Source organism: Phalacrocorax carbo (genome assembly GCF_963921805.1).
Source record: "Phalacrocorax carbo chromosome W unlocalized genomic scaffold, bPhaCar2.1 SUPER_W_unloc_3, whole genome shotgun sequence".
NCBI lineage: Eukaryota > Metazoa > Chordata > Aves > Suliformes > Phalacrocoracidae > Phalacrocorax > Phalacrocorax carbo.
Genome location: NW_026990254.1, coordinates 980172 through 1052260, shown reverse-complemented (window position 1 = coordinate 1052260; position 72089 = coordinate 980172). Strand labels below are relative to the sequence as shown.

Sequence of the window (72089 nt, the reverse complement as noted above, 5' to 3'; positions counted from 1 at the left end):
ACTCAAGCTCCACCCGAAAGGTTAAAAAATAGTATAAAATGTGTGAAGAGAAAGAGCGTGTTAGGGAAGATACCATCGCGTACCACTCTGACTTCTGGGACCAGTCAACAGGCTGAGCCTTTCTTCCCTGCCATTGGGATGCCTTTGGGTAAGATTTGAGCACTTGGTTATACCAAGTGTTTCCCTGGGAAAACTTAGAAATCTCTATATAGATTCACTTTAAATCTCCGATGCATTAGAGTCGCTTCATATTTGCTTAATGCACTTGTAGCCTAGCAGCATTACTCATTTTCTTAGTATTTCTGTGTGCCTTGTAACCAGCAATTTTACCACCAGTAATCCAAAGAACCTGTGTATCACTCGCTTTAATAAATTGTACTATACATTAATCTAGCCATGATCGTTCTCATTGAATATGACCGGCCTGGGCAGCTGCCAAATTAGTTACTAACAACAAATACTCTGATGAGTGGTTATATCTACAATCCTTAGAAAATAAACCGTTGACCAAGTCTGAGACTAGGACTGGACTTCGCCGCACCTAGACTCCTCTCGGAGAAGGAGTTTAGAAAGCAAGGGCGTCCTGTCTGAACCTCATGACTCAACAGTAGGGTCTCCCCCTAGCCACTCCTCAGACTCCTACTATTAACGCAACAGAAAATTGGCGTAGTCGGCAGGATTACCATGGATAAATTGCTGCAAAAATGCAAATGTGCCCCTTCCCAGGCTGGAAAGGAGTGGGCTCAAAAATTTTGGAAGGATGAAGAGAAAGTGGTAGAACGCATTGAGCAGTGTCAGGCTGCACAAAGGCTGGGAGCAAACAGTAAGGGTATAACTTGTGCAGTGCTAGGAGCCTGTTTGTCTTGCACTCAGCAAGAAGCGAAGGAATCCCCTGATCCCCAACAAATTTCAAATGCGGAATATACAGCTTTAAAATCAGAAAATGAAGTATTGAAATCATCATTGGCCTTTGAGAGGGAGACAGGCAAAAAACTGGGAACCCGAGTTGATGAACTTGTGAGTGAGAATAATCATCTTAAACAATTGCTGGAAAGGGTTAATTAGCTAATAGATACAATGCAACCTTCTGCACCAGTTAAGCAGATTTGTAGATTAATGCGTGGTGCAGACCCTGGAATTTGGAATGGCGACCTTTGGTTTGACGACAATGATGGTGATGTTGAGGGGATCTCTGATCCTGAGCCTCAATCCATTTCCCTAAGACCTTTGATTAAAACTGAGACCGCTGTCGATGATGAAATCCGCACTACTGTGCGAACAATTCCATGGTCACCAGCGGAGTTACTGAAAATACAGGAGAAATTCTCGAGGCGGCCAGCTGAGTATGTGTGGTGAGTTCCTCTGACGGGGGAGACTGAATTATGTTAGATGAAGACGAAGCAGGAGGCTATTGGGGGCCAGGAGTATTCTTAACCTCCATGCCAGGATATCATAGCTATTCCTTAACTGCACGGGTTGCATACTGGGCAGGTGGTATAGATCCTCAGGAGAAAGGAGAACCACTGGAGATCAAAACTACTGGCTCCTCTGATCTGGCTGTGTCAGTTACAGAAAGCAGCCTGCAGACAGGCAATGTACAAAAGAGACAGGTTCAGGAAATCCCTGATGCTAGCTCCTGTCGACCCAGCACGATTAACCCCTCTTATTCGCGGTCTTCCTGATAGTCTCAAACTATTTGCAGCAAACACCCAAGATCGCATACAACCTGGCTGACGCAGGGTTAAATTCACTGGAATCGATGGCGTGGAAAAGGAATGCGCTACTGGGAAAGTTTCACTCTGGCTGCCAGGAGAACAAAGACTAACCAAGGCAGAGATGTTAGTCAGTGCCGCATATACTAACATTCTAGGATTTGGTATACTGCGTGGGCGGATGTGGAAACTCCCAGATGGAACTGTGTGGAGTTTTGCAAGAAATGAGAAGGAATCAGGCATAGTGAAATTGAGTCTGTTATAAACATCTATACCCTTGCCCCCCTCTAAAATCACTAATGTTCGACAATAGCCCTTGCCAGCAGCCGCGCAATTGGGTATTGACAGGGTGGTAACAGACCTGGAAAAACGAGGTATTATCACTCGCGCACACACTCTCCCTATAATTCTCCTGTATGGCCTGTAAAAAAGCTGAATGGACAGTGGAGACCCACAATCGATTATAGACAATTGAACACCAATACTGCACCTTTAGCGGCAGCTGTACCAAACAGCGCAGAGTTAGTAACACAAATCCAGGGAGCATCACACCTGTGGATGGCGACTTTAGATGTTAAGGACATGTTCGTTGTGATCCCACTCCAGGAACATGATAAGGCTCAATCTGCTTTTACTTGGAAGGGGATACAGTATACTTTTAACAGGCTGCCACAGGGATATAAAGGCTCCCCCACCATCGCTCACAACACCTTGGCAAAGGTTTTAACAGAAATTTCCAGCCCGCCAAGCGTCACGATATAACAATATATCGATGACATACTGATAGGAGGAGAAAACTCAGAGGAAGTCGGGCATACTGCAGAAAGTGTACGAGAAAAACTGATAACTTTGGGGTTAGACATTCCTCCATCTAAGTGTCAGGGACCTGCACAGGAGGTTAGCTTCCTGGGGAGTCTGGTGGATTAAAGGAGCTGCTTCTGTTCCTCAGGACACCTTGGAAAAAATAGAACACGGACAAAGGCCATCTAGTGTGAAGGAACTACAGGAAGTTTAGGGAGCTTTAGGTTACTGGCACAAACACATTCCTGGTTTCGCTATTATTGTGCACCCCTGATATAATTTGCTCAAAAAGGGAAAATCATGGGAATGGACTGAACAGCATACAAATGCATTAGAACTGTTAATAAAAGAATTGAGGTTATTCCAGCAACTTGGTGCTATACACCCGACCGACCCTACCCATGTTGAATGGGGGTTCAGTGACCATGGTTCTCATTGCAACCTACGGCGAAGAGGGCCAGAGGGACCAGAAAGACCATTGGAATTTAGCTCCCACTCCTTCAGTGATACCAAAAGGAGATACGTGGATCTTGAGAAGGGTTTGCTGTCCCTGGTGTGAGCAGTGAAACAAGCAGAACAAATAAGGAGAAAACAGAATGTGATCATTCGGGGACCTTTCTGTCTCCTGGATGTAGTCCGTAAAGGAACAATACCACCTGCTGGTATTGCCCAGAAGCCCATGGTTTGTAAGTGGTATGCCTATCTAGAAGGCATTAATGAAATTATGCCAATCACCGAGGGTAATATAAAAATATCTAAATTACAAAAGGACATAGATAGTACTCTTTTATTCCAGTCTCCACCAAAAAAACCGTCTCTGATTCAGAAAGCACCTGCTCTGAAGGAAGACAGTGATCTTACCGGAGTATGGTTCACTGATGCATCATCCCATAGGGAGAACAGTAAATGGAAATATAAAGCTGTAGCACTAGAAGTGGCAACAGGAGAAAAACTCATTGAAACAGGTGGAGGTAGTGCACAGGTAGGGGAACTCAGAGCAGTACTACTAGCTGCACAACATGGTGCTAACCATATCGACACTGACTCATATGGTGTTTTTAAAGGAGCCACCGAATGGGTAGGCTACTGGGCAGTCAACGACTGGCAGGTAAATAGAGTCCCAGTTTGGCAAACTGACAGCTGGAAACAACTGCTAAAAATAGGAGAACAAAGAGTGCTGCATATTGGTTGGGTAAAAGGACATGATCAATCAAACTCTGTTGCCACTCAGTTCAACCAACAGGTAGAGAGCCTTACGCGGCTGCGACAAATTGATGTCGCGAATAACAACCAAGAATGGGAACACCTACTCGAATGGTTACATGTCAAGCGTGGCCACGCTGGACGGGCCGATTTATATTGGGAAGGTATAGCCCGAGGATGGCCTGTATCAGTTAAGCTGTGCGAACAAGTAGTGACTGTTTGTTCACAATGTCGTTTACAACTTAACAAAGACCACCCGAGTAAGGCACCCCCCCACACACATTCGGGACAAGAAAACATTGTGGCACTCTTGGCAGATTGATTATATCGGCCCACTGCGACCCTCAGGTGGGAAAAGGTATGTCCTGGTGGGAGTAGAAGTTATATCTGGTCTCACCATAGCTGCTGACTTTACATCAGCCACTGGCAAAAACACAGTAAGAGGCCTTAAAGGATGGTTCAGCACACTTCCCCTACCAGAAGAGATCCAAAGTGATAACGGCTCACACTTCACAGCTGCAGTGGTACAAGACTGGGCCAAAGAGGAAGGGATTCGGTGGGTATTTCACACTCCCTACTATCCTCAGGCTAACAGCGTTGTTGAGCGCACCAATGGGTTGGTTAAGCGTTTTGCAAACACTCATAAACCTGGGTGGCATTTGCAATTGTATGACACCATCTACCAATTAAATAATCGATGGAGCGGAGACGGCTGCCCCAAAATGAAAGCCTTTTGTGCATCTGCTAATACAATTACCCCAAGAGTTCATGCTAAACCAGGAGAATATCCTACAGGATTTTACATCGGACAACCTGTGCTGGTGAAAATGCCTCAGATTAGAACAGTACCAATGGTACTAACTACGCCCAAAAATCCCCACGCAGGGAAGCCAAAGATTGCTCAGGAAAAGTACATCGGATTAGCACCCGGTGGATTTCACCTTCTTTTTAACCCTGCCGGTTGAATACGACCGAGCATGTTTGTTTCCTTTTACCTGTTCACAGGAATCCTGAGCGAAGAAGACTCCGATTGAAGTAGACGTCTTCAAAATGCTGCTAAATTCATTGTACATTTTGATTTGCATTCTGATTCTAATACAACCCCCTTTGGTGTGTAGCCAGAAAGACCCAGAATGGGCGTGGTCCCAAGCCCATATTAAATACAATGGAATCATAGGGACCATCAGAAAAAAACCCTAAATTTAGCTACTGTAGTTATGCATGGAGCCGAGGTGTTCTCACGGCACGAGTGGAACTCGGATAACGGATGGTCTCTACTCCTGAAGGGGAAAACAGGAGAAGAAATCCGAGTAGGGTGTAGAATGATCAACGGATCAACCCATGAAAAGGTCACAGCCATAACTATATCTGACATTTCCAGAAACCCAATAGCAATGAAGGCTTGTATCACTGATGAGTGGGATTGTTGGTATAATTTTACTTTGGTGGAACCCACTACTGTGGCTTGTGTGTGGCAACAAAACTGTTCAAGGCCAGAGTTGTCAAAGCCAGGCTGTATAGGGCTGTCATTCTGGTTCAAAATAGATATGATTGAGCCTGATTCAACTACATCACCTGGCTTAGCCCCACCCACTCCATTTGACACTCTACTGCATGGGGTTAGGAATATACCCATGTTCACCACGGTATCTTGCAATGACCCTTGGGACCATGCATTGTCATGATATACTGCGAGCATTGGAACACTACAAAACAAAAGGAACTTAAATCTCTCCGTTGTAGTTATACATGGGAATGAAGTGTATTCAAGGGATGAATGGAGTTGGAATGACTCTCTTCGGATGGCTAGGCTTCAAGCCATTCCAGGACAAACCATACAAATTGGCTGTCTAGTAACTAATGGGTCTACTTACCATAGGCCGATTGAAATGGGTCACAGAGGCACTGAATTGCTCTTTGAATTTATGATTGATACAGCAACATCTGCACCGGTTGCAAAGGACAAGGAGCCTCTGCCCCCACAAATGTCTGAAAATATACCCACTCGGCCTCCCATTAGTCCTTTCATCTTCAACACAGGTTCTTACATAACTAAAAATACAGGTCAGCAGCAAGTGCTGTTTAATCCATCATACTCTCTCAAACGGGTGGAATTAGCAATGAAGACTAATATCTCTGCAGTTAAACCTACCTGTTCACCATTCCTGGATACATGCTATGCAGGATGGTCAGCATGGTTGCACAGACGGACCCTCGGCTCTCAAAAACAATCAGAGAGATGTGACTGGTGCCTTAGGAACGGGACTGGGAGTCTTAAACAGCATAGATGCTGAAGTACTTGCTAATAAACTAGCAACAGTAACCAGTGACTTAAATGCATTGAAGCACCCTTTACAATCTTCTCTTTCAGCCCTGGGAGATAACCAATGGCTTTTGTCAGATATATTGCCTCAGTGGGGAAAGGTAAATGAGAAAGACCACCAGTTGATTACAGATGCACTCGGTGCCGCCCAAAATAATGCTCCTCTAGCTCTTAGTTGTATCCAAGCGCAACTGTGGATACAATCTATAGTCGCTGCAGTTGTACGAGAAGGTGAGGGGAGGCACCCTGCCCACTGAAATTCGAAAGATAATTTGGGATAATGCAACTAAATTTGAGAAAGAATTCCAGTCCTGGTGGTATCCAGTTAATTTCACCTAGAACCCCCTACAACCCTACTGGCGGCAAAGCCACAGCTTTTGTTTTGACAATATGCAATGCTTCGGTATATACCATATACCCAATCATTGCACTGGGGTTGAACCACAATGGGGCTGTACTCTATCCATTGGAAAATCGAGCATGGGGCCAACAAAGAGAAGACAAATGGGAAACCCTTGATGTTGCTGCATGTGTTGTGTGGGAGCAACAGCATCAAAGCCCAAGACATTTGTCTCGGCACTGAACAAAATGTTTGTCATTTTGAAATACAACCCAACGAAACCCCTAAAACTGTACTTGTATATATTGGGAAAGGATGCGCTTGTATTAGAACCCTTTGCGATTTTATACTTGGAGACAGCGCCACTGTAGATACTTATAATCACTCTAATATTTGTGTTTGTAGCTTTACTAACATAATGGGATGTGACTTTAATTATTCAGCTCCTGTCATGTCCTACCAATTGCTACAATCTAACTACATATCATATCAAGACTTGTTACCTACCCCCATTGGAATGAATCTCACATTGGTGAGAAAACTGTTGCAACATGTTGACCTGAACCAGTTATTGCAAAAAGTTCGGAACAATGGAAAAGGAACTCTAATTACTGTCCATCGCAATGCAGAGGAGATACACCGAGTCTTAGAAAGAGTGAAGAAGGATGGAGAACACCACTGGTGGGACACTTTATTTGGATGGTCACTGACTGCAACAGGAATCTTCAACAAGATGCTTCACCCTGTCATGGTTTTGCTAATACTTAACATATCGTGTTGTATTTTAACAATTACCTTGTATGCTAAACTTTGGATTATAATGAAACATTTGCCTCACCAAATGTCCCCACAAGAGATATATGTCCTCGATAATCCTCACCACAAGAACACATGTGATACACCCAATGCATCCTAAATCTTGTGAAGCTTGAGTGACTATAGTCACGGGGTGGATTATGTGGAATAATCGCTGGAGGTGACTTAGAAGTTAAACTTATGTTTTCAGAAAAGGATGGAAGAAGCTTTCAGGGTAGAGTGCAGCTGACGTGAGAAATCCATTCCACGGAAGTTCCCTAGTAACCTTAGATGTCAGCAATGCCAGGAGAACTTGGTGTACTGACTCTAAGAGGAGTTGTCCGGAGGGCGGAACGGTGTGGAGACACCGTGGCCAGGCTCTGTGATAAATGGGAACTCGAGGTACCATGGAGCGGGTACACTGCACATTTGCCACCCTGAGCCAACAGTCTGTCATGCTTCTGACAAAATGCTGTCCTTTTGGTGATGCCTCTTTCCTCTAACTCCTCATGAAATTCAACAAAAGGAAGTGTAAGGTCCTGCACCTGGGGGGGAACAACCCCACGCACCAGTACAGGTTGGGGGTTGACCTGCTGGAAAGCAGCTCCACTGAGAAGGACCTGGGAGTGCTGGTGGACAGCAAGTTGACCATGAGCTACCACTGTGCCCTTGTGGCCAAGAAGGCCAATGATATCCTGGGGTGCGTTGAAAGGAGTGTAGCCAGCAGGTCGAGGGAAGTTATCCTCCCCCTCTACTCCACCCTAGTGAGGCCACATCTGGAGTACTGTGTCCAGTTCTGGGCTCCCCAGTTCAGGAAAGACAGGGAACTACTGGAGAGAGTCCAGCGGAGAGCTACCAAGATGATCAGGGGACTGGAGCATCTCCCTTATGAGGAAAGGCTGAGAGACCTGGGTTTGTTCAGCCTGGACAAGAGAAGACTGAGGGGGGATCTTATCAATGCTTATAAATATCTAAAGGGTGGGTGTCAAGAGGATGGGGCCAGACTATTTTCAGTGGTGCCCAACGACAGGACAAGGGGCAATGGGCACAATTTGGAACACAGGAAGTTCCACCTGGATATGAGAAAAAAACTTCTTTCCTGTGAGGGTGACAGAGCAGTGGAACAGGCTGCCCAGGGAGGTTGTGGAGTCTCCTTCCCTGGAGACATTCAAAACCCACCTGGATGCGTTCCTGTGCCCCCTGCTCTGGGTGTACCTGCTCAAGCAGGGGGGTTGGGCAAGATGATCTCCAGAGGTCCCTTCCAACCCCTACCATTCTGTGATTTTCTGAGACTCAACAGTTTGAAGAACCCTGGATGCCAACTGCAGTAGAGAACCAGGCAGTGTCTACCCCCAATATTAAGATAAGTGCAACCTCTGGAGAAGGGGAAGGGTGGAAGCTGGTGACTTCTGGCACCAAGAGGAAGGCTCCTGACCCACCTAAGTGCTAATAACTACAAACTAGGTTCACCTGCCCTCAAAGTTGAAGAGGAGCCAGATGTGCCTTCAAGCAAAGGATCTGGTCCACCAATCCGAAACCATGCAAGACCACCAGGAAGAAGTGGCAAATGATCACAATGAGTGACTCCCTACTGTGGGGGACGGGCACCTGACCTGACCTATCCTTGTATTGGGTTTGCATGGCAAGGTTTTAGTATCAGGGGAGAGCTACAGGGGTGGCTCCTGTGAGAAGATGCCAGAAGCTTCCCTCATGTCTGATAGAGCTGGTGCCAGCCGGCTCCAAGGCGGACCTGCTGCTGGCCAAGGCTGAGCCAATCAGCGACAGTGGTAGTGCCTCTGTGATAACATATTTAAGAAAGGGGAAAAAACTGCTGTGCAACAGCAGCTGGAAGAGAGAGGAGTGAGAATATGTGAGAGAAACAACTCTGCAGACACCAAGTTCAGTGAAGGAGGAGGGGGAGGGGGAGGAGGCGCTCCAGGCGCTGGAGCAGAGATTCCCCTGTAGCCCCAGGTGAAGACCGTGGTTATGCAGGCTGTCCCACTGCAGCCCGTAGAGGTTAACGGTGGAGCAGATATCTACCTGCAGCCTGTGGAGGACCCCACGCCAGAGCAGGTGGATGCGCCCAAAGGAGGCTGTGACCCCATGGAAAGCTCACGCTGGAGCAGTCTGTTCCTGAAGGGCTGCAGCCTGTTGGAAGGACCCATGCTGGAGCAGTTCTTGGAGGACTGTCTCCTGCGGGTGGGACCCCATGCTGGAGCAGGGGAAGAGTGTGAGGAGGGAAGAGTGGCAGAGACAATGCGTGATGAACTGACTGCAACCCCCATTCCCCGTCCCCCTGCACTGTTCGGGGGGAGGAGGTACAGAATTCAGGAGTAAAGTTGAGCCTGGGAAGAAGGGAGGGGTGGGAGGAAGGTGTTTTTAGATTTAGTTTTATTTCTCATTACCCTACTCTGATTTGATTAGTAATAAATTAAATTAATTTCCCCAAGTTGAGTTAATTGGTGAGTGATCTGCCTGTCCTTATCTCAACCCATGAGCCTTTCATTATGTTTTCTCTTCCCCGTCCAGTTGATGGGGGGGGGGAGGGAGAGAGAGCGCGGCTTGGTGGGCACCTGGCATCCAGCCAAGGTCAACCCACCACAAGCTTCTAGAAAGGCTTGCTGCTTGCCGGAGGCCTGATTCCTGGATGCTGTGGAGGGATTGTCGAAGTGTGTCAATCCCGCTGACTTCTACCCCTTGCTGTTCTTCCGTATGGGCACCAATAACAGGGGCAACCTGGACAGTATCAAAATTGAATACAGAGCTCTGGGGGCAGTAGTCAGGGGCATGAGGGCATAGGTGGTGTTCTCCTCAGTTCTGCTGGTGAAAGTGTGTGAGGAGGAGGGTGCTGACAATGAAGGTCAATAATTGGCTGCGGAACTGGTGTTGGCAACAGGGCTTTGGGTTCTAAAACCATGGGATGCTGTTTACAGATCAGCATCTGCTTGGGAGAGATGGGATTCGCCTCACTAAGCAGGGCAAAGGTATCTTTGCCAGCAGGATGGCTGTCCTGGTTTCAGCTGGGATAGAGTTAAATTTCTTCATAGTAGCTAGTATGAGACTATGTTTTGGATTTTTGCTGGAAACAGTGGTGATAATGTGGAGATGGTTTAGTTGTTGCTAAGTAGCGCTTACACTGGTCAAGGACTTTTTCAGCTCCCCGTACTCTGCCGGGTGCACAAGAAGCTGGGAGGGGACACAGCCAGGACAGCTGACCCAAACTGACCAATGGGATATTCCATACCATATGACATCATGCTCAGTATATAAAGCTGGGGAAGAAGAAGGAAGGGGGGACATTGGGAGTGATGGCATTTGTCTTCCCAAGTAACCACTACGCGTGATGGAGCCCTGCTTTCCTGGAGATGGCTGAACACCTGCCTGCCCATGGGAAGTAGTGAATGAATTCCTTGTTTTGCTTTGCTTCTGTGCGCAGCTTTCACTTTCCCTATTAAACTGTCTTTATCTCAACCCATGAGTTACCTCACTTTCACTCTTCCGATTCTCTCCCCGGTCCCACCAGGGGGGAGCGAGTGAGTGGCTGCGTGGTGCTTGGTTACTGACTGGGGCTAAACCACGACAATGGCTAACCTGGTAGGGAAAGCTTTACTCTCTCCTTCCCCCATCATTCTTACTTTAATAATGTAAGGGACTAGAAACTTGTCTCAACATTGTCGGCAGAATGGCTTGACTACCAAGGCTTCACCACGACGGCAACTGAGGAGACCCAGTCCTCTGCACATGCGCCTGGCCCCAGGGTCATCTTACAGTATAATGTGGGGGGGGCTTGGACCCTCTGGAACCCTCTGGAACCGTCGAGCACCCTCTAGTGATGATACTGCACATGCGCCCCACTTCGGAGTGGGAGGTGTGGCTATGCAAACCAGCTCATTGACTATGCAACTGGACAATGCTATAAAAGGCGGAACCAGCGGAGACCAGTTGGAACATTCCCCCACCGGACTGAAGGTACGTCGGACTGACGGGACACCGCAGATCCGTGGTGGTAGCTATTGCAACTCTCTGTCTCTTTTTTTTTTCTTTTTTTTTTTTTTCACTTTCTCTCCTTTTCTCTTGCGTACTTGTTGTTGGCCAAATAAAGTGGCTTGGCACTTGACTCCGTTTCGAGTCTTAATTCTGTTCCCGAGAATACAACAAACCTGGTCACGATAAAATATCCAATTGAACATCACTCAGAAGTTAAGCCCAGCCGCCCAGAATTATCTGAGGTTGGTTAGAAAGCAAGGGGGCTCAACTTCTGCCAAATTGTGCAACCCAACAGTGGATCATGACATTTTTAAATTGGCATCACGGACAGGATTCTCTGAGAACAGAAAGTGCACTATTAAGGTGTGACCTCCTGAGGATGAAAAGGGGAAAAGTGGCTAGCAGCATTAAGGTGTGACCCTCTCAGGATGATACAGCCCCTTTGTGTTAGGTAAAATGGCCACTCAGAAGGCAGTTAACGCCCAGGATTATGTCTCTTCATCGGCCAAAGGGATAGATAAGCTATATGATCTTTTGGAGGCACACCGATCTCGCCCCTCACCCCAGGGACAAGACTGGGTGAAAAAACATTGGTTTCAACCCCAGAGTGTAGTAGACAGGATAAGGGTACTGCAGAAGGAAGCTAGGGTTAGATCAGGAAAACGAAAAGCTATCACTTGTGCAGTACTGGGAGCGAGTCTGTCAGCAGCAGTGGAAGATAAGAAACAGAGGCTTTGTCAAGCCGATGCCGCAATAAGCATACTGCAGATGGTCATAAAGTCACTGCAGGAACAATTGGAGGAAAATAAGCAATTGTTGCAGGAGGAGAGAAATCAAAATTCCATATTACAGGAAGAATTGAGGAGTCAACTCTTGAGGGAAGCGGATACACTGGCGGAGGTAGAGGTGAAACTTTCAGAGAAAGGGATACGGCAAGTTTACCCTCAGGGAGACTTGAAGAAGGCAAGGGAAACTGTAGAAAGCCTCCCTCACATGTATCCACTGGTTAAAACAGAGTACTTATATGAGGACAATAACGATGACTGTCCTCAAGTTCTCACCAAAGAGGTCCCATTTACAGCAACTGAACTAGCAAAGTTGAAGAAAGACTTTGCGAGAACTCCGAAGGAATTGGAGACAGAATATGTGTGGAGAGTGTCACTGTCGGGGGGGTGGGGATGGAATTTTGTTGTCAGAGAAAGAAGCAGAAGGATATTGGGGTCCGGGTATGTTCCTAACTACAGGTAATCGCCAAGCCACATGGCCATTAACCCAGAGGGCCGCATATTGGGCTGGGGGGCTGAACCCTTTGGAGAGGGGATATCCCCTTGCCATAACAGGTACGGTGGATCAGTTAGTGGAAAGTGTGCAGAAAGCGGCCTGTCTCCAAATGATGTATGATTGGGAGCTCAAGCCCAACCAGAGTTCCCCGATGATGATGCCTGTAGACCCAGAGAGGATGACTCCCCTGATCCGGGGACTCCCTGACTCCCTGAAACCCATTGGGATCCAATTACAGGGGAAAATTCAAAATACTCCCAAAGGAGAAAGAACTACGGCCACTCTGGAAGGGATAATAACCCGTGACCATTGCCAGTCGGGAAGGAAAGTGTGGACGTGGGAGGAGGTAGCGCAGGAATTAATTTTGGGAGAAAATATGGCCCTGTTGGTGGATCGTTCCAAAAAACCGAAACAAGGGTTGTATGGTCTGCAGAGCAAGATAACAATCGGCAGCTGTCAATTGGGAAGGGCCAGGATTTGAGGCCACTCCGCAACAATCATCCCGGGGGAGAGAGACCCCTAAGTCGGCAGGGGTTATGGCATCTAGGGCTTCAGAAGGGCATTCCTCAAGACCTGATGGATGGACTCCTGACCCAAAAATTGGAAAAACTTGTACAGAAATGGTCAGGGAAGAAGGCCACTCTCGGATTAGTTCCCGATGCTCCACCCCTGATAGATCTTGAGGGGGAGCTGACTAGGGAAAAGGTGGAAAACTAGGCCCTCCGTTCCCCGAAGGTGAGGAGGGGAGCGGAGGATGGATGTTTGTAAGACAACTCACCTTGAATGTAAGAGGGGATTTATTAATCACAGTAGCTGTAGGACCAAGGAGAAGACCGGTAATTTTTCTAATTGATACTGGGGCACAAATCACCGCACTGATGTGGACTGAAGCAGAACGCTGCAGGATCACAATCCCACCCAGAAATCTAATTATCTTAAATGCTCTGGGAAAAACACAGTCAATGCCTATGACTGCAGTGACACTATGGTTACCAGGAGAGGAAGCCCCCATCAATACCATGGTAGCCATAGGACCTTTTCAGACGGACCTTTTAGGCATAGATGTGTTGAAGGGAAGGCAGTGGCATGACACCCAGGGGAACTCGTGGTCTTTTGGCATCCCCCAGATCAGGCAATTAACTGAAACATCTTGGGCGGAGGTGTGCCTATTGCAAACGGCACCTGCCCTTCCCCCCTCCAAGATTACCAACGTAAAACCCTATCCGTTGCCGTTAGGAGCCAGGGAAGGATAGCCCTAGTAATTGAGGATCTCAAACAATGGGGAATTTCAGTGTTTACCCACTCCCCGTACAATTCACCAGTGTGGCCAGTATGCAAACCTAATGGAAAATGGCGACTGACCATTGACTATCGGCAACTGAATGCAAACACTGGCCCCTTGACTGCGGCTGTACCCGACATAGCCGAATTAATTGCAACCATTCAAGAACAGGCCCACCCTATCTTAGCAGCCATTGATGTGAAGGACGTTTTTTATGGTTCCACTCCAGGAGTGTGATCGAGATCAATTTGCTTTTACCTGGGAAGGACAACAGTATACTTTTACCCGTTTGCCTCAGGGATATAAACACTCGCCTACCTTGGCCCACCATGCCCTAGCACAGGAATTGTCAATAATCCCATCAGAAAGAGAGGTCAAAGTCTATCAGTATATTGATGACATACTAATAGGGGGACATACCATAGCTTCGGTGCAGACTATGCAGGACAGAATTATTAATCATCTGGAAGGAATAGGCCTTCAAATACCGAAAAGAAAATATACAAGCCCCTGCCAGTGAAGTTAAGTTTTTGGGCATCTGGTGGAAAGGAGGGTCAGTCTGTATTCCTCGGGACACCCTCTCAGCGTTAGATCAGGTAAAAATACCGGAAAGTAAAAAGGAGCTGCAACACACCTTGGGATTATTGGTCTTTTGGAGAAAGCATATCCCAAACTTTGCAATAATTGCACGTCCCTTATATGACCTGTTGCGAAAGAGGGTGATTTGGAAATGGACTCCAGCTCACGATGAGGCTTTGCAGCTTTTGGTGTTTGAAGCAAGCACCCATCAACCTTTGGGCCCTATCCACCCCACTGACCCAGTTCAAATTGAATGGGGGTTCTCACACTCGGGATTGTCAATTCATTTTTGGCAGAAAGGACCAGAGGGTCCCATTCGACTGATTGGGTTTTATTCTAGGAGTTTTAAGGATGCTGAAAAGTGGTACTCCAGCTGGGAAAAGGGTTTGTTTGTAGTGAGCTTAGCTCTTAGAGAAGCGGAGCGACCCATACGCCAACAACCTATGGTTTTAAGGGGACCCTTTAAGGTAATTAAGCCTGTGTTAGCAGGGACCCCCTCCCCCTGACAGGGTGGCCCAAAGGGATACTGTGAGGAAATAGTATGCTAAAATCGAACATTATTGTAGTGTTTTTACAGTCACTGAAGGTACCCCAAAGGTGTTAAACATACAGGAAGAAGTGACAAACCTTCTGGAGGAGGATACCCCTCCTCCTTCTGTAGTTAAGATTGCCCCGCCATTTTCAGAGGAGCTGCGAAACGTATGGTTCACAGACGCCTCTGCCAAGCGAGAGGGCAAACAGTGGAAGTATCAGGCTGTAGCTATTAATGTGGATACTAAGAGGGAAGTAATCACTGAAGGCGAGGGCAGTGCCCAAGTGGGAGAGTTAGTGGCAGTATGGAGTGTGTTTAATAGCGAGGGAAAAGCAGGGGCTCCGGTGTATATCTACACTGACTCATTTGCAGTATTCAAAGGCTGCACAGAACGGCTCCCTTTTTGGGAACAGAGCAACTGGGAGGTAAATCGGGTGCCAGTGTGGCAAAAGGAGAGGTGGCAAGAAATCTTAAATGTCGCCAAACACGGGGATTTCACAATAGGATGGGTGCCCTCCCACCAGGAAGGGGGTACTCCAGTGAGTGATTGGAATAATAGGGCAGACGAATTGGCCAGAATTGCCCCTCTGCAGAAGGAGGACCAAACAGGAGAAAATTGGGATAGGCTCCTAGAATGGCTACATGTTAAATGTGGCCACGCAGGGTCTAATGATTTATACAAGGAGGCACATGCCAGAGGCTGGCCTGTCACTGGGAGGCTTGCAGGACCTGTATTTCAGCTTGTGAACAATGCCGACTTTGGCTAGAGCGACATCCCATGGAGGAATTCCCACTCCATTTGAGAGACAAAAAGACCCTCTGGGAAGTCTGGCAAATCGATTATATTGGGCCTTTCCGAAAGTCGGAAGGAAAACAATATGTGTTAGTAGGCATGGAAGTAATTTCTGGCCTAGTCCAGGCCGAAGCATTTCCACGAGCAACTGGGGAAAATACAGTGCGGGCCCTGAAAATTTGGTTTAGCTCCCTCCCAAAGCCTTTCGTACTGTCACTGGGCACCACTGAAAAGATCCCGTCTCCGTCCTCTTTCCACCCTCCCTTCAGGTATTTATATACCTTGATAAGATCCCCCTGAGCCCTCTCTTCTCTAGGCTACAGTCCCAGCTCTCTCTGCCTTTCCTCACAGGAGAGATGCTCCAGTCCCTTAATCATCCTTGTGGCCCTTCACTGAACTCTCTCCAGCATGTCCATGTCTCTCTTGTACTGGGAAGCCCAGAACTAGACACAGTACTCCAGGTGTGGCCTCATCAGTGCTGAATGGAGGGGAACCTGCTGAGGTGTACCTGCTCAAGCAAGGGGTTTGGACAAGATGATCTCCAGAGGTCCCTTCCAACCCCTACCATTCTGTGAAAACTGGAGTAGAAAGTGTTTGCTTTGAGGAAGCATCCTTTGATTTGGGAGATGGAGGGGCCAAACCCTTATTTAGGACAAAATGCCTCAAAATAGGCATTTGCCCTTTGGGCATCTGGTAAACATTAAGTTTTTAACTGGTCCAAACTGAAATGGGCTTTGAATGTTCTAGAAGTAACTCTCCTTGTAAATACACTGTCAATGTCACATAATGTGAGCAGTACAAGGACGGCTGTGATTTTGTTGCACACTGGTTACTGAGAAAAAAAAAATGAAAAGAAGGAACTCTGAATTAAAACACAGAGCTGTTTCCTCTGCAGACATAACCACTAAGGGATGGACATTTCTATTCAACAGAATAATCAGTCGCATTAGCTTTCAGCTGTTCGTGGTCCCAGTGCAGTGGGAGCAGGATACTGAGTCATTCTAAGCTCCTTTACTTTGCCTGAACTTTTTTTTGAGGCCCATCTGTTTTGCATATCAAATTCATAAGAGAAAAATCTTTTCAGTTTTAGAATTTTAAATCACTTTATCTCCCTCTTTCCTTTTCTTAGTCTTCTTGTTAGCTCTAATTTCAAAGATATATTTGATCCTGAAAGTCAGAGAGTATGTTGAAGCGAGGAGTCATGTGGCCAGTTAGGGACACCGTATTCACTTAGCATTTAAGGATACGCAGTCAGACCCGAGTCCTTTAGTGCTTATTCTGCTTTGGCTCGCTGCAGCCATAGCAGAGGCAGTGTGATGGGGATGGTTCACAAAACCCCACACAGGTCTCCTGAGGCCCACTGTCTCAGATCCCAGAGATCCCAGTTGGAGGCAGGGAGATGTGTGTAGCCATGTGTGTAGCCATATGTGAAGCCAACCAAGAAGCAGCAACTACCTGCATATCATTTTACTGGGGCTAAAGGTCCAGGCTAGGCAGTGCAAATACAAATCCCCCATCTCTTCCCAAGGTCTCAACTTCTCTCAGCGCAGAGCCTGGCCTAACTAAAAAGTGCTTTTCTGGGGCCATTCAATGATGAGTGGGATAAGAGAAAAGTCAAATGGAGAAATAAATCTGAGCTTCACTGGTGGTAGCTGCTGCTGCCTAGAAAGGAAGAGGGGCACAAAAGAAAAAGAGGTTTAGGCTGTGCAGAGGGAAAAGGACAGCATGACAGAGACCAAAATATCTTTTTATGCACCTGCAGCATTGGGGCATAAAAGAGTTGACTGCCAGATGGCCCATCCCAAGCCTAGGGAACATGTGCTATGCTCCACACCAAGATTCCCAGCCCTGTGGAATGGCAGAATAACTGCAAGGTCACTCCTCTCATTCTGGTTTTTGGCAAAAGAGTGAATTCATTTTCCCAAAGAGATGATCAGGACTGACTCAGACTGCCTGGTATTTGAATGATATTGGGAAGCTGGCCTCTGTAGAAGCTGACAACTTCGGTCATTAGCATAGTGAAGGTTTTTTGTTTTTTGTGGTTTTTTTTTTTGCTACTGTTCTTGGCATGCATTCAGAAACATTACCATACCACTAAAACACTTAAATAGTACAATTTGCTCAGAGTGGACTTTCAGATGATAGCAGCTGGAACCAACTAAAACCTAGAGCCTCATTTAATAGGTGCAATTCCTGGCCTCCAGTTCACTATCACTGTCCTCAGCTAAGTGACACATCTGGATACCGACTTATTCCTCAGATCTTTAAGTCTGCGTCTAACAGAAAAGAGGGGGAGACAGCCAGGGTCTCCTCTGCATGATTTTCTTTCTGGAACTATCACGCAGTGTCTTTTCTTGCATATCACATACTATATGCTTTTCAAGCATTTCTGTGTCCCACTCCAAGACTGCAGCACAGATAAAGGAAATAGGATATGGCTGGAACATCGTCTTCTGGCTAATCCCAGCTGTTGGGTATTGATGGCACCTGGCCACAAGGCTTCTTTATTTTATGTGACGGGTCAGGCTGGGCCAAGAATGGCAAAGTCACATAGGACCTGTGTTGTGGTTTAATCCTAGCCGGCAACCAAGCCCCACACAGCCGCTCGCTCACTCCCCCCCCACAGTGGGATGGGGGAGAGAAACCAAAGAGTAAAAGTGAGAAAACTCATGGGTTGAGATAAAGACAATTTAATAGGGAAAGGAAAAGAAGGAATTCATTCACTACTTCGCATAGGAAGGCAGGTGTTCAGCCATCTCCAGGAAAGCAGGACTCCATCAAGCATAACGGTTACTTGGGAAGAAAACCGTCATCACTCCGAACATATCCCCCCATCCCCCCATTCCCCCCCCCCTTCCTTCTTCTTCCCCTAGCTTTTTATGCTGAGCATGACGTCACATGGTATGGAATATCCATCCCTTTGGTCATTTGGGGTCAGCTGTCCTGGCTGTGTCTCCTCCCAGCTTCTTGTGCACCCCCAGCCTACTCGTTGGTGGAGTGGTGTGAGGAGCAGGAAAGGCCTTGACTCTATGTAAGCTCTGCTCAGCAATAACTAAAACATCCCTGTATTATCAACACTGTTTTCAGCATGTATCCAAAACATAGCCCCATACTAGCTACAGTGAAGAAAATTAACTCTACCTCAGCCAAAACCAGCACATTCTCCACCCCTTATTCGATACCATTTATGTCATACTCAGGTCCCACACTATCCAGTACATTCTCATTATCCACCGCCACCCTTCCCATCCTTTGATATAATACACAGATATCATTCCCTTAGTCAATGGACCATCCCCCTGTGAAATGTCCATAAAATGTCTGTAAAATGTCCACAAATGTCCACTGAGTTCGTTTAGTCCATGACTTTGGGCTCCATCTGTTCTGGTGGTTACTCAGGGCAGGAGAGGTGGTGTGTTGCATGGAGTTACTGGGCACTAAAGCCAGCTCAGGTCAGGCCACTGCTGCACTTGCACTGCTTCTTGCAAGGCTTGTCCTCCACTGGTTCAGGTGGTTCCTGCTATAGTAATTCCCATAACATGCAGCTCAAATAATGGATTATTTTCACCCAGGATTAAATCACGTACACATTGGACTTCCCCATCCTTCCACATTACTCACCAAGTGCACCCAGGTCCTTGAGCAAAAACAATCCCATGAATAGGTTTAGCCTTTCCTGAGGAAGGGATAACCCAGACCGTTTTTTCTCAACAAGTTCCTTATATGTACTACAGGGATCTTATTTCCTTCCACAGTGCGCAGGGGTTTTGATTGGGCAGGGCCAGGTTGACTGGCAGATCCTCTAGTGTTGACTAACCAGGTGGCTTGTGCTAAATGTGTATCCCAATGTTTGAATGTCCCAGTACCCATTGCTCTCAGCGTAGCCTTTAACAGTCCATTGTATCATTCAGTTTTCCCAGAGGCTGGTGCATGATAGGGGTTGTGATACACCCACTCAGTGCCGTGCTCTTTGGCCCAGGTGTCTATGAGGTTGTTTCGGAAATGAGTCCCATTGTCTGATTCCATTCTTTTAGGGGTGCCGTGTCACTGTAAAACTTGATTTTCAAGGCCCAAGACAGTATTCTGGGCTGTGGCATGGGTCACAGGGTATGTTTCCAACCATTCAGTAGTCGCTTCCACCATAGTAAGCACATGGTGCTTGCCATGGCGGGTTTGTGATAGTGTGATATAACCAATCTGCCAGGCTTCCCCATATTGATATTTCAGCCCCCATCCTCTATACCAAAAAGGCTTTAGCCACTTAGCTTGTTTGATTATGGTGCATGTTTCACATTCATGGATAATCTGTGCAATGGCATCAATAGCTCACGATCCCATTTGTATGTTGCATCCCTTCCTAAAGGTCCTGATGTGTCATGGGATCATTGAGTTATAAATAGCTCACCCTTAGGTTCCCAGTCCAGATCCACCTCAGCCATTTCCATTATAGCAGCCTGGTCCACCTGCTGGTTGTTCCGATGTTCTTCAGTGGCCCGACTCTTGGGGACATGAGCATCCACATGACATACTTTCACAACCAGGTTCTCTACCTGGGCGGCAGTATCTTGCCATAATGCAGCAGCCCAGATGCGCTGCCAGTTGGTTTGCTTCCACTGCTGTAACCACCCCCACAGGGCATTTGGACCATCCATGAGTCAGTAGAGATAGAGCACTGGCCGCTTTTCCTGTTCATCAATGTCTAAGGCCAGCTGGATGGCTTTCACCTCTGCAAACTGACTCGATTCACCTTCTCCTTCAGCAGTTTCTGCTACTTGTTGCATAGGACTCCATACAGCAGCTTTCCAGCTTGATGTTTTCTCACAAGACAACAGGACCCATCAGTGAACAGGGCACATTGCTTCTCATTTTCTGGCAGTTCATTATACAGTGGGGCCTCTTCAGCATGAGTCACCTCGTCTGGCGACACGCCGAAGTTTTGACCCTCTGGCCAGTCCATGATCACTTCCAGGATTCCTGGGCAGTCGGGATTTCCCATTCAAGCCCGTTGGGTGATCAGTGCAACCCACTTGCTCCATGTAGCATCAGCTGCATAATGCGTAGAAGGGACCCTCCCTTTGAACATTCAGCCCAGCACAGGCAATCAAGGTGCCAAAAGGAGCTGTGCTTCAGTACCAACTACTTCTGAAGCAGCTCGTATTCCTTCTTATGCTGCTAATATTTCTTTTTCAGTTGGAGTGTAACGGGCTTTGGATCCCCTATATCCCCAGCTCCAAAACCCTAGAGGTCGACCTTGAGTCTCTCCAGGCGCTTTCTGCCAGAGGCTCCAGGTAGGGCCATTCTCCCCAGCTGTGATATAGAGCACGTTTTTTACATCTTGTCCTGTCCAGACTGGCCCAAGTGCTACTGCATGAACTATCTCTCGTTTAATTTGTTCAAAGGCTTGCTGCTGCTCAGGGCCCCATTCAAAGTAATTTTTCTTCCGGGTCACTCAATAAAGAGGGCTTACGATCAGACTATAACCTGGAATATTTGCCAAAACCCCACGACACCTAAGAAAGCTTGTGTTTCTTTTTTGTTAGCTGGTGGAGACATAGCTGTTATTTTATTGATCATATCCATTGGGATATGTCGACGTCCATCTTGCCATTTCACTCCTAAAAACTGAATCTCCTGTTGTGCTGGTTTTGGCTGAGAAGGGGTTAATTCTCTTCACTGTGGGGGTCGGCTACCTTTCCAGCTTCCCGCGCTCTGCCGCGTAGGCGGGTGGCTGGGAGGGGCAGGGCCACGGCCGGGGCGGCTGACCCCAACTGGCCAATGGCATGTTCATTCCATACCATGTGACACCATGACCAGTATATTAAGGGGGGCAGGTTGCGGCTCGGGAAGGTGCGACGTCGGGTCGGCGGGCGGTGAGCGGCTGCATCGCGTGCGGTTTGTTTCGGCCATTCATTCCCCTCCCCCCGCCCACCCCCCCCGGGTTTCACGCCTCTCATTGCTTTCCTTTCCATTGCATTTTTGTTGGGTTTTTGGTTTTTATTTTTTTCATTTTAATTATTAACCTGTTCTTATCTCAACCCAAGAGCGTTACCCTTCTGATTCTCTCCCCCATCTACCAGTGGGGGAGTGAGCGAGCGCCTGTGTGGAGCTGAGTTGCTGGCTAAACCACAACACCTGTGCAGGTCCTTTGACCTTACCTTGTTTCATAGCAAAACCAGCTTTCAAAAGAACCTGGATTATTCTTCTCTTCTCAAACACTTCCTCCGCTGTGTTGCCCCATACAATGATTTCATCAATGTACTGCAGGTGTTCAGGAGCTTCACCTTGTTGCAGTGCATTCTTTATTAATCCACGGCAGATGGTAGGGCTGTGTTTCCACCCCTGGGGCAGTCGATTCCAGGTGCACTGGATGCCTGTCCAAGTGAAAGCAAACTGTGGCCTGCACTCCACTGCCAAAGGGAGCAAGAAAAACGCACTCGCAATATCAGCTGAGGCATATCATTTGACTGCCTTTGACTCCAGCTCATATTAGAGTTCTAGCATGTCTGGCACAGCAGCACTCAGTGGCGGTGTGACTTCGTTCAGGCCACGATTGTCTACTGTTAGTCTCCATTCTCCATTAGACTTCCACACTGGCCATATGGGACTGTTAAAGGGTGAATGAGTCCTACTGATCACTCCTTGGATCTCCAGTCACTGGATCAACTTATGGATGGGAACCAGGGAGTCTCTGTTGGTGCGATATTGTCGCCGGTGCACTGTCATGGTAGCAATTGGCACCTGCTGTTCTTTAACACCCAGCAACCCCACCACAGAAGGATCCTCTGAGAGACCAGGCAAGGTAGACAACTGTTTAATCTTCTCCGTACTCAAGGAAGCTATACCAAAAGCCCATCATTACCCTTTTGGGTCCTTGAAATACCCTCTCCTGAGGTAGTCTATGCCAAGGATGCATGGAGCCTCCATACCAGTCACAATAGGATGGTTTTGCCACTCATTCCCAGTTAGGCTTACCTCAGCCTCCAACACAGGCAGTTCTTGGGTTCCTCCTGTCACCCCAGAAATGCAGATGAATTCTGCCCCTTTGTGATCTGATGACATTAGGGTGCACTGTGCACCGATGTCCAATGGAGCCTTATACTCCTGTGGGCCTGATGTGCCAGACTACTGAACCCACACAGTCTGGTAAACCCATTTGTCCCTTTCTTTCACCTGGCCAAAGGCAGGGCCCCTCTGTTCCTCATCGGAGTCTTCATTACTTGATTTTTGTAAGTGCAAAACAGAAGTCCCTTCATCAGGGTCAAAAGTACGATCAGCCCTTCTACTCTTCCCAACAGACACTGGAGCAATAATTTTCCTGGATGGATGCTTTTTAGCTGTTGTTTTTCCTTGCAGTTCCTGTACCCAAGCTTCTAGCCTCCAGGCAGGTTCACCATCTCACTTCCTCATGTCCTCCCCCTGCTCAAGCAGGAAGAACCACAGGGTTGCACGTGGTGTGCGCCACCAGTACCTTCTCCCTTGAACAGAAGAAGGCTGACTCTTAATAGCTGAGGCCTTGGTTGGAGTGCGTGAGGAAGAACTATCCTTCTCGGCTTGCTTGGTCAATTTTTGGGTCAGACTGTCCACAGCCGAGACGCAGGCCCGCATGGAGGAAGTGAGATTTTCTTCGTATTCTCAGAGTTGCCTGGCTAGTCCATCTATAGTTGGTGCCTCCGTGTCTGTCCGGCTCATTATCACCAGGGTGTTGGTGTATGATGTTGGTGCATTTCATATAAACTTTCACCGCATGGACCGCGTGCACCGGATTTCATCCAGGTCTTTGGATGTCTGGGCGTCACCCAGGTTGTTATAGATCACCTCCAGCACGGCTAATTCCCTCAGATACTGGATACCTCCCTCAGTGGTGGTCCATTTGCTCTGGGAATTTGCAGGTTCTTCCTTGAAGGGATACCTGTCCTTCACACTTGACAGGAGTTGCCGCCAAAGACCGAGGACTCCTGCCTTTTTTCCAATCCCTTTGTCAATGGCCTTATCCTTAGCAAGGGATCCTAGCTGCCGTGCTTCCTTACCCTCTAATTCCTGACTACTGGCCCCAATATCACAGCACTGGAGTAACCAGCTGAGAATTAGCTCACCTGGTTGATGGCTAAAATGTTTTCACATATCTCACAGCTCACTTAAGGATAGGGATCGGGTGGTTCCTGTCTCGTTTATGATTTCAGTCTCTTCCTCCTCCTGTTCTTGTGACTGCTCTGCTGCAGAACAGGCTGCCTCTTCTGATTCTTTCTCCTGTTCCCTCTTAGGAGAAGCTTCTTCATCCCTTACTAAACAAGCTGACTTCCACTTCCATTGTTTCTTTTTAGTTAGAGGGGCAACTGATATAGCGTCTGGCTTAGCCATAGTGTCTGTTGGTATGTTTTTTGTCTCTTCTTCCTGAGGGTGCTGCATAATATCAGTCAGTGTTTGGTAGATGCTGGCCAGGGCCCAGCACAGTGCACTAAGTTGTGCCGCTTTGGAATAGCCACGGCATTTTTTTTTTCTTCAAACATTCTATCACTTCATCAGGATCCTGTAGTTGTTTGGGAGTGAAGTTCCAGACCATTGGAGGTGAGAAGTTCTCTAGATACCTGCCCATATCCCAGTGTCCTCCCACCCGAACATGGGGTCCTGTAAGGGACTGAAAGAGTTAATGTCTCAAACATTGTTGTAAAGTGGGATATAGCAAACTGCAGGCAGGAAATTAATGGACACAAGACATGGGAGGATGCGCGGTCCCAGGTTCTGCTGGGCCTCACATAGCAACTTGCTGAGCTCATACAAAGTTTATTTGAGGAAGGGGCTTATGACTGCCTGAAAGACCCCTCGCGACCACCCCTCACAATGGCACCTGTGCAGAAGATCATGAAACTTCTGAAACAAGAACCATATAAACTCACAGGAGGCATACCTGAAGGCAGGGCTTAGACTATAAAAGACACTACAACAAAGGGACTGGTGCATGCCCACCATCGGAGGATCGTCATGTTTGTCTGTCATTGGCGCTGGATCCAAAGGCGGTGATATCTCCCTATCTTTCCCTATCTCTCTCTCTCCCCCCCTCTCCTTTCTTTTCCTCTTCTTCTTTTACGAATATTCTTAATGAGAACCCCCACCATCAACACTTTTCCATGTTTTCAAGTTTGAGTTGCCTTCTCAAGTTCAAGTTACTTCTGCATTGAAATAAAATGTTTAATTGATCGTTTGGTGTTGTTTCACCTTAATTTAGTCCAAGGGGATCATTAGAACCTCGGTCCGTCTCCCTCCTCCTCTCAGACTGGGATGCGACAGGGCTCTCCCATGGGATATAGTCCTTCACAAACTTCCCCAACATGTGTCCTTCCCACAGGCTACAGTTGTTCAAGAATGGACTGTTCCAGCATGGGTCCCCCACGGGGGTCACAGTTCCTGCCGGAAAGCCTGCTCCTGCATGGGTTCTCCACAGGCTGCAGCTTCCTTTGGGCACATGCACCTGCTCCGGCGTGAGGTCCTCCACAGACTGCAGTGTGGATATCTGCTCCACTGTGAACCTCCACGGGCTGCAGGGGGACAGCCTGCATCACCATGGTCTTCTCATTGGGCTGTTTATTCTATTAGTGCAGGCTCTTCTGAATGTATGTTTAAAATCAATAATCAGTAATTAATAAACACTGAACACTTGTAACAAAGATCTCATTGGAGGTGAGAAGTTCTCTAGATACCTGCTGTCATGGTTTCAGCTGGGATAGAGTTAATTTTCTTCACTCTAGCTGGTATAGTGCTGTGCTGTGAAATTAGCATGGAAAAAAAACCTGTTGAGATAACACACAGATGTTTAGGCTGTTGCTGGGCAGCACTTATACTAGTCAAGGACATGTCTAGCCTCCCATGCTCTGCTGGGTGCACAAGAAGCTGGGAGGGGAGGGGGCACAGCTAAGAGAGCGGATTCAAACTGACCAAAGGGATATTCCATATCATGTAACGTCATGCCCAGTATGCTACCTGGGAGGGGCTGGCCGGGGGAGGGAGGGAGCAATCGCGGCTCGGGGACGGGCAGCGTCGGTCAGCGGGTGGTGAGCGGTTGTATCGTTCGTGTTTCTGCGTTTTTGTTCCCTGTTTTCCCTTTCCTTCATTTTCCCTTTTATTATATTAACATTACTGTCATTATTATCATAATCATTTATCATCATCATTCTATTGTAGTTATTAAACTGTGCTTATCTCAACCCACAAGTTCTTTTGCTCGTCCGATTCTCTTCCCCATCCCACAGGGGTGGGGGGGTGGGTGAGCAAGCGGCTGCGTGGTGTTCAGTTGCCAGCTGAGGCTGAACCACGACAGTCTATTTTTGGCGCCCAACGTGGGGCACGAAGGGTTTGAGATAATAACAGTTGCTGGTCACAGCATTGATTCATCTGCTCGCAGTATTAGTTTGTCCAGTCTTTACCATGCTGATTGTAAAGTACATGTTAAAACTTGCTGTTGGTTTTGTCAGTTGGCTGTGCTCTGCAGTGATTAGAGATATTTTGCCTAGGAGACTTGTTATTAAAACACTGGCCTTGACTGTTATCAGTTATTTAGGTTTTGCATGGAAGCCGTTACTGTACTACAGCTACCACCTCATGGAGGCAATCAGCAATTATACCTCCTCCTCTGAGGAGTTTTTTATGGAGGAAATACAGAATGGCACCGTAGCTACTATCTTATGTAATGTCTCCTCCCTCATTACAACAACTTTTCAGTATCTTGAACATCCTTGTGTAGTTAAGATACATCTGTTGATATTGCTTTGGCAGGTGGTATCAGATCTGTCTAAGGTTAATAAGTAATTTAAAAATATAATCCAGAGATCTGCCCCAAGGCTCGATAGCTATGCGTGGCAGGGTATGTGGGAAAGTATGGGCAAATGCCTAAGACGGTGGGCACCCCCTGTGGTGTGGGACCTCACCCCTGAACAAGTACAGAATCCTGAAAAATTAGTAGAACATTTGGAGGAAGTATGTTGTCACCCTGGCAATTCCAGAGAGATACAGATCACTGCCATGTGCTGGGGTCTGGCTTATGCCTATCGAGCCCTATTTAACACTATTCAGTACCCCCAAGGGAAAGAGAAGGGAGCTACTCCAACCCCCGTGACAAGCACTGCGGCCACCCAAACCCCCACGATAGACACTGCAGCTACTCCAACCCCAGCGACAAGCACTGTGGCCACCCAACCCCCTACGACAGAGACTGCAGCTACTCCAACCCCAGTGACAAGCACTGCGGCCACCCAACCCGCCGTGACAGATACTGCAGCTACTCCAACCCCGGTGACAAGCACTGCGGCCACCCAACCCACCACGACAGGCACTGCAGCTACTCAAACCCCAGTGCCAAGCGTTGCAGCTGAACCAGAGGACCAACCTGTGCCAGTATCAGTCGCCCCTATACGCAAGAAGAAATCATGGAAGAGAAGGTCAACTCGTTTAGAAAGAGATTACGAGGAACCAGGGCCATCACGAGAAGAGGAGGAGGAGGAGGAACCATGTGTACAAGAAACGGAAACTACCCGATCTCTATCCTTGAGTGAGTTGCGGGATATACAGAAAGATTTCGGGCGTCATTCAGGTGAGCACGTTATCACCTGGCTGCTCCGATGCTGGGATAATGGGGCCAGTAGTTTGGAATTAGAGGGGAAGGAAGCCAAACAACTGGGGTCCCTCTCTAGGGAAGGGGGCATTGATAAAGCAATTGGAAAAGGAACACAAGCCCTCAGCCTCTGGAGGCGGCTCCTGGCCGCGGTGAGAGAGAGGTATCCCTTCAAAGAAGATATTGTATTTCGCCTAGGAAAATGGACGACCATGGAGAAAGGCATTCAGCATCTAAGGGAATTAGCCGTGCTTGAGGTGGTTTATGGTGACCTGGACGATCAACGGTCCTCCAAAGATCCAGATGAAGCTGAGTGCACACGACCCATGTGGCGGAAGTTTGTACGGAGCGCACCATCCTCGTATGCAAACTCATTGGCAGTGATGTCCTGGAAAGATGACAAGACACCAACGGTGGCTGAGTTGATTGATAGACTCCGGGAATATGAAGCGAATCTCTCTTCCTCGCTCGTCTCTGCTGTTGAGAAACTGTCCCGAGAGTTCCAGCAACTCAAAGAAGATATGTCCTACTCCCCACCAGTACGGACCAGTATGTCAGCCATTAGGAGTAATCGTCCCTTGGCTCAAGGGAAGGGATACACACGACGGGGCACCCTATGGTTTTACCTGTGTGATCACGGAGAGGACATGAAGAAGTGGGATGGAAAACCTACCTCAGCCTTAGAGGCGTGGGTACGTGAGCTGCAAGGGAGAACAATTACTCAGGGGAGTTTCTCCAGGAGAGCTGCTGCCCCAGTTTCCTGTAAGCAATTCTCCAGACAGAGAAGCAGAAGTGCTGATGTCCTGACTGATCTTAACAGAGACACCCGTGATTCATATTTACCGGAAGTGAGTGATGAATACTATGATCAGGACTAGGGGGGCCCTGCCTCCAGCCAGGTGGAGGAAAGGGATAACCGGGTTTACTGGACTGTGTGGATCCGATGGCCTGGCACATCTGACCCACAGGAATATAGAGCTTTAGTGGACACCGGTGCACAGTGCACCTTAATGCCATCAAACTATATAGGGGCAGAATCCATCAGCATTGCTGGAGTGACAGGGGGATCCCAAGAGCTAACTGTATTGGAGGCCGAAGTGAGCCTCACTGGCAATGAGTGGCAAAAGCACCCTATTGTGACTGGCCCAGAGGCTCTGTGCATCCTTGGCATAGACTGTCTCAGAAGAGGGTATTTCAAGGACCCAAAATGGTACAAGTGGGCTTTTGGTGTAGCTGCCTTGGAGACGCAGGAAATTAAACAGCTGTCTACCTTGCCTGGCCTCTCGAAGGACCCTTCTGTTGTGCGTTGCTGAAGGTCAAAGAACAACAGGTGCCGATCGCCACCACAACAGTGCACCGGCGGCAATATCGCACCAACAGAGACTCTCTGATCCCCATCCACGGGCTCATTCGTCGACTGGAGAGCCAAGTAGTCATCAGTAAAACCCACTCACCCTTTAACAGTCCCATATGGCCAGTCCGGAAGTCTAATGGAGAGTGGAGACTAACAGTAGACTATCGTGGCCTGAACGAAGTCACTCCACCGTTGAGTGCTGCTGTGCCAGACATGCTAGAACTTCAATATGAACTGGAGTCCAAGGCAGCCAAGTGGTATGCCACAATCGATATCGCTAATGCATTCTTCTCAATCCCTCTGGCAGCAGAGTGCAGGCCACAGTTTGCTTTTACTTGGAGGGGGTCCAGTACACCTGGAATCGACTGCCCCAGGGGTGGAAACACAGCCCTACCATCTGCCATGGACTGATCCATAATGCTTTGGAACAAGGTGGAGCTCCCGAACACCTACAATACATTGATGACATCATTGTGTGGGGCAATACAGCAGAAGAAGTTTTTGAGAAAGGAAAGGAAATAGTTCAAATCCTCCTGAAAGCTGGTTTCGCCATAAAACAAAGTAAAGTTAAGGGACCTGCATGAGAAATCCAGTTCTTGGGAATAAAATGGCAAGATGGTCGTCGTCAGATCCCCATGGATGTGATCAACAAAATAACAGCCATGTCTCCACCAACCAGCAAAAAGGAAACACAAGCTTTCTTGGGCGTTGTGGGTTTTTGGAGAATGCATATTCCACACTACAGCCTGATTGTAAGCCCTCTCTATCAAGTGACCCAGAAAAAGAATGATTTCAAATGGGGCCCTGAACAACAACAAGCCTTTGAACAGATTAAACGAGAAATAGTCCATGCAGTAGCTCTTGGGCCAGTCCGGGCAGGACAAGATATAAAAAATGTGCTCTACACTGCAGCCGGGGAGAATGGCCCTACCTGGAGCCTCTGGCATAAAGCACCAGGGGAGACCCGAGGTCGACCCCTAGGGTTTTGGAGTCGGGGATACAGAGGGTCCGAAGCCCGCTATACTCCAACTGAAAAAGAGATATTGGCAGCATATGAAGGGGTCCGAGCTGCTTCAGAAGTGGTTGGTACTGAAGCACAGTTGCTCCTGGCACCCCGACTGCCAGTGCTGGGCTGGATGTTCAGAGGGAATGTCCCCTCCACACACCATGCAACTGATGCTACGTGGAGTAAATGGGTTGCACTGATCACCCAGCGGGCTTGAGTAGGAAACCCCAGTCGCCCAGGAATCTTGGAAGTGATTATGGACTGGCCAGAAGGCAAAGACTTTGGATTATCACCAGAGGAGGAGGTGACACGTGCTGAAGAAGCCCCACTGTATAACACACTGCCAGAAAAGGAGAAGCAGTATTCCCTGTTTACTGATGGGTCCTGTCGCCTTGTGGGAAAGCACTGGAGATGGAAGGCTGCTGTATGGAGTCCTACACGACAAGTAGCAGAAACTGCTGAAGGAGAAGGTGAATCGAGCCAGTTTGCAGAAGTAAAGGCCATCCAGCTGGCCTTAGACATCGCTGAACGGGAAAAGTGGCCAGTGCTCTATCTCTATACTGATTCCTGGATGGTGGCAAATGCCCTGTGGGGCTGGCTACAGCAGTGGAAGCAAAGCAACTGGCAGCGCAGAGGCAAACCCATCTGGGCTGCCGCACTGTGGCAAGATATTGCTGCCCGGGTAGAGAACCTGGTTGTAAAGGTACGTCATGTGGATGCTCACGTCCCCAAGAGTCGGGCCACTGAAGAACATCAAAACAACCAGCAGGTAGATCAGGCTGCCAAGATTGAAGTGGCTGAGGTGGATCTGGACTGGCAGCATAAGGGTGAACTATTTTCTAGCTCGATGGGCCCATGACACCTCAGGCCATCAAGGGAGAGATGCAACATACAGGTGGGCTCGTGATCGAGGGGTGGACTTGACCATGGACGTTATTGCGCAGGTTATCCATGAATGTGACACATGCGCTGCAGTCAAGCAAGCGAAGCGGGTAAAGCCTCTGTGGTATGGGGGACGATGGCTGAAATATAAATATGGGGAGGCCTGGCAAACTGACTATATCACACTCCCACAGACCCGCCAAGGCAAGCGCCATGTTCTCACCATGGTAGAAGCAACCACCGGCTCGCTGGAAACATATCCTGTCCCCCACGCCACTGCCCGGAACACTATCCTGGGTCTCGAAAAACAAGTGCTGTGGCGACATGGCACCCCAGAGAGAATTGAGTCAGACAATGGGACTCATTTCCGAAATAACCTCATAGACACCTGGGCCAAAGAGCAGGGCATTGAGTGGGTGTATCACATCCCCGATCACGCACCAGCCTCTGGGAAAATCGAAAGATACAATGGACTATTAAAGATGACACTGAGAGCAATGGGGGTTGGAACATTTAAACACTGGGATACACATTTAGCAAAAGCCACCTGGTTAGTCAACACGAGGGGATCTGCCAGGCAAGCTGGCCCTGCCCAATCAGAATCCTTACGTACTGTGGAAGGGGATAGAGTCCCTGTAGTGCACATAAAAAATATGCTGGGCAAGACAGTCTGGGTTATTCCTGCTTCCAGCAGAGGCAAACCCACTCGTGGGATTGCGTTTGCTCGAGGACCTGGGTGCACTTGGTGGGTGATGCTTATACTAGTCAAGGACATGTCTAGCCTCCCATGCTCTGCTGGGTGCACAAGAAGCTGGGAGGGGAGGGGGCACAGCTAAGAGAGCGGATTCAAACTGACCAAAGGGATATTCCATATCATGTAACGTCATGCCCAGTATGCTACCTGGGAGGGGCTGGCCGGGGGAGGGAGGGAGCAATCGCGGCTCGGGGACGGGCAGCGTCGGTCGGCGGGTGGTGAGCGGTTGTATCGTTCGTGTTTCTGTGTTTTTTCCCTGTTTTCCCTTTCCTTCCTTTTCCCTTTTATTATATTAACATTACTGTCATTATTATCATAATCATTTATCATCATCATTCTATTGTAGTTATTAAACTGTGCTTATCTCAACCCACAAGTTCCTTTGCTCGTCCGATTCTCTTCCCCATCCCACAGGGGTGGGGGGGGGTGTGAGCGAGCGGCTGCATGGTGTTCAGTTGCCAGCTGAGGCTGAACCACGACACCTGCCCATATTCTCCCACATGCCATGCCACCCATGACCATGCTCTTGCGGAGCCCGGGTCATATTCCTAAGTTGCTTGTTAACCTTAGACAAAACCGAAGCAATATTCCAAAGAAATACTAATAGAAGTATTTTAACTACCCAAGGATGTTCAAGATAGTGAAAAGTTATTGCAACAAGGGAGAAAATAACACAGAAGAAGGTAGCGAAGGTGCCATTCTGTATTTCCGCCACAGAAAACCTCTCAGTAGTAGTATAATTGTTAATTGTCTCCATGAAATTGTATCCTAAGTACAGTAACGGCTTTAGTACAAAACCCAAATACCAGATAAAGCTCAAGGCCAGTTTTTTAATAACAAATCTCCCAGGCAAAACATCATTAAGCACTGCAGAGCACAGCAAACTGCAAAAGCCAACACCAATCTTTAACATGTACATCAAAAAAAAAGAGCATGGCACAGATGAGATAAACTGCTATTGAGAACAGATGAATTAATATTGTGACCTGCAACTGTTAACAGATATAAATCCCTTCTAATACGCTCTGGTCAATCTGTTATTATCTCAAACGACTGTCGTGGTTTAACCCCAGCTGGCAACTAAGCATCACACAGCCGCTTGCTCACTCCCCCACCACCACCACCAGCAGGATGGAGGGAAGAGAACTGGAAGGGTAAAAGTGAGAAAACTTGTGGGTTGAGATAAGAAGAGTTTAATAACTGAAATACAATATAATAATAATAGTAATGAAAATGAAAATAACAAAGAGAGAGAAATAAAATCCAAGAAAGACAAGCGATGCAAATGAAAACAATTGCTCACCACCAACCAACCAATGCCCAGCCAGTCCCCAAGCAGCAGCCCCCCTGGCCAACCTTCCCCCTAGTTTTATTGCTGAGCATGATGTCATATGGTATGGAGTATCCCTTTGGTCATTTGGGGTCAGCTGTCCTGGCTGTGTCTCCTCCCAGCTTCTTGTGCACCCCCAGCCTACTCACTGGCAGGGTGGTATGAGGAGCAGAAAAGGCCTTGACTCTGTGTAAGCACTGCTCAGAAATAACAAAAACATCCCTGTATTATCAACACTGTTTCCAGTACAAATTCAAAACATAGCCCCATACTAACTTCTATGAAGAAAATTAACGCTATCTCAGCCAAAACCAGCACACCTGTCTGCATTATTGGGCCCTCCATTGCCAGGCCCTTGCGCCCAGGGGCACCAGCCTCTCACTATGGGACCTGACGAGCCTGAGGTTAACCCACCTTGACAAGGTCAGGAGAATATGGTCAACATCCTGCGAAGCAGTCTTTCCCCCCTTTGGGGCATTTGCCATCCTTGCTGAGTGGTGGTTGGTGGGCAGCCCCAGAGACCCCTGTGATGTCACTGTGGGGCACCTGTGACAGCCCCAACCTCACTGCTCTTCAGCAGCTGCATGCTCTGTCCCAGCACACTTGTTCCAGGGCTCCTACGAGTGCACATGCATGGCATGCAAGCTCCATTGGGACTGTGGCCCTCCATTTGGAGTGCTGCCTTTGTGCAGAGACTTGGCAGGCAGGGGTGCTGTGGGTCCTGCATGGTGGCTGTCCTGGGGATGCAGGCACCACTGCAGACTCCCAGACAGTTCCTTCACCTTCCTTAATTGCCTCCTTCAGTTACCCTGTGCTAGCTCGAGTCGTGCTAGTTGTCTGGGGGGGGAGCATGGGGTGTGGGAGATCTTGGACTGGGGTTCAGCATCTATGGGGGGAGGTAAGGGGGGGAAGGCAGGTGTGGAGGACAGCCCTTGGGGCTGGCTGGACCATGGGGCTGCTTCTGCTGCCACTTTCCTTTTGGACCTGGGGGTGCTGGTTGACAGCCGGCTGAACATGAGCCAGCAGTGTGTCCAGGTGGCCAAGGCAGCCAACAGCATCCTGGCTTGTATCAGGAATAGTGTGGCCAACAGGAGCAGGGGAGTGATTGTGCCCCTGTACTCAGCACTGGTGAGGCCACACAGAGAGCTACCAAGATGATCAGGGGGCTGGAGCATCTCCCTTATGAGGAAAGGCTGAGATACTTGGGTTTGTTCAGCCTGGACAGGAGAAGACTGAGGGGGGATCTTATCAATACTTATAAATACCTAAAGGGTGGGTGTCAAGAGGATGGGGCCGGACTCTTTTCAGTGGTGCCCAATGACAGGACAAGGGGCAACGGACACAGGTTAGAACATAGGAAGTTCCACTTAAATATGAGAAAAAAACTTCTTTCCTGTGAGGGTGACAGAGCAGTGGAACAGGCTACCCAGAGAGGTTGTGGAGTCTCCTTCCCTGGAGACATTCAAAACCCACCTGGATGTGGTCCAGTGCCCCCTGCTCTAGGTGTACCTGCTCAAGCAGGGGGGTTGGACAAGATGATCTCCAGAGGTCCCTTCCAACCCCTGCCGTTCTGTGATTCTGTGAATACTGTGTTCAGTTTTGAGCCCCTCACTACAAGAAGGACATTGAATTGCTGGAGCATGTCCAGAGAAGGGCAATGAAGCTGGTGAAGGGTCTAGAGAACAAGTCTTATGAGGAGAGGTTGAGGGAACTGGGGTTGTTTAGCTTGGAGAAGAGGAGGCTGAGGGGAGACCTTATCTCTCTCTACAACTACCTGAAAGGGGGTTGTAGTGAGGTGGGTGTTGGTCTCTTCTCCCACGTTACTAGCAATAGGACGAGAGGAAGTGGCCTCAAGCTGTGTCAGGGGAGGTTTAGATTGGATATTAGGAAAAATGCCTTCACTGAAAGAGTGGTCAGGCTTTGGAACAGGCTGCCCAGAGAGGTGGTGGAGTCGCCATCCCTGGAGGTGTTCAAAAAACGTGTAGACGTGGCACTTGAGGGCATGGTTTAGGAGACATAGTAGTGTTGGGTTGACGGTTGGACTTGATGATCCTAGAGGTCTTTTCCAACCTTAATGATTCTATGATTGTCAGCCTACAAGGAGACCCTTCAGGAGGCCCTTACCTCCCCTCTCCCACCACTTTCTGGGGTTTTCTTTGCTTTTCTGTTCCTGCTGCCAGAAAAGCTCAGGCACTTTGAACATCTCTCTTGGTAGGACATGGTGTCAGGTGCTGAGGAGGCTCCAGAGCAAGGTGGCTCTGCCATGACGGCCAGCATGAGCCAGCTGCAGCAGGCAGGGCAGTGGGAGGCAGCAGCAGATGGCCTGTGCCCCATCTGCCTGGGTGACGTCGACAATGCAGCCTACATCAATGCCTGCTGCCACCACTTCTGCTTTGGCTGCATCTGGTGGTGGGATGCCACAAGAGCTGCGTGCCTGCTCTGCAGGCAGCCTTTCATCTGTGTCCTGCACATGGTGAGGGCGGATGATGACTACCGGGAATACATGAGTCAGCTCGTCTGCCCATCGGCAGAGGACCATGGCCTCTTCAGTGGATTAATTGCTATTAGATCATATATCTCAGCCTCAGAAAGGCTAATTAGAAGTTTTAATGTGCTGCAAGCCTGCTGCATCAGCGTTACTTATTCCCACTAGTCAAGCAACATCAGTTTCAGAAGTAGCTATTATCTGCACCCTTTCCTTTGGGATTTTTTAATATTATAAATTGCTATTGCAGAATAATTGCAATTGGAAATGTTAGTAATTAGTACCTTCTTTTTGAAGGCTGAGATTTTAAATTATTCTGTAAATAAATATATGTACTCTGACTTTTTTTTGTTTTATTTTATCTTTTACAATAATTTTTTCTGAGATTAAATAAGAGAGGTGGATTTAAGTTAGTTTTGCATATATTTTTGTTTATTGAAATATATTCAGAATATTAGTTTTATTAAAATTTATTAAAATATGTATGTATACACTTGTATTTTAAGGAAAAGATGTTTGTTATAGTGTCCAACCTGGGTTAACTTTAGGATCGCTACCTTTGGAAATTGAAATGGTCTATGTCACAAGACTGGTTACAAAGATTTTCAGGGCAGAAAAAAATAAAGTTAACCCTTGCAAATGCTATAGCACCCTCCTGAGGTGGTCACAAGCATCCAGATCTATCTGACAGGTGGAAGACATTGGCACTAGGAAAGTTTTGGCTAACAAATGTGCTGAATCAGTGCATCTGACTTCCAAGTTCTGCTAGGGGGAAGTGTTGACATCATGGGAGATACTAACATGGTCTCATGTAGGGCTGTGAAATTTTTACTTTCCTAGTTTCCAGAAAAAAATAACATTAACCCAATCCAAGTGTTAACAGTTGAGATTTAACCAGTACAGCTGGCTTGTAAGTCAGTTACTGAAAAGATGTAGAGATCTGATTTGCCATTGCCATAGTTTCCAGTGTTGCTTATAAAGCCTTCATCTGTTCTCCGGGGGGGGGGGGGGGGGAAATTTTAAAAATCATGTTTGCACGTATTTCTTGAAGAAACTATGGAAGCTTTTGAAAAGTTTCTAGCTCTCTGTGCTGGTTTTGGCTGAGAAGGGGTTAATTCTCTTCACTGCAGTGCCTGTAGTAGTCAGGGACCTTTCCAGCTTCCCTCGCCCTGCCATGTGGGCAGGAGGCTGGGAGGGGCAGGGCCACGGCTGGGGCAGCTGACCCCAACTGGCCAATGGGATATTCATTCCATACCATGTGACACCATGACCAGTATATTAATGGGGGCAGTTGCAGCTTGGGGACTAGTGGTGTTGGGTTGGTGGGTGGTGAGTGGTTGTGTCATGTGTAGTTTGTTATGGTGGTTCATTCTCCTCCTCCCCTAGGACAAGGTTGGTGTGGCCGACCTTACCCTAGGCTATAGAATAAGGTAAGGTAAACTCTTGCAGTAGGAATCCTAGTCTTCCTGAACAACTAAGTTACAAAACTTGTTCTTAAAAAATTTCTGAAATTCACAAATTAATAAATAGATTTAAAGTAATTAAATGGGACAGATTTTACCTGTTCAGATTATACTATAGTCTTTTTAGTATTTCCTGTTTATTAGTACAGTAAAGTTTTTAATGTTTAAACAGTTTACAGATGTTTTGATAAGTTTAAGAAAGTCTGCACCAGTAAGAAAAAAATGAAGGGAGTTATCATACTACAGTTGGTGTTTTTCAAAGATGAACACAACAGAAACCTTAAGTAATTTTTGGTAATTTGTAATTTACCATGTTACATAACCATTATTAGAGGTTTTAACTTTGCTGTGATTAAATCTTTACTGTTTTAATCCATCACTGATTATGTAAAATAATTAGCTTTTGCAAGATGGATATTTTTTTTGAGGGGAAAAAAAGTGAAAAAGTGATTGCAGATATGTACTCTAAATTACTGAGCTGGATAAATCTACACTGAATAGGTAATATGCTTTCTACCAGTGTCATCAGCTATTTGACAGGCCAGAGGCAAAGATAAGGGTATAATGCATCCTGTACAGTTGCCAGAAAACCATGATGAATATAAGTGCAAGTAGGTATCATCTTCCCCTAGGACAACTGGAACATCTACTACCTATTTTTCACAATAGCCTAGGAACATCTGCCAGTGCAATGCCATTTCCAGTTGAGGAGTTGGGGTTACTGTAATATTGGCTATTATGTCACTTAGAGTGATTGAAGTGAGCCCAGGTATTGGCTTGGCATGTCAGCTACATAGTTCAGCAGATATAAAACACCTGGGAAACACAGAACTGAAGCTCAGCAAACATACAGAGGTAGAACTGCAGAGGAATGTATTATGAGCTGGTGCTTGTACAACAGACACAGAAATAGCCTTTAGAGGGCAGGAGAAGACTGTAACTACAGAGGGTCTTCTGCCAAGAATGAAACAAAATTTTGTTTCTCCAGCTTAATGAAATAATGTGTCAACTAAATACAGTACATTGTTTTGCCTTATGGCTATGTGCAGAATAGTTTCTAATTTTTTTTTAAAGTGAACTTGGGATATAATGTGCAGAGATTAAAGAGACACAGTAGGTCAATGTTAAGGATATCACAAATATTCATTTTAGTAAATCAACTAAAAAAAGGAAGAATTGATATCCAAGTCCATTCTCTGCAATTGTTTTTTTAAAAAACATGTCAACTTTATTATATCAATACAGTGTATTTTCCTGTCATTGCTCACGCTATTATTCCTAAATAGCAGTTACCACAATTATGACATAGTCTGTCTTAAGCTCATTGCCAAGACAGTTGTGTTCTTCAAAGGCTATCACATAAATTTCTTCAGTATTTATGAAGATGAATATTGAAATATATAATTATATAGAGATTTACTGATCTATTTTTACAAGTTATGGTAAAAAATGTTTTTTTAAAAAAAAAATCCTTTAGTGCTGCCAATGGTGCTGATTGGCTGTCCTGGTTTCGGCTGGGACAGAGTTATTTTTCCTCCTAGTAGCTGTGTTTTGGATTTAGTATGAGAATAATGTTGATAACACACTGATGTTTTAGTTGTTGCTAAGTAGTACTTACACTAAGTCAGGGACTTTTCAGCTTCTCATGCTCTACCGACTGAGAAGGCTGGAGATGTATAAGAAGCTGGGAGGAGACACAGCCAGGACAGCTCACCCAAACTGGCCAAAGGGATATTCCATACCATATGACATCAGGCTCAGTATATAAGTTAGGAGAAAGCTGGCCAGGGGGCCACTGCTCAGGGACCGGCTGGACATTGGTCATTGGGTGGTGAGCAATTGCATCATGTATCACTTGCTTTATATATTCTTTTATCATTAATGTTATTATATTACTATTTTATTTTATGTCAATTATTAAAGTGTTCTTATCTTGTCCCACGAGGGTGTTTTTCATTTTTATTCTTCTAATTCTCTCCCCTACTCCACTGGGGGGGTGAGTGAGTGAGCGGCTGTGTGGTGCTCAGTTGCTGGCTGGGATTAAACCAGGACATTGGTCAGCTATGGCCAGCAATGGGTCTGTCTTGGAACCAGCTGGAACTGGCTCCATCTGACATGGGGGCAGCTTCTGGCATCTTCTTACAAAAGACACTCCTGCAGCCCCACCACTACCCAAACCTTGCCATGTAAACCCAATACAGAGACTAAGGTAACCTTTATTTTCATTAATGACTTTGGAGAATATAGTTATAATGCCTATGGTGTGAAATGCAGAATAAAACCATTAACTTATTTTGGGGAAAAATGTGAAATTCTTGGTTAATTTCATATTTAGCTGATCAAGATAATTGTGAAAACTGTAATATTTTTATTTTGACCAAAAAAACTTAGCTTTAAAATGTTTTAAAATAAATATTTATAATAACATTGTATTTAAAGCAACTATTAAGAAAAACACTACAAACTTCATATGGACTCAGGACAGTGGATAATTTCCCTAAACCAGTTTAGCACAAGTGTACTCACCCCCAAGCTGAAGTAGCAGCTTGTCAGTTTCTACATGTCCATTTGATAGTGGACATATGGACATTGGATAGTGTCCATTGGATAGTGGACATTTTTGGACATTTGATCACACAAAGGAGTCATCCTGTCCACTTGAATGAGCAGATCTATCTCTGGACAATGTTTCAAAATTTCACAGATGCACACCACGCTGGTATGGCTACAAGCTTAGAAATGCATCCAGCTAGCATAGTCTGAATCAAGGGAAGTTTTAAAATGGAAGTAGTACTAAAATGTTTATGTAATACATTAGACAGCAAAACACTTATTTTCAAATATTCATTATGCTTACAGTGGGAACTTTTGATTTCAAAACAAGAAATTTTAGTGAAAAACATTTGAAAAGTCTTTAATCAATAAAACTGTGATGAGTGCTACAACTTCAGTTATAAATTAATTTTTTATCAATTTTTGCTTTGAAGTCATGCTATTGTTATTTAAAATAATATAGTTCTCATAGTATAAATATGAACTCTGTTTCCAAATAGACTTTAATGCAGTCCTTTATCTCTCTTAATTTGTTAATTCTGTAGAAGAAAATAACTAACTTGCCTTCAATGTTATTGTTTCTTTCAGGGGAAGAGAGAAGCTAAATCAATTTCTCTACTTTTTTCTTATGTCAGCTTTGTGCAGGGTTGTCTTTCCTGCCATAAAATATTAATAGATTATACTAGACTAGGCAAGATTATTTTCTTTAGTTGCTATCAAATATGCCATAAAATTCAATAACAGGTAAGATTTTCCTTTATCCTGTTTATCTTTTAAGAAAATTTTAAAGACCCCACACAGCTGCTGTTCCACCATCATATATGAGATGGAGGATGAGGAGCAAGGGGGAACCCCAGCCCAGAAGTGTTATGGGTTTACAGTGGAGCATTCTGTCAGTTGCAGCAACTTGTAGAGAGCAAAACAGGTCACAAAGTTCAAGAAATAGGTCAGGTCAGAAGCTGTCCCCCAAATCAGAATAAAACTGGTGATGTTACAGGTATTACGGTGGATCAGGCAGAACTTTGACTTGGTTCTGCTCATCACCATTTAGCATCAGTAATGACCTCTGAGACTCAGGGTGTGGCCACTGCCCTATCTTCTTTTTCATTGTTTTATCTAATCTCATGCATCCCTACCTTTCCTAAAGCAGACAAATAGGAACAAGATTGTTGTAAAAGTAACATTTTCAATGACACTGTATACAGTAAATTAATATGTAGTCATTTTCTTTTCTTGCACTTTATGTAAAGCAGTCAGACACAACTAACAGCTTGAAAATATGTTTTCATATGTAGATTGTTTAAAGTTGTCTTCAGCAATTTTTTATATGTACCTGTCCTGGTTTCAGCGGGGATAGAGTTAAATTCCTTCGTAGTAGCTAGTATGGGGCTATGTTTTGGATTTTTGCTGGAAACAGTGGTGATAATGTGGAGATGGTTTAGTTGTTGCTGTTAAAGGATGAGAAGGTGAGTAGGGATTTTTGAAATTGTATTGAATAGTATGGGACCTGAGCATGATGTAAATGATATGGAATAAGGGGTGGATACTGTCATGGTTTTAGCTGGGATAGAGATAATTTTCTTCACTCTAGCTGGAATAGTGCTGTACATTGAACTTAGCATGGGAAAAAACCATTGAGATAACACACAGATGCTTTGGCTGTTGCTGAGTAGTGCTTATACTAGTCAAGGACTTTTCTAGCTTCCCATGCTCTGCCGGGTACACAAGAAGCCGGGAGGGGAGGGGGCACAGCTAAGAGAGCGGATTCAAACTGACCAAAGGGATATTCCATATCATGTAATGTCATGCCCAGTATGTTACCTGGGAGGAGCTGGCCTGGGGAGGGAGGCAGCAATCGTGGCTCGGGGACGGGCAGTGTTGGTCGGCGGGTGGTGAGCGGTTGTATCATTGGTGTTTCTGTGTTTTTTTTCTTTCCCTTCCTTTTCCCTTTTATTATATTAACAGTATTGTCATTATAATAATTACTATTATAATTATTATTTTATTGTAGTTATTAAACTGTGCTTATCTCAACCCACAAGTTCTTTTGCTCGTCCAATTCTCTTCCCCATCCCACAGGGGTGGGGGGGAGTGAGCGAGCGGCTGTGTGGTGTTCAGTTGCCAGCTGAGGCTGAACCATGAGGTCCTCCTAAAGTGCATACCATCAGATCTCATTGTGCCAGTTAAGTACATGCTTCATATACATATTCATTAACTTTCTGATAAAAGATATACATATTCATTATATGCAGACTTCATTTTGCGCATGGCTATTGGTGTCTCTGGGTGGTCGTCAGGGGTCTCTGGACAAAGGACATGCTCTTCCTCACTGTGTCCGCTAGTTAACCCTTGTGTTTGCACAAACTCAGTTCTGAGATTACGTATGTACTGTCCTTGAGGGGTGGTCTGTTCTGGTTTAGTGTCTGCTCTGCAGTTCCTTATCTTTATGGCTATGTACATCTGCTTTTCTTAAGGCCAAATGTCATAGTGACTTTGTTTAGGTACTTCAAATCTTGAGGCCTCTCTGACTCCCCTAAAGCAACAAGGTTTAGTCATTGTGCAGGCTGTTCTTGTTTCAGCTACCTCATTATCTTGGCTAAGTTTTGGCTCTGGGTCCCAGCCTTAGTTGAGCTACACTAGATTGTATTAGTAACTCCCAACCATTTATACCCTGAATCACTGCTACCTAAAAGTGAGGCTTTAATTTAAAATTTAAAATAGAGGTTTGGACCCTAAGCACTAAGAGTGAGGGTTTAGGACCTAAAAATTAGGCTTTGAGTCTGAAAGGAGGGGTTCTGACAGAAACACATTATCTATTGCATTAATTATTAACTAATGATTAAAATACAGATTAACTAATACATTGATTGTCCCCAGACTTAATGTTCAGTTGATGGTATAGCAGCATCCATGTTTGGTTAACTTCATCACCCTGGTTACACCATGAAAAGCCAAAATCAGGACTCAATAGTCTGAACGACTATTAAGCAGGTATTTTTTATTGCAGCGCTGGACGCACAGGTGATCACTCCTCCTAATGTGTGCGCCAAACAAGGTTAATTACATAGCTTATATACAAGATATATACACATACTCATTAGGTTTCTAAGAAATTATTTACGTATTCATTATTTTTCCGTGAACTTATTATCATAGGTTACCACCCACCCCCGCATGTGCACTATAGTCTCTCAGTAGTCTTCAGAGGCATCTGGTGGTCATTTGCTTTATCCACTCCTCTTTATCACCATGTCCTTTTGGTGAATCTTACTTCCTTAACTTGCTGACAAAGCTGCAGAACTGGTTCTGCAGCCCTGAGGCATTCAGACATTCTCTTCTTTTTATCTCATGACACCCTTACATTCTGTTCTCAAAGATAAGTTCCACTTAAGGAGTTACACAGTTTATATATACATTTCACGATACAACTGTTACATAGTTCGTTGTTGCTGCTTGTTTAAAGGCTTTAGCTAATAAATTTCTACTAGGCCCTTGCTTCAGTATTAACAAAGGCTCTCCTCTCTCCAATATATCTATTCCACCAGCCCAGTATGCCACCCTACTTGTTATTGAATGGGCATCATTTGGGGGGTCTGGACCAGCATTCAAAAAGATTCCAGGGCCCAAATAGCCATTAGCCTCATCAGTGGTCAATAAAATTCTATCACCCCCATTAAGACATACTCTCCATAGGTGTTCAGTTTCAGTTTCTCCAGGCTTATGGCCATAACGTTCTTGCAAAATCGCCATCTGAATTGGGTCAAATAGGATTGCTTTGCGAGTACTTGGACCTCACTCTTCCTGGGGGCCTGTTTGGAGTTCAGTTTTTATAATGGGTCTGGCCATAAACTGAGAAGGTTCAGGAGGACATAGAGGATCATCCTTGTCTGAGATGTTATTACAATAATTATTCCAAATATTGCCATCCCAGTCCTCAGGGGATACTATCAATTTTCTGATCTGAAACATGTCAGGAGGTTTCGGAGCTTGTATTAACATAATTTCAACATATTATCCTAATTTTTGTTTTCAGTAGAGCTTCCTTAAGTTGTTTTTGCAGTTGTTCTATTTTTACTGATAATAGCAGTTCAGTAGTTTTACACTGTCCAGGTAAGCTGGGTTTTCCTACCAGTGGTAGGGCTCTCCCATTCAAATGCAAATAAATTTTGACTTTCTTTGGCTAAAGGCAAACAGAAGAATGCATCTTTTAAATCTAATACTGTAAATCATACTTCATTATCCCATAATATAGTAAGTAAGGTATAAGGATTAGCTACCACAGGGTGTAGGTCCTTAATAATTTTGTTCACTTCTCTTAAATCTTGTACTACCCGATAAGTTCCATCCAGCTTTTTTTACTGGTAATATGGGGTATTATATTCTGATTCACATTTTATTGATAGCCTGTGCTGTCAAAAGCTATTAATTATGACCTCAAGCTGTGCCAGGGGAAGTTTAGGTTGGATATTAGGAAAAACTTCTTCACCGAAAGGGTTGCCAAACATTGGAACAGGCTGCCCAGGGACATGGTTGAGTCTCCATCCCTGGAGGTATTTAAAAGAAGGGTAGACGTGGTGCTTGAGGATATGGTTTAGTGGTGGACTTGGCAGTGATAGGTTAGAGGTTGGATGTGATGATCTTAAAGGTCTTTTCCAACCTTAACAATTCTATGATTCTATGACTCTATAACTGGTCCTTCTATTCCCTTTCAGCCTTCTAACTTCATTTTTCCAATGTCCTTCTCCCCAGCAACACACACTGATTCTTTCTCAGTCCCCCTCTATTTCCAAAGGACCTTCCCCTTCCTCGTCCTCTAAATCCTCCTCTGTTCTGCCATTCCTCTCTGTTCCAAGGCTGCCACTGTAACCAGAGCGATGGAATTAACCAACCATGGATGTTGCTATATTCCTTGTACAGCCCTATCCAACTGGACGTTAAGTCTGGGGACATGGAGTATGCCAATCAGTGTATTCTTTGATCTGTATTTTAGTCCCTAGGTAATCGTTAATGTGAATGAAACAATAGACAATATGCTTCTGTCAGAAGAGGATGACAAAATGTGGTTTCGTGTAGTGGACTGAGAAAACTGGCCAGGACTGCCAAGATTAAGAACCAAGTAGGTAAAAGGTAATTCCGGCAGGGGAAGATCGTGACCACCGACCCATGGACCACCGACCCAAGTAATACCACCTACTCAAAAGAGAACAATGGAAGAGGACAACTGAGCCTGCGCAGTAATTTACATATGGAACGAGCAAGTTTGTACCAATCAGTAGAAAGGACAATACTGAATATGTATGAATAGGTAAATTTTTGATCTATAAATCATATGAGAAAGGTGTGTAAGGCATGCACATTAGGAGGAGCGATCCCCCGTGCATCTGGCACCATGAATAGAATGCCTGCTCTTTAATACTAAATTAGTGTTAAAGAGTTGTTTCTGATTCTACCGTGTTTTTCGGTAACACCACCATAGCTGTTGCCATCACTTTCGTCAGTTTTCCTCTATCCACATTCTCCTGATTCCTAAAAACTCTCCATGCCTCTTCAAGTAATTTCTCTAAATTTCTTATTTCCGGTTCTTTTAGTTTCTGTAGCTTCTTTCTTATATCTGTAGATGATTGCCCCAAAAATAGACAAACAAGTAGTTTTTGTCCCACATCTGAGGAGGGATCTAGGGTAGTGTGTTTTCGCATGGCATTTCTCAATTGATCCAAAAATTCAGTAGGGGTCTCTTTCTGCCCCTGTTTGATAGCATATAATGCTGACCAATTTACAGATTTTGCATTTTCTAATCCCAATTTTTTCCAATCTTGGTTTCTTTTTAATAATCTATAATCATGCCCATCATTGGTGTCCCAATGTGAGGCAGTCAGGTAAATGTAATCGTCCACATTCCCTTGTAAGGTTCCCCCAGTAATTTGGGCCTGCACATGACTTTGTGCAGCTTTTAATACTAATTGTTTTTCTGTTTCTGTCATTTCCCCCAAAATCAAATCTACATCTGTCCAGTCAGGGTCCTGATTTTTTATTATTAATTCAAATCGCTTTGCTGCTCAAGAGGGGTCATCCCAGTATCCCCTAGCTACCTCTCTCCAGGCATCTAAATCAGTAGTGGAGAAGGGTACTTTTAATCTAGCTGGTCCTCCTGCCCCCATTACCTCTCATAATGGAGCCAGGAGTTGTGGAGCTTGCTTTGTTCTATTCCTGGTCCATGCTGTAACAGGAGTAAAAGCACTTATTGCTCCTTCCTCCTCGCTGTTATCATCCGTTTCAGATAACAGTGATGGATGAGGGGGAGACAGATTAAGGGGTGAAGGGGGCAATCTCAAATCCTCGGGTTGATCCTCTATCTCCTCCCTTTTCTTTCTGGGATTGTTATTTTCAAACATCTCTGCCCAATACTACATGCTGAACAGCGTCTCCTTATTTTCCCCTGCTCCTTCTTTTTACTTCTCTCTTTTTCTTTCTAAAGATAAAACCGGGTCATCTTCTGGTAGAATATTAATACCACAATCTCTCTGACACTCTAGATGATTCTGCAAAGTGGAAAACATATCTGCATACATAACCTCATCCCACTTTCCGTCTTTCCTTAAAAAAAACATCAGCTGCAATACAGTGTTTTCTTATTCACACTCCCACCTGGCGGTCCCCCTATATCTTTCCAGTGTGCTAGGATACATCCTAGGGAGCTTTTCTTTGGAATTTCGCTGCTCTGATTCCCCCCCATTCCATTTTCTTATTTATGAGTGTCGTGGTTTAGCCGGCAGCTCAGCCCCACACAGCCACTCGCTCACTCCCCCACCGGTAGATGGGGGAGAGAATCAGAAGGGTAACGCTCATGGGTTGGGATAAGAACAGTTTAATAATTAAAATTAAAAGAAACAACAACAGAAATGCAATGTAAAGGAGAACTACGAGAGGCGCAAAACCCCGGGGGGGGGGAAGGAAGGGAGGGGAATGAACCGCCAAAACAAACCGCATGCGATGCAGCCGCTCACCGCCCACCAACCTGACGCCGCACCACTCCCGAGCCGCAAACTGGCCCCCCTTAATTTACTGGTCATGGTGTCACATGGTATGGAATGAACCTGCCATTGGCCAGTCGGGGTCAGCCACCCCCACCATGGCCCTGCCCCTCCCAGCCTCCCGCTGACGGGGCAGGGCGTGGGAAACTCGAAAAGTCCCCGACCACCACAGTGAAGAGAATTAACCCCTTCTCAGCCAAAACCAGCACAACGAGGCACACAGGATGTCAATGTGTACACAGATAGCACAATATTGGTCTGTAATAAAGTTAATAACCGCTTTGTTCTGGTCATACCCCTCGCAGGATAGCGGAACCAAGGGTCAGAACTCCACACTCGCTTTGCAGCTATGCTGCGTCTCAGTCACTCATTCATTCACCAGTCACACCAGAGTTAACTCAACTCATTCATACTTAGTTATCAATTTTACAACACCTGATGGGTATATCCAAGTTCAGTGTCAACAAGCCAGTATCCAAGTTCAGTATCAATAAATCCATACCACCAGAGTACAAAACTTATGTGGGTTACGTATGTGTACCAATACCAGAAGTACGTTACTGCAGAAGTACGAAGCCTAACCCGTGCCCATACCCACGTACTAAATACCAGAGTACACTACCCACGATGAGCATGCACCACCAGATGTATCCCTCAGGCACTAGTAGCCTGGATACGGCACTCTGCGTAGGACATCTGTAGGAGATGAATTTGCAAGTAACTTAGCGCTGTTTGACACGTCCTTGAGCTGAAGCAGTGCAGCAGTAAAGAACAGACACAGGAGCGTGGGAATGTCAAGAAAGAATTAAGTAAGCTAAAACAAATAAGGTAACGTGAATAAAACAGCATATTAGAATGTAGCATAAGGCGCGTGCTTAGAGCTAGCTGACGAATAACAGAAACTGTTTGTGCATGTGATCGCATGGAGAATGTGTCAAAAATATATATAAGCAGTGAAAAGCTGGCAATAAAGGTCTTCTGCAGAACATCTGTCAGGAGTCAGTGACATTCATCCCTGCAGATGTCTCCTACGGCTTACGAGAACCCCAAATGACCGGTCCCAGATTCTAAAACAGAGATCCAGAAATATTTAAAGACTACCTTTATTCCTTTAGATGGTCCCTGTCTGCTCCTGCAGTGATCCAATTGAGGTGAGGAGTCCCTCTGGGAAATCCCGGGGATACCCTAGGGAGTCCTGTTCTCAGCGGGTCCTACAGCCGAGCAGAGAGGGTCCCATCTGGGGTGCCAAATTGATGCCGTGAAAAGCCGAAATCAGGACTCAATAGTCTGAATGACTATTAAGCAGGTATTCTTTATTGCAGTGCTGGACACACAGGGGATCACTCCTCCTAATCTGCGTGCCTGCACAGGGTTAGTTGCATAACTTATACAAGCTCTACATACATATTCATTAGTTTCCCAAGAAAATATATACATATTCATTATTTCCCAAGAACTCATTATCAGATGCAAATGTCCTTTGCGCATGATGCCTGTTGGTGTCTCTGGGTGGTTGTCAGGGGTCTCTGGATGAAGGATATACTCTTCCTCACTGTGTCCGCTAGTTAACTTTTGCTTTCGCGCAAACTCAGTTCTGAGACCACATATATACTGTCCTTGAGGGATAGTCTGTTCTGGTTTAGTGTTTGCTCTGCAGTTCCTTATCTTTATGGTTCTGTACATCTGCTTCTTCTAAGGTCAAATGTAGTAATCGTAAATTTGTTTAGGCACTTCTTGTCTTGAAGCCTTTCTGACTCCCCCAAAGCAACAAGTTTTAGTCATAACAGTTCTAACTCTATCAAACCCCTCGTGGCACTTAGCTGCTTCACAGTTATACCAATTATCCTTCGTCCATTCTTTTGAGAAGCCAGGGTTCGGATTAATACTGTGCCTTCGTACGTAATCGGTGGCACTACTTGCCATCCTGCTGCCTACGTCAAAATTGTCGCAAATGCAGGTTTGTGGATATGGCCGACTACACCAAATTGTCACAAATACAACCTTGTGTATCCTGCAAATTTTTTTGAATATGATTTGTTACACAGCTTTAGTTTAGATAAGATAACAACACAATAGGGCTTGTGCTGGGATCCCAGAGTGGCCTGGGGGGGCTGCATCACCACACCAGCTTAGGTCCTCTCCATGGGCTAGTTGTGGTTTAACCCCAGCTGACAACTAAGCACCACACAATTTCTCACTCACTCCCCCTCCAGTGGGATGAGGGAGAGAATCAGAAGAGCAAAAGTGAGAAAACTTGTGGGTTGAAATAAAGACAGTTTAATAGGGAAAGCAAAAGACATGCACACAAGCAAAGCAAAGCAAGGAATTAATTCACTACTTCCCATCAGCAGGCAGGTGTTCAGCCATCTCCAGGAAAGCAGGGTTCCGTCACATGTAACAGTTACTTGGGAATACAAACACCATCACTCTGAATGTCCCCGTCTTCCTTCTTCTTCCCCCAGCTTTATATGCTCAGCATGATGTCATATAGTATGGAATATCCTTTTGGTCAGTTGGGGTCAGCTGTCCTGGCTGTGTCCCCTCCCAACTTCTTGTGCACCCCCAGCCTACTCACTGGTGGGGTGGTGTGAGAAGCATAGAAGTCCTTGACTCTGTGTAAGCGCTGCTCAGCAATAACTAAAACATCTCTGTATTATCAACACTGTTTTCAGCACAAATCCAAAACATAGCCCCATACTAGCTACTATGAAGAAAATTAACTCTATCCCAGACAAAACCAGCACAGTGCTGTGGTCCTTCAGGAAAACCTGCTCCAGTATGGATTCTCCATGGACTGCAATTTCTTCAGGAAACAGCCAACTGCTCTGGTGTGTGGTCTTTCATGGGCTGCAGTGTGAATATCTGTTCCAGCATGGTCTCTTCCACAGGCTGCAACGAAATACCTGCTCCAGCATCTGGAGCACCTCCTCTTCCTTTTTTTCTGACCTTGGTGTTTGTACTACTCACTATTTTTTCTTCACTCCTCTGCCTGTCTGGCATTTTTTCCTTTTCTTAAATATGTTCTCATAGAGGCACCACCAGCTTTGCTGATTGGCTCAGCTGTGGCCTGTGGTGGATCTGTTGCGGAACTGGCTGGAACCTTTTCTCACAGAGGCCACCTCTGCATCCTCCCCCCCACCCCAACCTTGCCATGTACAACCAATACAACCATCAAGAAGTCTAAAGTCAAAGGACCCTCTACAGAAACAATTCTTAGGCCTAACACGGGTGGATGGAAGACTACAGACACCTAGGGAAGCAGTAGAAAAGATTAGTATGTTTGCTGAACCCCACCAACTAAAAGGAAACTCAAACTTTCCTTGGAATGGTCAGATTCTGGCTGATGCACATTCCTGGATACAGTCAGCTTGTGAAACCACTGTTATGTCGTGACCCAGTGAAATCAGTTTGAGTTGGGACCCAAGCAACAGCAAGCCTTCCAACAAGTGAAGCAAGAAGTACCATGGGCAGTAGCTCTGGGCCCTATCTAACCTGATGACAGAGTAGAAAATAGCCTATATACTACCTCAGGAGATGTGGGAATCTCCTGGAGTGTGTGGCAGTGGACACCTGATAAAATTCAAGGCTGACCACTGGGTCATCCATCACTGGGTAATCCATCATCTGATCTCCAAGTCCAATCACTTAATTCTGGTCAGTGGTCCCTTGATTTCTTATTGATTTTCTTGGTCACTGGGCTGGCCACCTTCTGAAGTTACCTCATTCTCTTGGAATCGTTTACTTGGTCCTTTTATTCTTCATTCTGCTTGCATCTGCCAATTTCATCTATTTCTGTTTGCAACATTAGCTTTAACAAAAAGTTTACTCTTGGTCAGCTCTCACGGCCTAAGGCGTCAACTAACTTATCTTCTAGTGCTAAGCAAGGCTATTAATCCTAACAGTTCTCAACACATGGTGACTGGGAGAAGTGCCTGAAGACTGCAGGAAAACAAATGTCACTGCTATTTTCAAGAAGGGCAAGAAGGAGAACCCAGGGAGCTACAGGTCAGTCAGTCAGGGCAGAGAGGCCCTGCAAAGAGATCTGGACAGACTGGAGAGCTGGGCAATCACCAACCATACGAAGTTTAAAAAGAGCAAGTGCCGGGTTTTACACCTGGGGCATGGCAATCCTGGATATACATACAGACTGGGGAACGAGAGGCTGGAGAGCAGCTCTGCAGAGAGAGTGACCTGGGGGTTCTGGTTGATGGCAAGTTGAACATGAGCCAACAGTGTGTCCTGGCAGCCAAGAGGGCCAACCATGTCCTTGGGTGCATCAAGCACTGTATTGCTAGCTGGTCGAGGGAGGTGATTGTCCTGTTCTACTCTGCACTGGTGCGGCCTCACCTTGAGTACTGTGTGCAGTTTTGGGTGCCATGGTACATTAAAGATATAAAGCTACTAGAGAGTGTCCAGAGGAGGGCCATGAAGTTGGTGAAGGGTTTAGAGGAGAAACCATATGAGGAGCAGCTAAGGTCACTTGGTTTGTTCAGCCTAGAGAAGAGGAGACTGAGGTGAGACCTTATCATGGTCTAGAGCTTCCTGACAAGGGGAGGAGGAGGGGCAGGTGCTGACCTGAGGGAATGGCAGGAAGATGTGCCAGGGGAGGTTTAGGTTGGATATTAGGAAAAGATTCTTCACCCAGAGGGTAGTGGAGCACTGGAACAGGCTCCCCAGGGAGGTAGTCACAGTGCCAAGCCTGACGCTATTCAAGAAACACTTGGACAGTGCTCTCAGAGATATGGCATAAATTTGGGGTTGTCCTGTGCAGGGACAGGAGTTGGACTTGATGAGCCTTGTGGGTCCCTTCCAACTCAGGACAATCTATGATTCTATGATTCTACCTCAAATTCATTAAAGCTTTTGATGCTGTCTCCCATGAAAACCTCTTAGAGAATCTGTATGGGCTGGAAAAAGCAGGCATTGAGGTGGATTGAAACCTGGCTGAATGGCTGGGCCCAGAGGGTGATGATCAGTGGCACAAAGTCTAGCTGGACAACAGTGACTAGCAGTGTACCCAAGGGGTCTGTACTGGGTCCAGTCTTGTTCAGCACCTTCATTGATGACCTGCAAATCAGCAAGTTTGCTGATTACACAAAAGTGGGAGGAGTAGCTGATATGCCAGAGGGTCATGCTGTCATCCAGAGGAACCTGGAGAAATGGGCCGGCAGGAACCTCATACAGTTTAATAAGGGGAAGGTCAAAGCCCTGCACCTGGGGAGGAATAGCCCCAGGCACCAGTACATGCTGGGGGCCATGTAAGGGACTAGAAACTTGTCTCAACATTGTTGGCAGGACAGTTTTAGCCACAATGGCAACTAGGACAGTTTAACCACCACGGCAACCGAGCAGGACAGTTTAACCACCGAAACCTCATCACCACGGCAACCAGGACAGTTTGACCCGACAGGAACACATATGCATCCTGTTGCCTCAGAGCACATAGCCCTAGTCCTCTGCGCATGCGCCTGGGCCCAGGGTCTACTGACCACATATGAGGGGCTCAGACCCTCTAGTGACAGTACTGGGCATGTGTCCCCATCTCCGAACCGGAGGCATGGTTATGTAAAACAGTTCTGAGAACAATGCTATAAAAGGCGAAACCAGCAGAGGACCAGCAGGAAGGGAAGGGAAGGGAAGGGAAGGGAAGGGAAGGGAAGGGAAGGGAAGGGAAGGGAAGGGAAGGGAAGGGAAGGGAAGGGAAGGGAAGGGAAGGGAAGGGAAGAATGTTCTCCTACCAGATTCGAAGATACATCAGACCAATGGGATGCCACAGATCCATGGTGGTAGCTATCACAACTCTCTCTCCCTTTCTCACTCTGTTGTCTCTTTCTCTCCTTTTCTCTTGCATACTTGTTGGCCAAATAAAGTGACTTGGCACTTGACTCCATTTTGAGTCTTAGTTCTGTTTCTGAGAATGTAAAAGGAACCTAGTCACAATAAAACATTTGAGTTAATCAGAAGTTAAGGCCAGCCACCCCCAACCACCCAGAGCTACCTGAGGTTGGTTGGAAAGCAAGGGGGTTTAACCTCTGCCAAATTTTTTAAGCCAACAGTGGAACGTGACATTTTTAAATTGGCATCACGGACAGGATTCTTAGAGAACAGAAAGTACACAGTTAAGGTGTGACCTCCTGAAGGTGAATAGGGGAAAATTGGAATATTAAGGTGTGGCCCCCTCAGGATGATATAGCCCCTTTGTGTTAGGTAAGATGGCCACTCAGAAGGCAGTCGATGCCCACAATTATGTCTCTTTGCCGGTCGCAGAGATAGATAAGCTATATGATCTTTTGGATGTGCACCGATCTCGCCCCTCACTCCAGGGACAAGATTGGGCAAAAACCATTGGTTTCAACCCCAGAGGGATAAGGGTACTGCAGAAAGAAGCTAGGGTTAGATCAGGAAAAGGAAAAGCTATCACTTGTGCAGTACTGGGAGCGAGTCTGTCAGCAGCAGTGGAAGATAAGAAACAGAGGCTTTGTCAAGCCGATGCCGCAATAAGCATACTGCAGATGGTCATAAGGTCATTGCAGAATAATTGGAGGAAAATAAGCAATTGTTGAAGGAGGAAAGAAATCAAAATGCGATACTGAAGGAAGAATTGAGGAACCAACTTTTGAGGGAAACAGATACACAGGTGGAGGTAGAGGTGAAGCCTTCAGAAATGGGGATATGGCAAATTTACCCTCAGGGAGACTTGAAGAAGGCAAGGGAAACCGTAGAAAGCTTCCCTCACATGTATCTGCTGGTTAAAACAGAGTATTTGTATGAGGACAATAACGATGACTGTCCTCAAGTTCTCACCAAAGAGGTCCCATTTACAGCAACTGAACTAGCAAAGTTGAAGAAAGACTTTGCGAGAACTCTGAAGGAATCAGAGACAGAATATGTGTGGAGAGTGTCCCTGTTGGGGGGGCATGGAATTTTGTTGTCAGAGAAAGAAGCAGAAGGTTATTGGGGTCCGGGTGTGTTCCTAACTACAGGTAATCGCCAAGCCACATGGCCATTAACCCAGAGGGCCACATATTGGGCTGGGGGGCTGAACCCTTTGGAGAGGGGATATCCCCTTGCCATAACAGGTACGGTGGATCAGTTAGTTGAAAGTGTGCAGAAAGCAGCCTGTCTCCAAATGATGTATGATTGGGAGCTCAAGCCCAACCAGAGTTCCCCGATGATGATGCCTGTGGACCCAGAGAGGATGACTCCCCTGATCCGGGGACTCCCTGACTCCCTGAAACCCATTGGGATCCAATTACAGGGGAAAATTCAAAATACTCCCAAAGGAGAAAGAACTACGGCCACTCTGGAAGGGATAATAACCCGTGACCATTGCCGGTCGGGAAGGAAAGTGTGGACGTGGGAGGAGGTAGCGCAGGCATTAATTTTGGGAGAAAATATGGCCCTGTTGGTGGATCGTTCCAAAAAACCGAAACAAGGGTTGTATGGTCTGCAGAGCAAGATAACAATCGGCAGCTGTCAATTGGGAAGGGCCAGGATTTGAGGCCACTCCGCAACAATCATCCCGGGGGAGAGAGACCCCTAAGTCGACAGGGGTTATGGCATCTAGGGCTTCAGAAGGGCATTCCTCAAGACCTGATGGATGGACTCCTGACCCAAAAATTGGAAAAACTTGTACAGAAATGGTCAGGGAAGAAGGCCACTCTCGGATTAGTTCCCGATGCTCCACCCCTGATAGATCTTGAGGGGGAGCTGACTAGGGAAAAGGCGGAAAACTAGGCCCTCCGTTCCCCGAAGGTGAGGAGGGGAGCGGAGGATGGATGTTTGTAAGACAACTCACCTTGAATGTAAGAGGGGATTTATTAATCACAGTAGCTGTAGGACCAAGGAGAAGACCGGTAAGTTTTCTAATTGATACTGGGGCACAAATCACCGCACTGATGTGGACTGAAGCAGAACGCTGCAGGATCACAATCCCACCCAGAAATCTAATTATCTTAAATGCTCTGGGAAAAACACAGTCAATGCCTATGACTGCAGTGACACTATGGTTACCAGGAGAGGAAGCCCCCATCAATACCATGGTAGCCATAGGACCTTTTCAGATGGACCTTTTAGGCATAGATGTGTTGAAGGGAAGGCAGTGGCATGACACCCAGGGGAACTCGTGGTCTTTTGGCATTCCCCAGATCAGGCAATTAACTGAAACATCTTGGGCGGAGGTGTGCCTATTGCAAACGGCACCTGCCCTTCCCCCCTCCAAGATTACCAACGTAAAACCCTATCCGTTGCCGTTAGGAGCCAGGGAAGGGATAGCCCTAGTAATTGAGGATCTCAAACAATGGGGAATTTCAGTGTTTACCCACTCCCCGTACAATTCACCAGTGTGGCCAGTATGCAAACCTAATGGAAAATGGCGACTGACCATTGACTATCGGCAACTGAATGCAAACACTGGCCCCTTGACTGCGGCTGTACCCGACATAGCCGAATTAATTGCAACCATTCAAGAACAGGCCCACCCTATCTTAGCAGCCATTGATGTGAAGGACGTTTTTTATGGTTCCACTCCAGGAGTGTGATCGAGATCAATTTGCTTTTACCTGGGAAGGACAACAGTATACTTTTACCCGTTTGCCTCAGGGATATAAACACTCGCCTACCTTGGCCCACCATGCCCTAGCACAGGAATTGTCAATAATCCCATCAGAAAGAGAGGTCAAAGTCTATCAGTATATTGATGACATACTAATAGGGGGACATACCATAGCTTCGGTGCAGACTATGCAGGACAGCATTATTAATCATCTGGAAGGAACAGGCCTCCAAATACCAAAAGAAAAAATACGAACTCCTGCCAGTGAAGTTAAGTTTTTGGGCATCTGGTGGAAAGGAGGGTCAGTCTGTATTCCTCGAGACAGCCTCTCAGCATTGGATCAGGTAAAAATCCCAGAAAGTGAAAAAAGAGCTGCAACATACCTTGGGATTATTGGTCTTTTGGAGAAAACATATCCTGGACTTTGCAATAATTGCACATCCCTTATATGACCTGTTGCGACAACCCATTTTGATCAGATGCGATAACAAAAAAAATCATAAAAACATAGGTCAGAAAAAAGTTGTTGCAAAGTTCTAAGACATTTACAACAATTTTAAAACAACTGCCCCAAACCAATTAAAAATATTTAGCTAATACACTTTTGAATTTCTTATATGGTTCAAACTGCTGGTCATGAAGCATTTAAAGTGCATTATACGTTGTACTTAGTTTGCACATATGTCATGGTTTTGGCTGGGATAGAGTTAATTTTCTTCACTGTAGCTGGCATAGTGCTGTGCTTTGAACTTAGTATGAAAACATTGTTGATAACATGCAGATGTTTTGGTTGTTGCTGGGTAGTGCTTGTACTAGTCAAAGACATTTCTAGCTTCCCATGCTCTGCCAGGTGCACAAGAAGCCGGGAGGGGAGGGGGCACAGCTAAGAGAGTGGATTCAAACTGACCAAAGGGATATTCCATATCATGTAACGTCATGCCCAGTATATTAATGGTGGGGAGCTGGCCGTGGGGGGGAAGCAATTACGGCTCAAGGACGGGCAGCGTCAGTCGGCGGGTGATAAGCAGTTGCATCACTTGTTTGGATTTTTGTTATTTCCTCCTCCTGAGGGTTCATATGTCTGTCTGTCATGTTATTTTCTTTTTCATTATATTTTAATTATTATTATTACTGTTTTATTTTAATTATTAAGCTACTAAACCCATGAGTTGTCTTGCTTTGTCCTTTACGATTCTCTCCCCCATCCCACAGGAGTGGGGGGAGTGAGCGAGTGGCTGTGTGGTACTTAGTTGGCCAACTGGGGCTAAACCACAACAGTCCTTTTTGGTGCCCAACATGGGGCACAAAGGGTTTGAGATAATAACAGTTGCTGGTCACTGCAGTGAGTCACCTGTTCTCAATATTAGTTCGTCCAATCTACACCATGCTGATTTTGAAGAACACGTTAAAAATTGCTGTTGGTTTTTGTAGTTTGCTGTGCTCTGCAGTGATTAGAGATGTTTTGCCTAGGAGACTTGTTATTGAAACACTGGCCTTGACCGTTATTGGTTATTTAGGTCTTGCGTGGAAGCCATTACTGTACTTCGGCTACCACCTCATGGAGAAAATTAGCAATTATACCTCCTCCTCTGAGAGGTTTTTTATGGAGGAAATACAGAATGGCACCTTAGCTACCATCTTCTATAACGCCTCCTCCTTCATTACAACAACTTTTCAGTGTCTTGAACATCCTTGGGTAGTTAAGATACATCTGTTGGTATTTCTTTGGCAGACGGTTTCAGTTCTGTCTAAGGTTAATAAGTAATTTAAAAATATAATCCAGAGATCTGCCCCAAGGCTCGATAGCTATGGGTGGCAGGGTATGTGGGATAGTATGGGCAAACGCCTAAGATGGTGGGCACCCCCAGTGTTGTGGGACTTCACCCCTGAACAAGTGCAGAATCCTGAAAAATTAGTAGAACATTTGGAGGAAGTATGTTGTCACCCTGGCAACTCCAGAGAGATAGAAATGTCTGCAATGTGCTGGGGCCTGGCCAGTGCCTATTGAGCCCTATTTAACACTATTCAGTACCCCCAAGGGTCTGGATCTAAAAAGACAAAGACAAGGAAAGCAACAAGCACTGCAGCCACTCAAACCCCCACAACACACATCGTAGCTGAATAAAAGGATCAACCCGTGTCAGTATCAGTCACCCCTATACTCAAGAAGAAAGAGATAATGGAAGAGCAGGGCCATCACGAGGAGAGGAGGAGGAAGAGGAAGAATGTGTACAAGAAACGGAAACTACCTGATCCCTATCCTTGAGTGAGATGCGGAATATACGGAAAGATTTCGGGCGTCATTCAGGTGAGCACGTTATCACCTGGCTGCTCCAATGCTGGGATAATGGGGCCAGTAGTCTGGAAATAGAGGGGAAGGAAGCCAAACAACTGGGATCCCTTTCTGGGGAAGGGGGCTTCAACAAAGCAATTGGAAAAGGAACACAAGCCCTCAGCCTCTGGAGGCGGCTCCTGTCCGCAGTGAGAGAAATGTACCCCTTCAAGGAAGATATTGTATTTCGTCTAGGAAAATGGATGACCATGGAGAAAAGCATTCAGCATCTAAGGGAATTAGCCGTGCTTGAGGTGATTTATGGTGACCTGGACGATCAACAGACATCCAAAGAACCAGATGAAGCCTAGTGCACACGACCCATGTGGAGGAAGTTTGTACGGAACGCACCATCCTCATATGCAAACTCATTGGCAGTAATGTCCTGGAAAGGGGATGAGGGACCAACAGTCGCGGAGGTGCTTCATAGACTCCAGGACTACAAAGCAAATCTCTCTTCCTCACTAGCCTCTACTGAGGAGAAACTATCCCGAGAGATCCAGCAACTCAAAGAAGATATCTCCTGCTCCCCACCTCTACAGAGTAGTGTCTCAGCTGTTAAGAATAAGCGTCCTTTGGCTCAAAGGAGAGGATACACACCACGGGCCACCCTATGGTCCTACCTGCGTGACCATGGAGACGATATGATGAGGTGGGATGGCAAGCCTACCTCGAACCTAGAGGCACGAGTGCGTGAACTGCAAGGAAGAACAGTCACTCAGGGAGGGTCTTACAGGAAAGCTGCTGCTCCAGATTCCAGTGAACAGGTCCCCAGACAGAGGAGTAGAAGTACTGATTTTATTTCTGAGGTTAATAGACAGGCTCTTGATTCACATTTACAGGAAGTAAGTTGCGAATGCCATGATCTGGACTAGAAAGGCCCTGCCTCCAGCCAGGTGGAGAAAAGGGATAACTGGTTTCACTGGACTGTGTGGATCCAATGGCCTGGCATGTCCGACCCACAGTAGTATAAAGCTTTAGTGGACACGGGCACACAGTGCACCTTAATGCCATCAAACTATATAGGGGCAGAACCCATCAGTATTGCTGGAGTGACAGGGGGATCCCAAGAGCTAACTGTATTGGAGGCCAAAGTGAGCCTCACTGGCAATGAGTGGCAAAAGCACCCCATTGTGACTGGCCCAGAGGCTCCGTGCATCCTTGGCATAGACTACCTCAGGAGAAGGTATTTCAAGGACCCAAAAGAGTACAACTGGGCTTTTGGTGTAGCTGCCTTGGAGACGGAGGAAACTAAACAGCTGTCTACCTTGCCTGGCCTCTCGAAGGACCCTTCTGTTGTGGGGTTGCTGAAGGTCAAAGAACAACAGGTGCCGATCGCCACCACAACAGTGCACCGGCGGCAATATCGCACCAACCGAGGTTACTTGATTCCCGTCCGTGAACTCATTCAACCAAGTGAAGAGCCAAGGAGTCATCAATAAGAGCCATTCACCCTTTAACAGTCCCATACTGGCAGTGCAGAAGTCTAATGGAGAGTGGAGACTAACAGTAGACTATCGTGGCCTGAATGAAGTCACTCCACTGTTGAGTGCTGCTGTGCCAGACATGCTGGAACTTCAATACGAACTGGAGTCAAAGGCAGCCAAGTGGTATGCCACAACTGATATTGCTAATGCATTCTTCTCCATCCCTCTGGCAGCAGAGTGCAGGCCACAGTTTGCTTTCACATGGAGGGGCGTCCAGTACACCTGGAATCGACTGCCCCAGGGGTGGAAACACAGTCCTACCATTTGCCATGGACTGATTCAGACTGTACTGGAACAGGGAGAAGCTCCAGAACACCTTCAATACATTGATGACATCATTGTGTGGGGCAACACAGCGGAAGAAGTTTTTGAGAAAGGAGAGAAAATAGTCCCAATCCTTCTGAAAGCTGGTTTTGTCATAAAACAAAGTAAGGTGAAGGGATCCGCACAAGAGATCCAGTTCTTAGGAATCAAATGGTGTCGTGGTTTAGCGGCAGCTCAGCCCCACACAGTCGCTCGCTCACTCCCCACTGGTAGATGGGGGAGAGAATCAGAAGGGTAATGCTCGTGGGTTGGGATAAGAACAGTTTAATAATTAAAATTAAAAGAAACAACAATAGAAATGCAATGTAAAGGAGAACAACGAGAGGCGCAAAGCCCCGAGGGAGGGGGAAGTGAGGGGAGAGGGGGAACGAACCGCCGAAACAAACCGCCCGCGCCGCAGCCGCCCGCCGACCCGACGCCGCGCCGCCTCTGCGCTGCCACTGCCCCGCCTCAATATATTGGTCATGGTGTCACATGGTATGGAATGAACCTGCCATTGGCCAGTCGGGGTCAGCTGCCCCCACCATGGCCCTGCCCCTCCCAGCCCCCCCCCGCCACGCGGCAGAGCGCGGGAAGCTGGAAAGGTAGCCGACCCGCACAGTGAGGAGAATTAACCCCTTCTCAGCCAAAACCAGCACATTCTCCACCCCTTATTCCATACCATTTACACCATGCCCAGGTCCCATATGATGCAATACAACCATACCAACCACCACCCCTCCCCTTCCCATCCTTTAACATAATACACAGACATCATTCCCTTAGTTCATGGACCTTCCCTGTAAAATGTCCATTAAAATGTCCAGTGAGTTCACCCAGTCCATGACTCTGGGCTCCATCTGTCGTATCAGTCTTTCCGGGTGGGAGAGATGGTGTGTGGCGTTGGGTTGCTGCATACCGAGTCAGTCATCGTTCCATCACTGCTGCACGGCTTGTTTCATATTTGATCTTCCATGGGTTGGGAGGCTCGTACTCTGATATCATTGGTACAATACAGAGGTGACACACAGTATTATATAGCAGTTCACATTGTGCCATTCAGTTCATTGACTGTTTTCACCCAAAATCAAATCCCCTTGAGGCACACATCGGATTTCTCCATCCTCCCGCATCACCCACCAAGTGCACCCAGGTCCTCGAGCAAAAGCAATCCCACGAATGGGTTTGCCTTTGCCGGAGGGAGGAAGAACCCAGACTGTTTTGCCCAGCATACTTTTTGTGTGCACTACAGGGACTCTATCCCCTTCCACGGTACGTAAGGATTCTGACTGGGCAGGGCCAGCTCGGTTGGCAGATCCCCTCGTGTTGACTAACCAGGTGACTTTTGCTAAATGTGTATCCCAGTGCTTGAATGTTCCCCCACCCCATTGCTCTCAGTGTTGTCTTTAACAGTCCATTGTACCGTTCAATTTTCCCAGAGGCTGGTGCGTGATAGGGGATGTGATACACCCACTCAATGCCATGCTCTTTGGCCCAGGTGTCTATGAGGTTATTTCGGAAATGAGTCCCATTGTCTGACTCAATTCTCTCTGGGGTGCCATGTCGCCACAGGACTTGTTTCTCAAGACCCAGGATAGTGTTCCGGGCAGTGGTGTGGGGGACAGGATATGTTTCCAGCCAGCCAGTCGTTGTTTCTACCATTGTAAGCACATGGCGCTTGCCTTGGCGGGTCTGTGGGAGTGTGATATAGTCAATTTGCCAGGCCTCCCCATATTTATATTTCAGCCATCGTCCCCCATACCACAGAGGCTTTACCCGCTTCGCTTGCTTGACTGCAGCACATGTGTCACATTCGTGGATAACCTGTGCAATAATATCCATGGTCAAGTCCACCCCTCGATCACGAGCCCACCTGTATGTTGCATCTCTCCCTTGATGGCCTGAGGTGTCATGGGCCCACCGAGCTAGAAATAGTTCACCCTTATGCTGCCAGTCCAGATCCACCTCAGCCACTTCAATCTTGGCAGCCTGATCTACCTGCTGGTTGTTTCGATGTTCTTCAGTGGCCCGACTCTTGGGGACGTGAGCATCCACATGACGTACCTTTACAACCAGGTTCTCTACCCGGGCAGCAATATCTTGCCACAGTGCGGCAGCCCAGATGGGTTTGCCTCTACGCTGCCAGTTGCTTTGCTTCCATTGCTGCAGCCAGCCCCACAAGGCATTTGCCACCATCCAGGAGTCAGTATAGAGATAGAGCACTGGCCACTTTTCCCGTTCAGCAATGTCTAAGGCCAGCTGGATGGCCTTTACCTCTGCAAACTGGCTCGATTCACCTTCTCCTTCAGCAGTTTCTGCTACTTGTCGTGTAGGACTCCATACAGCAGCCTTCCATCTCCGGTGCTTTCCCACAAGGCGACAGGACCCATCAGTGAACAGGGCATATTGCTTCTCATTTTCTGGCAGTTTGTTATACAGTGGGGCTTCTTCAGCATGTGTCACCTCCTCCTCTGGTGATAATCCAAAATCTTTGCCTTCTGGCCAGTCCATAATCACTTCCAATATTCCTGGGCGACTGGGGTTTCCTACTCAAGCCCGCTGGGTAATCAGTGCAACCCATTTACTCCACGTAGCATCAGTTGCATGGTGTGTAGAGGGGACCTTCCCTTTGACCATCCAGCCCAGCACTGGCAGTCGGGGTGCCAGGAGCAACTGTGCTTCAGTATCAACCACTTCTGAAGCAGCTCAAACCCCTTCATATGCTGCCAATATCTCTTTTTCAGTTGGAGTATAGCGGGCTTCGGACCCTCTGTATCCCCAACTCTAAAACCCTAGGGGTCGACCCTGGGTCTCCCCATGTTCTTTCTGCCAGAGGCTCCAGGTAGGGCCATTCTCCCCGGCTGCAGTGTAGAGCACATTTTTTACATCTTGTCCTGCCCGGACTGGCCCAAGAGCTACTGCATGGACTATTTCTCGTTTAATCTGTTCAAAGGCTTGTCATTGCTCAGGGCCTCATTTGAAATCATTATTTTTCCGGGTCACTTGATAGAGAGGGCTTACGATCAGACTGTAATGTGGAATATGCATTCTCCAAAAACCCACAACGCCCAAGAAAGCTTGTGTTTCCTTTTTGCTAGTTGGTGGAGACATGGCTGCTATTTTGTTGATCACATCCATTGGAATATGACGACGACCATCTTGCCATTTGATTCCTAAGAACTGGATTTCTTGTGCAGGTCCCTTCACCTTACTTTGTTTTATGGCAAAACCAGCCTTCAGAAGGATTGGTACTATTTTCTCTCCTTTCTCAAAAACTTCTTCTGCTGTTTTGCCCCACACAATGATGTCATCAATGTATTGAAGGTGTTCTGGAGCTTCTCCCTGTTCCAGTACAGTCTGAATCAGTCCATGGCAAATGGTAGGACTGTGTTTCCACCCCTGGGGCAGTCGATTCCAGGTGTACTGGACGCCCCTCCATGTGAAAGCAAACTGTGGCCTGCACTCTGCTGCCAGAGGGATGGAGAAGAAGATTTAAACATCTGTGTGTTATCTCAACAGGGTTTTTTTCCATGCTAATTTCAAAGCACAGCACTATACTAGCTAGAGTGAAGAAAATTAACTCTGTCCCAGCTGAAACCATGACATGCACCCGGCAGAGCATGGGAAGCTAGAAAAGTCCTTGACTAGTATAAGCGCTACCCAGCAACAGCCAAGGCATCTGTGTGTTATCTCAACATTTTTTTCCATGCTAAGTTCAACGCACAGCACTATACCAGCTAGAGTGAAGAAAATTGACTCTATCCCAGCTAAAACCGTGACAGAGGAGCAATCCCCCGTTCATCTGGCGCCGCAAATAAAGAATGCCTGCTTTTTAACACTACATTGGTGTTATGAGGTTTATTCCCGATTTTGGTCACAATGGCATCAATACCCATTAGATGTTTGGAATAGCTCTCCACGGCTATTACAATGGCTGCCTGCATTCAGGCCATGCACGAGCAAAGTTCCCTTGATGTTCCCATCTCAGCAACTGTAGACTATGCTAAAGCTGTTAATAAAGGGAGCCCCTGCCGTGTTCAAACCTTGTCTTATTGCAACATGAGATGAGATCAAGAGGGACACAGATTTTAATGCTTTGTTATCCACACAGGATGTTGTCAGTGATGAAGATGACCAGGAAGCAACCTTGCTTCAAAGAAAACTCCCCACTTGGGCAGGACTAATGCATGACATCATAAATCATGGATGAGAAGCAAGATGGAATGATGTGTCCAGTGGAACAAAAAATATAAGTCAAAATGTTAGACAGATTAAGCAAATGCCTCAGAGTGACTCTTGAGAACTGGGACCCACTAATCAACAATCAAGGGCCTGGGAAGAGAGAAATGAATTATGGAAAAAAGCCCTGGCAATGGGTATTCCCAGAGTTGCTATTCATAAGCAACCAGCTAGAGTTATTCTAAGCTTGATAGAAGCTTTTCAAAAGTGAGACATAGCACTGCCGCCTGCTACTGCCCTCCCCCCCTGCCTTTTTTTTCCCTCAGGGAAGGGAGTTAAAGGAATCACAGAAACAGGAATCAAAAAAACAGATAAACCCCAGATGGCTATTGGGCCTGCCTGTCCAGAAAATAGATATTCATCAATGGATAAGTGATGATGGCCCTTATATTATGCTTCCTGCAGGTCCTCAACAAAAACCCACTATATTACTAATAGATACAGGAGCACAAATATCTATTCTTACCCAAACTGATAAAATCACCTTAGGATTATGACCAGGCCAACATAAAGTTAAATTAACTGGCATTAATGGTGGCAGCGAACTATGCCCCACTGTTAAAGTAAACATTTGGCTTCCTGGCAAAAAACTAATAACCTCAGTTTGCTTTGCAGTAAAAAATTACTATGAAAACATATTGGGGTTCGATGTTTTGATGGGATGAACCTGGCAGCTACAAAATGGTAGTATATGGTCATTCAGATCTGGAAGTCTCAGGGTGGAATCTGCCAACATCCGCCTTTTGTGAGCGGCACCTGCACTCCCCGACTCCAGTCTCACTAATGTTCCCCAGTATCCAGTGTCAGCTGCTGCCAAAGATGGAATTTCAGCTGTTATTGCAGACTTGGAGTCTCGGCAAATTATTTTTAGGACGCATTCTCCATATAACTCTCCTGTACGGCCTGTTCGCAAACGTGATGGTCGATAGTGCCTTACAATTGATTACCGGCATCTTAATGCCAGCACTGCACCCATAACAGCAGCAGTTCCTAATGCAAATCTAACTGCCACTCTACAAGCAGCTGCCCATAATTGGATGTCTGTTTTAGATATCAAAGATATGTTATTTATGGTCCCCTTGCAAGAACAGGGTAAATCCCGTTTTGCATTTACTTGGGAAGGAGTACAGTATACCTTCAACAGACTTCCCCAAGGTTACAAACACTCCCCTACTATTGCTCATGGAGCACTAGCAGAACTTTTACAGAAAGTATCAATTCCACCAGAAACCCGCCTCTACCAATACATAGATGACATTCTGATTGGGGGAGACTCCCCAGAGGCAGTAAGAACAGCAGCCACCTCTGTATGGGAAACTTTAAATAATGCTGGAGTAGTCATACCACTAGACAAGTGTCAGGGACCTGCCCAAGAAGTAAAATTTCAAAGGAACCTGGTGGATTGCTAGTAGTGCTTCAATTCCACCTGATACCTTGGAAAAGATAGAAGTTTTACAGCCTCCCCAATCCAAAAAAAGAACTCCAACAAATGTTGGGAATGTTAGGATATTGGAGGAAACATATACCTGGATTCTCAATTATAGCCAGACCCCTCTATTCCCTCTTATGGAAAGAAAAGGTATGGGAATAGATGGAAGAGCATAACAAAGCTATGAAAACCTTAATGAATGAACTGTGAACATACCAATCCCTTGGGCCTGTACACCCCTCTGATCCTATCATTGTGGAATGTGAATTTGCTGAACATGCAACCTATTGTAACCTGTTTCAGACTGGCCCTAATGGCTGGAAACAACCTTTACTGTTTAGTTCAACTGCATTTAAAGAGACAGAACAACGATACTCTAAATGGGAGAAAGGGCTTTTATCCTTAGTTAGAGCTGTGAAACAGGTTGAGAAAATACATCAGGGACAACCTATACAGACTAGAGGACCATTTAATTTACTAGAGGCAATCTTAAAGGGAACTGCTCCTCCAGGAGGAATTGCCCAAAAACCCACAGTGAGAAAATGGTATGCTTACCTAACACAAGTTGCTGAGAATATGCAATTAACTGAAGGACACACCAAAGTTTCCAAATTACAGATACCTGTAAATACTGATCCTTTAGCTTTGCAGCAACCTTTCAAACCTTCTCCAATTCTAGATGCTCCACCCTTAACTGAGAATATGCCAACTGAGGGTGTTTGGTTCACAGATGCCTCAGCCCAAAGGATAAAAGGGAAACGGCAATATAGAGCCATGGCCCTTGACATCACCACTGGCAAACAGGTAGTAGAAGATGGAGAAGGTAGCGCGCAGGTAGGAGAATGCAGAGCTGTGGTACTTGCTGCTCAAAACAGAGCAAAAGTTATATATGTGGACTCTTATGCTGTTTGGGCAGGTGCAATACAATGGCTCTGTCAATGGGAAACCCTAAAATGGGAAGTGAATAGCTCCCCAGTTTGGAGAAGCAATGATTGGCAGTTAGATATAGCCAAGAAAACACCTTTCAAAATGGGATGGGTGAAAGCTCATGCTAAAGATGACCAACCAGCTACAAAGTGGAATCAAAAGGTGGATGAAATAACTAAGATTAGGAAAGTCACTATAGATCCCAATTGGTGCCAGCTAGGAGAATGGTTACACCTCAAGTTAGGACATAGTGAAAAGGATGCCCTTTGCAGCACAAAGCCAAGGCTGGTTCCTTGACAGAAAAGCATGTGAAACCATACTTACCAAGTGCCCTCAACGCTGACTCAGATTGCAAACTGATCATCCTGATAAAGCACCACCTCTGCACATTAAAGAAGGGAAAACATTAGGGTCTACCTGGCAAATCGATTATATTGGTCCTTTAAAATCATCTGCTGGGTATAGATATATTCTGACGGGAATAGAAGTAGTGTCCGGACTTTTAATGGCCGTTAGGTGCCAAAAGGCTGATGGGCAAAACACCATCGGAGGCCTTTCCTCATGGTTCTCAATTTTACCTGTTCCTGACTCTATTCAGAGTGATAATGGCTCACATTTTACTAACAAAGGAGTACAAGAATGGGCAAAACAAGAAGGAATAAAATGGGTGTTCCACACTCCATACTATCCACAATCTAATGGTATGGTTGAATAGGTCAATGGGCTACTGAAAAGATATCTTAAGCCACATGAAGGACAATGGGACGTCTGCCTCTCAAAACACCCTACACCAGCTAAACAATAGATATGGTCCCTATGGAAGTCCAGTTACTCCAGCTTGAGCTTTCCTGATGGCTCCTTTAGGTAAACCCCTAGATAACAGGCATAGCCGGTCTTCAATGAAACCAGGACAACCTGTCATGGTAAAACTACCATCTATTGGAACTGTACCAATGACTCTAACTAAACCACAAGGAACAATGGCATGGGAAGCTATTGACAATAGTGGAGCAGAACATAAAATCAGTGCTAGATGGATTTATTCTGTATCATAAAAGGGGTAACCTGTTCAGCCTTCCCCACCGAGACTTTTTTTCCTTCTTTCTTTTACAGGAAATGATGAACCACACTAATGACACCATGAGAGCAACTATTATACTAGACACTGGCATCTTCATGTCAGCAAGCACAGAAAACAGGAAAATAAATCTCTTCTTACAGTCCATCATGATGGGGAAGAAATACATCGAGTAATGGAAAGAGTTAAAAGGGATGGAAAACATCAGTGGTGGGAAGTCCTGTTTGGATGGTCTCCAACAGCAACTGGAGTGCTGAACCTGATGCTGCACCCCATCATGATTTTAATGACTCTTTTTATATTATACTTATTGTTAAATATTGTTTTATACATCGGAGTTTGTAGAATGGCTAAACAATTTATACTGTTGCAAGCCCCACCCCCCCATATAATGTTGTCTAACAACATTTAATGAAACTTTAATAGTTATGGAGGTTGTCCAACCATGAAAAAAATTCCATCAAATTACTATTGGAATGTAGCATTGTCTATTTATAGGCACAGAGGCAAGAGGTGACCACACCACCACTTTGTGGTCATGGGGTGGATTGTGGTGGTGCAGCCCCCTGGGCCACTCTGGGATCCCAGCACAAGCCCTATTGTAGTGTTACCTTAGTCATAATGACTTGGGTGTCAGGCAATCTCTGTCCACACTTGGGCTATCTGCTGCCTGACTTGTGTACCAGCGTCGTGACCAGAATGTAAAATACTGACCAAAGCCAATCATCTCGATGCTATAACTAGCAATCCAAGAGGGAGACCCTTTGAGCTCTCTGGGACCGCAGTGGGATGTGTGACCCTGTATCTCCCTCTGGGCTGGGACGCCTTTCAGAGTAGATTTCACAATGACTGAAGGATCATCTGCTGACAATTTCACGAGGACTCAAAGGCCTGATTTTGCGAGGTTTGTCAGCCGTGCGTTGATGAATGCCAGCACATAAAAGCGAATAATTTATGAAGCTCACGAAAAGGGAAATTTTATTCACAGGTTAACCTTGGGGATGTGTGTGTGTGCAATTTGACTATATATATATTATCCCTATTCACATACACTGTTGACCAAGTCTGAGACTAAGATTGGACCTAGCCACACCTAGACTTTTCTCTGAAAGAAGTTTAGAAAGCAAGGGGGTCTATTCTGAACCTCGTGACTCAACAGGAGGGTCCTCCTTATCCCCTGCATCCACAATCCCTCTGAATCATTCTGTGTCAAGTATACCTCAATTTTCCTTTGTGCACTTCTAGGCAAGTAATAGAGTGAACCTTGACATTCTCGAATCATTAAGTTGCCTGTTGACTGTAAAAAATTCTATCAAATTGCTGTTTTAAATTGGCTGACGCTTTTAAGAATTATACAACCTAATACTGTGGTCTATCTCAAAAATATTACTAAATCTTAACTTGCTAACTAAAGCTGTGTAACAAATCATATAGAATCATAGAATGGTTTAGGCTGGAAGCGACCTTTAGAGGTCATCTAGTCCAACCCCCCTGCAGTGAGCAGAGACATCTTCAACTAGATCAGGTTGCTCAGAGCCCTGTCCAACCTGACCTTGAATGTTTCCAGGGATGGGGCATCTATCACCTCTCTGGGCAACCTGTTCCAGTGTTTCACCACCCTCGTAAAAAAATTATTCCTTATATCCATTCTAAATCTACCCTCCTTTAGTTTAAAACCATTACCCCTTGTCCTGTCACAGCAGGCCTTGCTAAAGAGATTGTACCCATCTTTCCTGTAGTCCCCCTTTAAGTACTGGAAGGCCACAGTAAGGTCTTCCCGCAGCCTTCCCTTCTCCAGGCTGAACAACCCCAACCCTCTCAGCCTGTCCTCGTAGGAGAGGTGCTCCAGCCCTCGGATCATTTTTGTGGCCCTCCTCTGGACCCACTCCAACAGGTCCAGGTCCTTCTTGTGCTGAGGGCTCCAGAGCTGGACGCAGTACTCTACGTGGGGTCTCACCAGAGCAGAGTAGAGGGGCAGAATCACCTCCCTCGATCTGCTGGCCTCACTTCTTTTGATGCAGCCCAGGATATGGTTGGCCTTCTGGGCTGCAAGCACCCATTGTTGGCTCATGTCCAGCTTTTCCTCCACCAGTACCTCCAAGTCCTTCTCTGCAGGGCTGCTCCCAATCCCTTCCTCCCCCAGCCTGTACTGATACCAGGGGTTGCCCCGTCCCAGGTGCAGGACCTTGCACTTGGCCTTGTTGAACCTCATGAGGTTCTCACAGGCCCACCTCTCCAACTTGTCCAGGTCTCTCTGGATGACATCCTGTCCTTCAGGTGTGTCAGCTACACCGCTCAGCTTGGTGTCATCTGCAAACTTGCTGAGGGTACACTCGATTCTACTGTGTCATTGATAAAGATACTAAATAGTACCAGTCCCAGTACGGCCCCCTGAGGGACACCACTCGTCACCGGTCTCCATCTGGACATTGAGCCATTGACCACTACCCTCTGGATGTGACCATCCAGCCAGTTCATTATCCACCAAACAGTCCACCCATCAAATCCATATCTCTCCAGTTTAGAGATTAGCATGGTGTGGGGGACTGTGTCAAAGGCCTACAGAAGTCCAGATAGATGACATCCATAGCTCTTCCCTTGTCCACTGATGCAGTCACTCCATCATAGAAGGCCACTAGGTTGGTCAGGCAGGACTTTCCCTTGGTGAAGCCATGCTGGCTGCCTCGGATCACCTCCCTGTCCTCCATGTGCCTTAGCATAGTTTCTAGGAGGATCTGCTCCATGATCTTCCCAGGCACAGAGGTGAGGCTGACAGTACAGTAGTTTCCCAGGTCTTCCTTTCTACGCTTTTTAAAGACGGGCACAATGTTTCCCTTCTTCCAGTCCCCAAGGACTTCACCTGACTGCCATGAATTTTCAAATATCATGGAAAGTGTCTTAACAACTACATCAGCCAATTCCCGCAGCACTCTGGGATGCATCTCATCAGGTCCCATAGACTTATGTATATCCAGGTTCCTCAGGTGGTCATGAACCTGATATTCCCTTACAGAGGGAGGGGCTTTTTCCCCCTGGTCTCCATCCTGCAGTCCATCGGCTTGGGAAGGGTGAGGAGAGAGGTTACCAGTGAAGACAGAGACAAAAATATTGTTGAGTACCTCAGTCTTCTCCTTATTTGTTGATACTAGGCCACCATTCTTGTTCATCATGGGGGGTATGCTTTCTTTGACTTTCCTTTTCTGGTTCACATACCTGTAGAAGCCTTTCTTGTTATTCTCAACATATATTCCTGACAATTTTGTGTAGTCGGCAGGATAAACAAGTTTGTATTTGTGACAATTTGGTGTAGTTGGCCATATCCACAAACCTGCATTTGTGACAGCTGGAGCAGGGGAAAAGTGTGAAGAAGGGGCAGCAGAAAGGAAAAAAGGCAGGTGGGGGAAGGTGGTTATTTTTAATCTTTGTTTATCACTATGAAAATCTATTTTAATTGGCAAAAATTAAATTAATTTTCCTAAAGTCTAATCTGTTTTGCCCATTGTCGTGGTTTAGCGGCAGCTCAGCCCCACACAGTCGCTCGCTCACTCCCCACCGGTAGATGGGGGAGAGAATCAGAAGGGTAACGCTCGTGGGTTGGGATAAGAACAGTTTAATAATTAAAATTAAAAGAAAACAACAGTAGAAATGCAATGTAAAGGAGAACAACGAGAGGCGCAAAGCCCCGGGGGAGGGGGGTGGGAAGGGAGGGGAGAGGGGGAACGAACCGCCGGAACAAACTGCCCGCGCCGCAGCCGCTCGCCGCCCGCTGACCCGACGCCGCGCCGCCTCCGCGCTCCCGCTGCAACTGCCCCCACCTCAATATATTGGTCATGGTGTCACATGGTATGGAATGAACCTGCCATTGGCCAGTCGGGGTCAGCCGTCCCCACCATGGCCCTGCCCCTCCCAGCCCCCCCCCGCCACGCGGCAGAGCGCGGGAAGCTGGAAAGGTAGCCGACCCCCACAGTGAGGAGAATTAACCCCTTCTCAGCCAAAACCAGCACATTCTCCACCCCTTATTCCATACCATTTACACCATGCCCAGGTCCCATATGATGCAATACAACCATACCAACCACCACCCCTCCCCTTCCCATCCTTTAACATAATACACAGACATCATTCCCTTAGTTCATGGACCTTCCCTGTACAATGTCCATTAAAAATGTCCATTGAGTTCATCCAGTCCATGACTCTGGGCTCCATCTGTTGTATCAGTCTTTCCGGGTGGGAGAGATGGTGTGTGGCGTTGGGTCGCTGCATACCGAGTCAGTCATCGTTCCATCACTGCTGCACGGCTTGTTTCATAGTTGATCTTCCATGGGTTGGGAGGCTCGTACTCTGATATCATTGGTACAACACAGAGGTGACACACAGTATTATATAGCAGTTCACATTGTGCCATTCAGTTCATTGACTGTTTTCACCCAAAATCAAATCCCCTTGAGGCACACATGGGATTTCTCCATCCTCCCGCATCACCCACCAAGTGCACCCAGGTCCTCGAGCAAAAGCAATCCCACGAATGGGTTTGCCTTTGCTGGAGGGAGGAAGAACCCAGACTGTTTTGCCCAGCATACTTTTTGTGTGCACTACAGGGACTCTATCCCCTTCCACAGTACATAAGGATTCTGACTGGGCAGGGCCAGCTCGGTTGGCAGATCCCCTCGTGTTGACTAACCACGTGGCTTTTGCTAAATGTGTATCCCAGTGCTTGAAAGTTCCACCCCCCCATTGCTCTCAGTGTAGTTTTTAACAGTCCATTGTACCGTTCAATTTTCCCAGAGGCTGGTGCGTGATAGGGGATGTGATACACCCACTCAATGCCATGCTCTTTGGCCCAGGTGTCTATGAGGCTATTTCGGAAATAAGTCCCGTTGTCTGACTCAATTCTCTCTGGGGTGCCATGTCGCCACAGGACTTGTTTTATGAGACTCAGGATAGTGTTCCGGGCAGTGGCGTGGGGGACAGGATATGTTTCCAGCCAGCCAGTCATTGTTTCTACCATTGTAAGCACATGGCGCTTGCCTTGGCGGGTTTGTGGGAGTGCAATATAGTCAATTTGCCAGGCCTCTCCATATTTATATTTCAGCCATCGTCCCCCATACCACAGAGGCTTTACCCGCTTTGCTTGCTTGACTGCAGCGCATGTGTCACATTCGTGGATAACCTGTGCAATAATATCCATGGTCAAGTCCACCCCTCGATCACGAGCCCACCTGTATGTTGCATCTCTCCCTTGATGGCCTGAGGTGTCATGGGCCCACCGAGCTAGAAATAGTTCACCCTTATGCTGCCAGTCCAGATCCACCTCAGCCACTTCAATCTTGGCAGCCTGATCTACCTGCTGGTTGTTCCAATGTTCTTTAGTGGCCCGACTCTTGGGGACGTGAGCATCCACATGACGTACCTTTACAACCAGGTTCTCTACCCGGGCAGCAATATCTTGCCACAGTGCGGCAGCCCAGATGGGTTTGCCTCTACGCTGCCATTTGCTTTGCTTCCATTGCTGCAGCCAGCCCCACAAGGCATTTGCCACCATCCAGGAGTCAGTATAGAGATAGAGCACTGGCCACTTTTCCCGTTCAGCAATGTCTAAGGCCAGCTGGATGGCCTTTACCTCTGCAAACTGGCTCGATTCACCTTCTCCTT

General features: G+C 46.5%; 2 protein-coding genes and 1 long non-coding RNA gene across 3 annotated transcripts; all 3 read left to right on the top strand.

The window, feature by feature from the left end:
- The first annotated feature begins 11617 nt into the window (after positions 1–11617).
- LOC135310860 (uncharacterized) lies at positions 11618–13159 on the top strand. Its single transcript, XM_064439924.1, is given in 3 exon segments — positions 11618–12331; positions 12333–12798; positions 12801–13159. Coding segments are annotated over 3 exon segments (1539 nt in total).
- Positions 13160–52300: 39141 nt separating this feature from the next.
- On the top strand, positions 52301–53825 carry LOC135310859 (uncharacterized). Its single transcript, XM_064439923.1, is given in 3 exon segments — positions 52301–52643; positions 52646–53461; positions 53464–53825. Coding segments are annotated over 3 exon segments (1521 nt in total).
- Positions 53826–67325: 13500 nt separating this feature from the next.
- Positions 67326–67641, top strand: LOC135310864 (uncharacterized). Its single transcript, XR_010370828.1, has 2 exons — positions 67326–67440; positions 67566–67641. It is a non-coding gene; the product is annotated as an uncharacterized LOC135310864 (long non-coding RNA).
- Positions 67642–72089: the final 4448 nt, after the last annotated feature.